This window comes from Eptesicus fuscus, chromosome 11 (assembly GCF_027574615.1).
Source record: "Eptesicus fuscus isolate TK198812 chromosome 11, DD_ASM_mEF_20220401, whole genome shotgun sequence".
NCBI classification, from domain to species: Eukaryota; Metazoa; Chordata; class Mammalia; order Chiroptera; family Vespertilionidae; genus Eptesicus; species Eptesicus fuscus.
The window spans coordinates 27,061,160-27,133,248 of record NC_072483.1 but is presented as its reverse complement, the minus strand read 5'-3'; the positions used below and the strand labels follow the sequence as shown (position 1 = coordinate 27,133,248).

Sequence of the window (72,089 nt, the reverse complement as noted above, 5' to 3'; positions counted from 1 at the left end):
AGGTTTTGGTTCATTAAAGAACTTTAAGGAGCAACACCCCTACATTAAAAAAAAAAAAAAAGGAAAAGAAAAAGAAAAAAGAGAAAGAAAAATTTCAGGGGTCAGCTACTTTCCCTAAAAACATTGTATCATATTGAGGTTAAAAAATTTTATTAGCTAATTTTAAAACAATATGTCTAAAAATCATTAAACCTGACTTTGCTTTTATTCAATGAATGGAATGACTTTCAAGATAGTTATAGTTCATTTTTTCAAACGGTATTTTGTGTTTTTGCAATAGGAACTTGAATGCTCCAGTATTTTTCCACTGCAGGTGAATTTGATATTCAAAAGAATGAGAAGGGTAATGTTTCTGATCAGAGTGAAGCAGAAAGTGAGGAGGATGTGTGAACTTCCTCACACAGACATTTAGCTGGATAATTTCAGCTTGAGTGTCTGTTACTTTATTTTATTTAAAACAAAATTGACTCATTTCTGGAAATTCATGACTTAACTATGTATTTCAATCTTTACCTGAACAATGTAATTTTCATATACCTACAATCAAATCAGTAAGCCAGAATACATGCAAAGCATGCATTTTCACCTACAATGTGCTCTTTAATCTCTAATATTTTCTGATCCTTATAAGTGTCTCCATATTAATGTCTTTGCATCTACACAAACAGACAGTTTATTGCATTGTTTGCATGTATTTAGCCAATACTTTTTCAAATGTGATTCATTTAATAAGTTTTATGAGACGAAGAAATATTTGGTGATCAAAGATATTTGTGTGCTGTTGGGATAAATTACCTAAGTCTCTAAGCAAGAGAGAATGTTATTAAAGACTGTCAATTTTGTTTGACTAGGACTCACTCTTTCAAGAAAGCACTTATTCTTTGTAGTTTTTCATGACCCATAGTTTGTGTAAACTGGCATTGTGAGGATTTTATTTAATAATGCTTTACCTCACTTTCTGATTTTCTTTGTTATAAAATAATTATAAGTGATCGATTCTTCTGAGTTTCCTGGTTTTATCATTGAAAGTCCTGCATCCTGGCAAACCCATAAGTTCCAGGCACACAGGGCTGGCTGGTCACCCTCTTATCCAGGTTGATCTCTATTACATAATTTGATACTGAAATTTTAATTAACATGTCCATAAGTTCTTTGATACCTTTTCAATCAAGAGGCAGCATATAAATCCCCTTCTTGAATAAGAGGTGACCACAGTCCTCCCCTGCATGACTTCTGAGGAAATAAGAGATAATATAGCTCCCTTCTACCTGCCTCTCTGCCTTGAGACACGTGCCTCTGGAGTCCCAAGAGACCATGCAAGAAGTCTGGCTCTCCTGAAGCTCCCATGGTGCAGAAGCCGCACAGAGGTGCCTTCAGAGCCACCTCTATTCCGTCTCAAAATCCTTGCGTTCCAGACAGGTCAGTATCCCGACCTCCAAGATGACTTCAGCCCCAGCCTCTGCTGATTGCAAAACCTTCAGCCCTGCTGAGCACAGTCAATTCAACCTCTAGTACTGTGAGAAATATGACTTCATTGTTCTTTCACACACCTATGCTTATTACGTAGCATACATAACTGGAACAATACCAGAAATGCTTCCGTTCTGTCACATTGAGAATATATTTTCCAGGTTAAACAGTGCTCATTAAGATCACTAAACAAATATTTAACAAATATTTGTTGAGGAAATATTACTTTATAAACTGCAAGTTTCAAATTCACCCAAAAAAAACTAAATAGCACGATTATAACCAATCAGTATTGAGAGCCTATTATGTTTCTGTATTTATTTCTCATTTATGTGATATACATACATGCCCAAATAACATAGATATTTGTGCATATATTACCTTAAACTTAAATGTGTTGCTTTAGGTTGTTTTGTTTACATCACTACAGAGTGAAACAAACCAAAAAAAAAGAGTTTATTTTAAATAGTTATGTAAGAATAAAGAAAGAGGTGAACAAAGGAGAAAAAGAAATATGAGGAACAAAGCAAAAAAGGAGGGAAGGAAGGAAGGAAGGAAGGAAGGAAGGAAGGAAGGAAGGAAGGAAGGAAGGAAGGAAGGGAGGGAGGAGGAAAGGGAGGAAAGAAGGAATAAAGAGAGGGAGGAAGGAAGGAAGAAAGGAAGGAAGGGAGGAAGGGAGGAAGGAAGGAAACATTGTTCTATTGAATAGAAGCCAGAAAACTAATGATTTTGCAGAAAAGGCTGTAGACATGATAGTTTGGGAACAGTATTCCCAGAACACATGAAACATAAACATTGCATCTCTATCTTACAGGTCTTTCCTGCATCACCACCTGGTCATCATTACACTGTATTACATTTAAAAATTATCTCCTAAGCCCTACCTGGTTTGGCTCAGTGGATAGAACATGGGCCGGTAGACTGGAGAGTACCAGGTTCAATTATGGTCAAGGGCATATGCCTGGGTAGCAGGCTCAATCCCCAGTAGGGGGCATGCAGGAGGCAGCCAATCAATGATTCTTTCTCATCATTGATGTTTCTATCTCTCTTTGGCTCTCCCTTCCTCTCTAAAATCAATAAAAACGTATTAAAAATAAATAAATAAATAAATAAATAAATAAATAAATAAATAAATAAAATAATCTCCTAAAAGCTCCTTGATTCTTGCCTCATCTGTTTCTAATCTATTTGGTATAGTATTCTAGGGATTAAAAATCCACTGCACTGTGTCGATATTGTTCTTCTGCTTCAATTTTTCATCATTGAACAATTCAGATTCCTTACCACAGTTTAAAGCATCCTTCAAAATATGGCTCTTAACTATCTCTCAAGTTTTTTCCCCATAATTCCTTTTTATGAATCCTTGCCCCATCCATACCAAAGTGCTTACCATTCACTAATAAAATCTTGAGCCTAGATGCCTTTATTCAGTGTTTCCTTTTGAAATAACTATTCCTCTGTCCCCTCACCCTGAACCAAAAAAATTTCCAAGGGCTACATCAAATGATATCTCCTATATGAAAATTTATAGGATAATCACATTTGGAAATTATCTTTATTAATCTAACATCACTTACTTGCTTAAGAAGTGTCTACAATTTTACAAGTACATAACTTATCTTTCTACTAGTTTATAAGTGTTTTAAGGACAGGATATTATTTAATCACAAAATTTTCCCCTTATTTTTGTCTTAGCATAGCAATCACAACAGTGCCATGAACTATAAATGCAATTTTCTAAATAAGTATATAACTCAGCAAGCTCAAGAGAAAAGGCCAGTTCTAAAAAACAAATTTGGGAGTCAAAAGCACAAATTATTAAAACATTAAAAAAAATTAGGACAAAATGATAGAAGAAAGTAGTTTAAGTTAATGTTTTGAGGGTTTGTGTTTGGAGAAAATAAAATTTAAATAAATTTAAGCAATATCTAAAATTCATATGTTTAGTCACTTGTTCATTCATTTATACTATAAGTATTTATCATATAATTAATGATTCTGTGCCAGGTACAGTTAGAAATGTGCAAATACAGTCATAAATAAGGCAATAAATGTCTCTGTATTTAAAAATTTACATTCTAGCAAAGGAAACTGAATTTAAACAAGAAAAATAAGTATATAATGTAGTTTCCAGTATTAATAAATGTTATGAGAGAAATTAATGGGATAATAAGTAGCCTATTTTAAAAACATATATTTTATTGATTTCAGACAGGGAAAGGGATAGAGAGATAGAAGCACCAATGAATCACCCTCCTGTATGACCCCTACTGGGGATCGAGCCCAAAATCCGGGCTGTGCCTCGACCAGGAATCAAACCATGACCTCCTGGTTCATAAGTCTACACTCAACAACTGAGCCACACTGGCTGGGAAAAGTGGCCTATTTTTGACAAGCAAGAAAAGCTTTTTTTTGTTAAAGAGAGGGACATCCGAGCAGGGTCTGATACAAATGATACAGCTACCTCTGCAAAAAGGTCTCAGAGAAGAGATTTCTAAGAAGAAGAAAGAAGAAAAGCAAAGGTCTTGAGGTAGGAAAGGCAAAAGGCTCAATGTGGTTAGAAAAAGTGCAGAATCAGGAGCAGTAGGAAAGAGATTGGAGAGCTGGGTAGGGAGCAGATCCTGTAGACCTCATAGGGCATAGAAAAGGCTTTGAATTTTCTTCTAAGTTTTGTGGGAAGTCTTTGGAGAGTTGTGATCATTGGAGAGCCAAAAATTCACTTACAGTTTGAAAAGATAACTCTGACATCTCTGTAAAGAATAACTTTTGAAGAATAAGAGGGGCAGCAATTAAGAGGAGAAGTCATTTCAGTAGCTCAGAGGAGGTGATGGGGGATTAAGTAATATTGGCAATGGTAAGAAATGTTCAATCAAGATTCATTTTTAAGGAGATTACAAGACATGATAAATAGACTGTTTATAGAGTGAGGTTATAGGCTTTAATTCCTTTTATCAGTTTACTACTCTAAAGTGTAATAAAATTTAACACAGTCAAAATTTTAATACTTTCTATTTTTTTAAAGCTAGCACAGAAGTAACATTAGAGGAATAAAGGGTGATCATACAAATTACTTAAGAAAACATCTTAAAGAAGGTACAATTCTATTCTTTAAAGTGATTTTTAATAATAAAAATTATGTTTATACATTGAAGTTAATATCTATAATAATAAAAGCATAATATGCTAATTAGACCAGACATCCTTATGATGAAGCCGAGGAGGTGGGGACCGAAGCAGAGGCTGATGCCATGGTGGACAGGGCCCAAGGCAGAGGCGGAGGCCAAGTCCCTTGCACGAATTTCGGGCATCGGGCCTCTAGCATTATAATAATGTTATAACAGAAATACATATATTATGTTATTTGGAAAATACATTGCTAAAAATTGTCTACATTTGTCAACCTTTGAGAAATCTTTAATAAATAACCTAAATTAATAATCATCACATAAAAAAAAAAACACAAGCAAAGAACCTACTTTTCTTTTTCAGTTGCTTCACATTATGTGAGTTTAAGAACATTCATTCATTCCTTCAGACAAAATGGATGAGGATTTTATTTTTTAACAGAAAATGAATTATAATACCACAATCTGCTAAATTTTGCCTTCTCATGATGTCTGCAAGAATTTTTCTAAAGCATATCCATAAATCCCCTGGATTGTTTCTTTTTACAAACATTTTCAAAACAAAAAGAATTGATAGTAAATTATTTCTATTAGTCATATTTTTACAAGTATAAGTCCTAGTCAATAGAGCTTATTTAAATATGTTAATAGCAATATTTTTCATAAAGACATAATTTTCTGTCATACGTAAAACTTTTTCCAATATTTTTATTTTTTTTCAGACACAGTTTGTACCCCTCTATTTTCCTTTTGCTACTTGACAATTTCTCAACTTTGTTTTATAGTTTATTTTATATTGATTAGCTTCTATTTTTATCTTTTAATATTTCCTAGAGTTTTGTTGTGCATAGCTTTATTTGACTCCTCGGTGTTCTGACTGTAAGGTTCTCCTTGCCAGTTTTAATGGTCCATAATTTCCAATGGAAAGTCTGCTGCCAGATCCTTCCATTTCTAGTGTTAATGGCTGCTCTTGAGAACCTGCCCTGCCCTCCATCATCTAATTTGAGTCAATGAGGGGGCAGACAAACAGATGGTTGGCAAAGGATGGGATGATTCACTGTTTGAAATCATGGTGAAACATTTTTGAAATTGGTGAGGGAGAGAGAAGCCTGACATTTGACAGAGCCATGTAAATTCCAGACAAAGTTCAGTTTAATTTTGACTGTTATTTTCCAGATGTAGTGATCATATGATTACAATTTTAAGATTATATCAATAATATACCTTTTCCCGAATGCACTCTAATCATTTTAGCAAAATTAGTTTGTTGTTGTGTCCATGTTAGAACTATTTTTGAAGTTACCTTGTTGTCCTAACTTATGTCTTTGTGCTTTCCACGACTAATTGAATATCTCCTCTAGTTCCACTCATGTGAAGCTTACCTTTTTTGCATAATCTTTCCCCCATGTCATGTAACTGATTTCTTCACAAATTATGGCTGCAATGAACCTCAAACTACTTTTAAGAGAATAAGTAAGCTATGTATATTTCAGTTGTATTCCATTTATATTTTAGTGCCACAAATTTATGACATGAGACTATATAACTAAAAAGTACTTATAGTGGAACTAAATCATTGTGAAAATATAAAGAGAATGATAAAACAATAAAATGTAGAATACAGGATTTAGAATATAAAATATCCTTATAAGTTGTTCACAGGCATTTTTAATTGAAATAAAATAGAATAAAAGAAATAATAAAGTCACCATAATGAGTTGATATTATAGTCCTTGCATTCTAGACAGGAGCAATATCAACCCCCTGGGGACAAAAATTGGATCGGTGCGGTACAAAAGGCTTCAGATATTACAATGCTTTGTAGCTCTCCAAAGGGACACATTACATAAGCAGATATACAGAATTCTGCGACATTAAAATGTTGTGAGATGAGGGATTAGAAAAAAAGTATTTTGAAAGGTTCCTTAGGGGAATAAAATATTTTTTAGAAGTTTGAGAAACACTGTTATAGATAAGTCAGGTCTTTCTTTGTGAAGACAAATGATAGTTTTATGGTTAACCTTCCAAGCCATTTCCTTGTATCTACAATTATAAATGCCTATCATATAGTTTGTCAACATGATGCATTGAACATCAAATAATATTCACCAAATCTAGGAACCTAATTGCATAATTTTCTTTGCCATAAGAATATTTTAGAGTTAAATTATAGAAAATGCCATCGATGAAATAATGCCAAAGTACTAAGGAGAGAATAAGCAGTGTTGAAGCATATACACATGTGCAGTGTTTCACATATAGGAAGGTTTCTGAAAGCCATTCCACCTGGGGTTTTCCTGAAGGCATTTCTTAGCACTGAAAGTAGTGAGAGTTGTACTTCCTATACTTTCTTCATTGCCAATACTAATGTGATAGCAAAATTAATGAATGTAATAGCAAAAATAAACAAAATGAGGAAAAAGAACACTAGAAATAGAACGGATCAGTTCTACAATTGTATAAACAGAAAGCATATGTGTGTGCACAGCATTACAAATAAGTGCCTTACTATATTGCTTGAATATTTTGTATGCACTACAGGTATATTAATCATAAGCCAATTTGGAGAATATAGAAGCAGTTCAAGTATAAGGAAAAGATGATGAAAATTGTTGTTTATTTTGAGTGCTATAGTGAAGTCAGGGTTAAGAAAAATAAACATTGGGATTTTAGAGAGAGATTATTGGTGACCTTTTAAAAATTCAGTTTTACTAGAGTTGTTGGGCCAAAGCAAAATTATAAGGCCCTTGTCCATAGTATACCAAATTGTGTTGATTTGTTTTAGTAAATTTCTAGAACATAAAAAAAAAACATGATGCAAGACTTAATTTTGTTTGTTATTAATATAGTACTCCAACCATGTGTAGGAAATATGTGTGTGTGTTGTATACAAAACAGATATTTTTTAAATTTAAAGAAATTTCATAGGAATGAAGGTCTAATGTGACTTGTTCTTTCAATAAATTAGTGTTATACAGGAAAACAGGAAGGATATTTGAGCAAATAATAGGTGGTAAGGAAATTAATTTTAGGATTGTCAGTGCCTGGAATATCTCCACAAAGTAACAGACAGGTTGAATATAAACTATGCTCTGTCCAATTTGCCTTACACAGCTTTGGAATTTATTGTGCACAGAAAGCAATAGAAAGCTTTGGGGAATTAGTGACATAGTTAGGGTTAAACAACTAATTAAATTTACTGCTCAGTCAGCTAAATTAGAGTTCAAGTGAATGTACATATATTTTTGAACAGCATTCCTATGATATAACATTATATTCTTTGCATTTCTAATTTCTTGTTCTCAACTGTGCTGTTTTGGGGCATATTTTCAGTTTTTAAATAAGGTTAAAAATCAGTGGGGATTATTTTGCTTAGGCAGCTTTATAAATTTAATTTTTAAAATTTGCACATTATATTTGTGAATGGTTATCCCGTTGTCTTCCCAAATTATATTAATCATAAGGTATCACAGATTAATTCAAAATAGCTGATTAATAGTTAAATAATATTGAAGAAAGTTGTAGTTGTACAAATTTAAAATCAGATGGGATGGAAAATATAAAAGGGAATTAGATGGAAATTATATAAATGAAAATGCCAGCAATAGAGATGGAGAATATCTTCAATGTGATAATTAATAGAATCAAAACAACCCAAACAGCCAATGTAAGAATCAATGAACTTGAAGATAAGCCAATACAAATTATTAAAATTTAAAAGCAAGGAGAAAAAAATAGTTTTAAAAAAAGGAAGAAAGAAAAGAAAAGGAATAAAGAACATCAGAATAGAATATTCAAGATTTGTGAGACAATATCAAGCATTTTAATATATGTACAATTAATACCCGAAGGAGAAGAAAGAGAAAACAGCCCAGCTGTTGTGGCTCAGTGGTTGAGCATAGACCTATGAACCAAGAGGTAATGGTTTGATTCCATGTCAGGGCACCTGCCTGCGTTGTGGGCTCAATCCCCATTGTGGGGCATGCAGGAGGCAGCCAATCAATGATTCTCTCTCATCATTAATGTTTCTATCTCCATCCCTCTCCCTTCCTCTCTGAAATCAATTAAAAATATGTTGAAAAAAAGAGAAAGAGGGAACAGAGGGTAAGAAATACATAAAGAAATAATGGCCTAGAATTTTACAAATTAAATGACAGACACAAAATCATACATCAAAGATGCCCAGAGAATACCTGTGAAGATAAAAATCCAAAACATAACCATACCTCAACATTACACATTCAAATTGCTGAACAGAAAAGACAAATAGAAAATATTGAAGGCAGCCCATGGAGGAGGGCAGAAAAAGCACTACTTTCAGAGGAAAAAGTCTTCTCTTTACTTTTTTAAATATATTTTTCTCTTTCTTTTTTTTTAATGATTTAAAAAAAATTATTTCAGAGAGGAAGGAAGAGGGAGAGAGCGATAGAAACATCAATTATGAGAGAGAATCATTGACCGGCTGCCTCCTACACACCTTTACCTGGAATTGAATCATTACCTTTTTTATTTTTTATTGTTTGAAGTATTACAAATAGTAGTACATATGTCTCCTTTTTTCCCCCCCATTGACCTTCCCGCGGCCTCCCCTACCCCCCAGTACATGCCTCACCTGCCCACCCCACCAGTGTCTTGTATCCATTGGTTATGTTTATATGCATGCGTACAAGTCCTTCGATTGATCTCTTACAGCCCCCGCCCCGCCCGCCACCTCCCCTGCCTTCCCACTGTAGTTTGACAGTCTGTTCAATGCTTCTTTGCCTCTGTATCTATTTTTCCCCCCATTTCTTTCCTTTAAAAAATCTTGCCTCTGCAGACTAGAAATAAACATATAGTAACAAAAAAATGTTTGAGTCCCAATTTCAATGTCCAACAGTTCCTTATGTGTACATGTCAGCAATCATTACCTTTTGGTTCATAGGTCAATGCTCAACCACTGAGCCATGCAGGCAGGGCATAACAGTCTTCTCTTTAGAATCAATGGAGACCAGGAGACAATGGATTGGTAAGTTTAAAGTATAAAGAGCCCTAGCCAGTGTGGCTCAGTTGGTTGGGCAACGTCCTTTGCACTGAAAGGTTGCTGCCCCAGTCAGGGCACATGCCTAGGTTACAGGCTGATTCCAATGGGGAGCATGAATGAGGCAGCCTATAGATGTTCCACACTCACTTCAAAGTTTCTCTCTCTCTCTCTCCCTCTCCCTTTCTCTTTTAAAATCTGTAAAATGTCTTTAAAAAAATAAAGTGCTAAAAAAAGAAGCTGTCAGCTCAGTACTCTACATCCAGAAAAATTATGTGTCAAAATTGAAGGAATAATAAAAGGCATTCACAGACAAAAATAACTAAAGAAGTTTATTGCAATAAAATTAACCTATAAGAACTTTTAAGAAAAATCACCAAACAGTAATATTATAAGGCTAAAAACATTGATCTATATAAAAAATAAAAATAGAATAAATGAAGGCAAAATTAAATTCACTTTTTATCATTTTAGTAGCTCTAAAGTTATCTTACTGTGTAAAAGAAAATATTAATCATTCATTAGTGTTCATAATATTAAAATAGAATATATAACAAAAATGGCATAAAGGATGGGTGAGGGAGCAGAAATATGTGATTGTGAAATCTATACACTATATAAAGTGGGATATTATTATGTGAAGATAGACTTTGCTTAATCAAAGACATATATTATCATTTTTTTTTGGAATACCACTATTCAATTTTTTTAAAATGAATAAGTAATAAGTAAGTAAGAGATAAAATAATTGAAAAATCTTAAATTTGTACAAAAAGGCAGAAAAGAAGGTAAAGACAGAAAGAAAAGATAGATAACTTTACAACAGTTAAAAAGATAACACATTTCAATTTAACCATATAAGTAATCTTAATAAATATGAATGGCTTAAACACACAAGTTAATGAAAGGGGATTGTTAGTTTGGAGAAAAAGCAAACCAACTTTAAGCAGAAAGACACAGTAGCCAAGTTAAATATAAAAGGATATAAACAGATATACCATGAAAGCATTAACCAAAAGACTGCTTGGGTTATCTAGATTAATTTCAGACAAAGATAACTTTAGAACAGGGAAGATTATCATTTATAGAGAGAGATAGGACAAAATGAAATTCTCTAGGACCTATCATTCTAAATATTAATGTCCCTAACAATAGAAGTTCAAAACATATAAAGCTAAAACTAATGAAACTGAAGAGAAAAATTCACAATTGTAGTTGAAAACTTAAGCAGTCCTTATAAAAATTGACATACAAGTAGTAAATGATGGTACAAAAAATCAGTATAGTGGAGATCAATAATGTCATCAAACAATCTAAAATAAAATTTATTAAAACTCCACCCAACAACAGGAAAATATACATTATTTCCAAATGCAGAAGGAACATTTCCCAAGGTAGACTATATTCTGGATGATAAAATAAACCTTAACACACTTTAAAAGAATATAAGTTATATGAAATACACTCTCAGACCATGATGAAATTAACTCAGAATTCAATAACAGAAATGCATCTGGAAAATATGTAAAATTTAGAAATTGAACAATATATCCACATATAACTCACATATCAAAGGAATCTGAGAGAAAAATTAAAATATTTTGAACTGAATAAAAATAAATCAGCTGAAGCTAAAATTTATAAGAAATTAATAGCATTAAATGTTGTTAGAAACAGAAAAGGTCAATATCAATAAACTAAGACCCAGCATTAAGAAACTATAAAATGGGAAAATTAAGCCAAAGCAAGCAGAAAGGAAATAAAAATATTAAAGTAGAATTCAATAGAATTAAAAACAAAAAAAACAATCTATCTATATAATAGAGGAATATGCAAATTAGCCAGGATGCCGTAACATCACAACCAAATAGCAGGAACCTGAGGCTGCATGTCTCCTGGCTGAGGCGAGGGACCTCAGGACGCACCCTCTGCCTGGCGGGGCTTGACGGGGGACCTCAGGATGTGCCCCCCCCCCCAACCTGGCGCCAGCCTGGGTGACCTCATGCCACACCCCCAGCCCCAGCACCAGACGAGGGACCCCAGGCTGTGCCCCCTGCCTGGCAGGGCTTGATGGGGACCTCAGGCTGCCCCCCCCCACCCTGGTGCATGGCTGGGGAATCTGAGGCTGTGCCCCCCTCCCGGAGGGCTTGATGGGGGTGGGGCCCACCAGTCTGAGTCTCACCCAATGTGGGTAGGGCCGGTCGGGTCTGGGTCTTCTTCGAAGCACATGCAGGTGGTGGGTGGGGACCTGACTCTAGGTCCTGCGGCACACCCCAGACTCTGATAGGAGGGAGATTTTCACATACATTTCACTAATTTTCTTTCATCTCTGACACTTTGATTATAAAGGGCAAATAAAAATATTAAAATATTTCCTCTAACCAGTTTGGCTCAGTGGATAGAGCATCGGCCTGCAGACTGAAGGGTCCCAGGTTCGATTCCGGTCAAGGGCATGTACCTTGGTTGCAGGCACATCCCCGGTGGAGGGTGTGCAAGAGGCAGCTGATCAACGTTTCTCTCTCATCGATGTTTCTGTCTATCTCTCTCCCTTCCTCTCTGTAAAAAATCAATGAAATATATTAAAAAAAATATTTCTTCTAATTAATTCCCTTTTAATGTGCATGAATTTCATGCACCAGGCCACTAGTAATTAATGAACTTAGAAGCTTGTTCCTTGAAAAGATCCATAAGCTTGATTAATATCTGAAAACCTTGATTAAAAAAAAAACAAAAACAAAAAACAGGGAAGCCCGGCAAGCGTGGCTCAGTGGTTGAATGTGAACCTATGAACCAGGAGGCCATGGTTAGATTCCTGGTCAGGGCATATGCCGAGGTTGTGGGCTCCATCCCCAGTGTGGGGCATGTAAGAGGCAGCCAATCAGTGATTATTTCTCATCATTGCTCCTTCTCTCTCTCTCTCCAAGGGTCTATTTGAATTAAAGAATAATTCTCCTAGATTAATAGTTTAAACACACACAAAAAAAAACAACAACAAAAAAACAGTAAGAATAAAGAAAATGTGACTAATATTAAAAATCTTGGCTTAACACTTTTAGAATATCACCAATTCCACCATCAATACCAGAATGTGTATTCTTTTTCCAAGTGCACATAAAACATTCCCCAATATAGTCTACATGATAGGCCATAAAACAAATTTCACAGGATTTGTGTTATGCAGAATGAGTATAGTGACTACATACTTTCATCTAAGAATGCAACAAGGCAAAAATGCCTTCTTCAACTATTTATATTGACAACTGTACTCATAGCCTTAGTTGTGCATTAACATAAGACAAAGAAATAAAAGGCATGCATTGGAACAGAAGAAATAACACAGCATTTACTTAGAGAAGGCATATTCTTATACATACAAAATCCTAGGAATCTATAAGAATACCACTAGAACTAATAAAGCTAGTTCTAAAAGCAAAGAATATAAGGTAATCAAACAATTTTGAAAATAACAACTTTGGAAGATATATATATATATATGACCTGATTTAACAAGTTTCTAAAAAACCAAGGTAATCAAGATAGTGAAATGTTGGTAATGAGCATCCTTTAATCTTAAACAATATCTGTAGGCTCAATTCAGTTTTGACAATGGTATCAAGTAATTCAATGGAGAAAACATAATCTAGATATCTAAGTGAAAAACGTATTTATCAACCATTCTCCTTATACATACACAAAAAAGAAAGAAAAAATTCTTCATAAATTTTGAGTAAGCAAATACTTACTGGATAGGAAAAACTCATCAATTATTAGAGAAAAAATAATAACTTGTATTTAACAAATTTAAAATATTCTGCTCTTAAAAAACATTGTTAAGAAACTGTAAAGTATAGCCACTGCTTGTGAAACAATATTCATAGTACATATAACTGACAAAATTTTATATTCAAAATATAAAAAACACACAACTGAGCCATATTTGAAGGGCAAAATATAAGAAATAACCCTTCAAAAAAGATAAAATATAAATGAACAATAAGCACATGGAAATATGCTCAATATCATTAGTCATCAAGAAATTGCAAGTTAAAACCAAATGAGAAACTACTACACACCCAAAAGAATGCCAAAGACAAACAACCAAATAAAACAAAACAAAAAAACAAAATTCTGAGAATCAATTAATAGTGATGAAGTGGAGCAACTGGAAGTCATACAATTCTGATGGAAGCAAAGATGTGCCAAAAGTTCACACATTTTAGAGAGCTATTTGCCAATCTATATATACTAGAGGCCCGGTGCATGAAATTCATACACAGAGGAGGATTGTCCGTCAGCCCAGCCTGTACCCTCACCAATATGGGACCCCTCAAGGGATGTCTGATTGCCCGTTTAGGCAGTTGGACATCCCTCTCACAATCCAGGACTGCTGGCTCCCAACTGCTTGCCTGCCTGCCTTACTGATTGCCCCTAACTGCTTCTGCCTGCCAGCCTGATCACCCCTAACCACTCTGCTGCCAGCCTGTTTGTCCCCAACTTCCCTCCTCTGCCGGCCTGGTCACCCCTAACTGCCCTCTCCTGCAGGGTTGATCACCTCCAACTGCCCTCCCTTGCAGGCCTGGCCCTTCTCAGCTGCCCTCGCAGGCCGGGTGCCTCCCAACTGCCCTCTCCTGCTGGCCATCTTGTGGTGGCCATCTTGTGTCCACATGGGGGCAGCTATATTGTGTGTTGGAATGATGATCAATCTGCACATTACTCTTTTATTAGATAGGATAGAGGCCTGGTTCAGGGGTGGGGGCCAGCTGGTTTGCCCTGAAGGGTGTCCCGGATCAGGTGGGGGTTCCCTTGGGGCGTGGGGCGGCCTGAGCGAGGGTCCTGTGGTGGTTTGCAGGCCAGCCACGCCCCCTGGCAATGCAAGCGGAGGCCCTGGTATCTGGAATTTATTTTCCTTCTACAATTGAAACTTTGTAGCCTGGAGCGGAGCCAAGCATGGGGCTCCCTCCAAAGCCGGCAGCCATTTGTGTTGGGGTTATAATTGAAACTTTGTTGCCTTAAGCGGGTGGGCCCGGCCAGGGTGTGTGGAAAGCTTTGCTTCCCCTGTTGCCAGCGGCAACCCTGGCCTGCTCTCTCAAGCTCCATTCTGCCGCCATTTGTTTGAATTTGTTTACCTTCTATAATTGAAACTTTGTAGCTTGAGTGGAGGCTTAGGCCTGGCAAGGGCAGGCAGAAAGCTTGGCTTCCTCTGTTACCTGGGAAACCTTGCTCTCTGTGGCTGTAGCCATCTTGGTTTGGGTTAATTTGCATGCTCGCTCTGATTGGATGGTGGGCGTGGCTTGTGGGCGTGGCTTGTGAGTGTGTGTCAGAGGTATGGTCAATTTGCATATTTGTCTATTATTAGGTAGGATAATAGGGAAATATGCTAATTAACTGGGATGCTGTAATAGGTCGACCTGACAGGAGGAGGTTGCACATGCAGTGTCGGGAGAGGGGGGACAGCAGGGGCCTCCGCGTACCTACCCTGGGGGGAGGGCCTGATCAGCAGTGGCCGTGGCTGCTTCAAAGGCCAGAAAGGAAGGCAGGGCTGGACTGGCGACTCGAGGTTGGGTGGCATCGTGATTTCTAATCTCACGCTGGACTCCTAGTTTCTTATAAAATTAAACCTATCCTTCTCCTATAACTTAACAATTCCACTCCTGGGTATTTACTTAACATAAATGAAAACATATGTCATTTTCTATCTTTAAAAAAGTAAAAAAAATAAATAAAACCTTATAAATGAAATACAAACTTGTATATGAATACACAAAGGAGCTTTATTCACAACAGTAAAAAACTGCTTAAACTCAAATGTCTATCATGAGGTGAGTGATAAAAAATTATGGTAAACTCCTACAATGGAATGCATGTAATTTATTGCAACTCAGGGAAAAGAAAGAGGGAAGTACTGACACACAACACATGGATGAATCTCAGGTTCACTATACTGACTGAAATTAGTCAGACACTAAAGAATGCGTATGGTATGATACCACTGATGCAAAATTCTAGTTGAAGCCAAGCAATTTGGAGACAGAGAGCAGCTTGGTGATTTAGGGGATTAGACTGAGAGGAGGGGTTCACTAGTTTGGGAAGCAAAGGAACTCTATGGGTTGATAAAGATAGTCTATATTAATTGTTGTGATAGTTACATTTGTGCAAATCTATTCAGTATGCTTAAAATGAGTGCTTTTTTTTAATATATATATTTTTATTTTTTACAGAGAGGAAGAGAGAGGGATAGAGAGTTAGAAACATCGATGAGAGAGAAACATCGATCAGCTGCCTCTTGCACACCTCCTACTGGGGATGTGCCCGCAACCAAGGTACAAGCCCTTGACCGGAATTGAACCCGGGACCTTTGAGTCCGCAGGCTGATGCTCTATCCACTGAGCCAAACCGGTTTCGGCAAAATGAGTGCATTTTTATATGTATACTAGAGGCCCAGTGCACGAAATTAATGCAGTCCGGGAGCCCCTCTTGCAGTCCGGGAGCCCCTCAATCAATCACCCCAAAGATGTAGGCCCCACCCACCCGCCCGCGATTGATGGCCCCCCCCCCCGGTTGATCGCCCCACCGGCCGGTGGCCTGGGCCTCCCTCTGCGGGGCAATCATGGGGCGATGGTGAGGCCCCCCCCCTGAACAATTGCATCGCACCCACCTTGGGAGGTCTGGTGCCAGTATGTGTCATAGCATAGTCATCCGGATGGTCATTCTGTGCTTCTGCTGTTCGGCCATTTGGTCGATTTGCATATTATACTTTTATTATTATAGATTATTATAGACTAGTGGCCTGGTGCATGAAATTCGTACATGGGGGGTCCCTCAACCTGGCCTGCACCCTCTCCAATCTGGGATCCATCTCGCAATCCAGCACCACTGACTCCTAAGCGCTCACCTGCCTGCCTGCCTGATGCTCCTAACTGTTCCCCTGCTGGCCTGATGGCCCTAACTGCTCTCCCCTCCTTGTCTGATCCCCTAACTGCCTATATGCTCTCCTCTCCTGGTCTTAACCCCCCTAACTGCCTATGTGCTCGCCCTTCCTCTCTGCGCCTTCAGACCCCAGTGCTGGAGTGTTGAGAGTTTTCCACTGAGGCCTCACCCCTGTCCTGATGCCCCCCTCCAGGCTGGGCCGTGCTGCGGGCCTGCACACGCTTCTGCCAGGGGAGGCCCATCCTGACACCCCTCTCCGGTCCGTGCAACGTCGCGGGCATGTGCTTCTGCAGGGAGGCTGCTGCGGCCCATCCTGACGCCCCTGTCCAGGCCGGGTGGCTCCGAGGGCCTGCGCGCGCTTCTGCTGGGGGCCGCCCCCAGCAGCAGTCTCATGTCCTGGTGGTGCAAGCCCCGGCCCCCCAGCTCCTGTGCATGCACACCTTTGACTGGTTGTGATTCGGACACTGTAAAGAACACATTAGCATATTCCCTCTTTATTATATAGGATTAGAGCTCAATATGGTTGACTTTAAGATTAAACAAACATACTGAAGTGATGAAAGGCTTTACAAATTGGTAAGACTTAGTATTTCCTGAGCAATTTAACAATTGCCCTGATACTTGGTTTTCAAGGTTCTTACCAATTTCATTAGTATGAAATGCAATGATGTACAGTGCACATAAGAAGGGGAACAAGCAATGCTGGTTCACTATTCTCATCCACTCTCCCACGAACTTACCAATATGGAAATAGTCTAGTCATAGAAATTGTGGTTCCTGTACTTTTGTTATGATTTTCTAATACATTTTACAAGTCATTTATCACAATTCTGTCCCTAGGGCATTAGACCACAGTTATCATTATTAAAAAGAGAGTTTTTGTTTGTTTTGTTGTTTTTTTTAATTCAGGAAACATGGATGTAACCTGTAGATTCAATAAGCTAAACACTATTTTATAGATTTAGCAAGCATTTGTGTTTTTCTTTTAATATATTTTTATTGATTTCAGAGAGGAAGGGAGAGGGAGAGAAAGATAGAAGCATCAATGATGTGAGAGAATCATTGACCAGCTGTCTCCTGCATGCCCCATACTGGGGATCGAGCCTGAAACCCGGGCACGTGCCCTGACCAGGAATCAAACCATGACCTTCTGGTTTATAGGTTGACGCTCAACCACTGGGCCATGCCAGCTGGGCTAGCAAGCATTTGTTGAATTGATTTAAATTTTCATAGTCATATTCTAAGAAATCTGAGTCTATTCATTTACTGATTTTAATATGTTTTCATTAAATGTTTTGTATACATTTCATTAAATGTCTTGCAGTGACATAAAAATAAAAAAATACATAATTACACTCTCATTAAACTAACATTTTCCAAAAACTAGTGGAGATATAATTAGAAAATTTAATAGGAGAATTCACAATAGGATAATTTGAATATTGTCTGAGTGGCAGTTTATCATCTTAGTTACTTCTGACTTTTCTATTCTTTTGACTTAGCAAAACCTCATCAGTTTACTGAAGGGAAAAGTCAGGTCAATTTTTTTGTTACTTATTTGTTTCATGAAGGACAAGCAACATACAGAGTGGAGTTTGCTCCCACTATAAGTCTAATATATATATATATTAGAGGCCGGGTGCACAAAGTCATGCATTGGGGGTGGGGAGCTCCCTCAGCCAAGCCTGCACCCTCTCACAGTTTGGGAGCCCTCGGGGGATGTCCGACTGAGAGCTTAGGCCCGCTCCTCCCGGACAGTCGGACATCCTTAGCTCTGCTGTGGAGGTGGAAGAGGCTCCCGCTACCACTGCTGTGGTTGCCAGCTGTGAGCCTGGCTTCTGGCTGAGTGGTGCTCCCCCTGTGGAAGTTCACTGACCACCAGGGCGCAGCTCCTGCTTTGAGCATCTGCCCCCTAGTGGTCAGTGCACGTCATAGAGTCCAGGTCTTTCTACCGTTTGGTCAATTTGCATATTAGCTTTTTATGTTATAGGCTATATTCTCAAACATACATGTAAAACAGTAAAAATAAAATCTTGTAGATCATTGCATATATTACCAATTACCTAATTTCTTACAGATCCAAGTAAATCTTGCTTAGTTCTATTCAGATCAGATACTATTTCTGTAAGTAAAAATCTCAGAACTAGTAGCCTCAGTGTGAAAGCTCTTCTCTCTAATTCATTCCTGTTAGTCAAGTATAGTCAAGCATAGCTTTCCCAAATTCCCTGGAGAAAATCTGTACACAAAAAATCAGACTTTTGGTTATATCAGGTGCTAATAATCCCAATTACTTTTCAGTAAGAAATTCATAAAGCACAATAATAAAAAGATCCCACATTGTAAAAAATATTCCTTTTATCAATATTTAGATTTTTAGTTTTAAATTCCTACATTTTAACATTTAAAATTTTTATTTGTTTTACCACATTTTAGAAAAGAATCAAAGTTTCAGTATGTGAATGTTAAAACCTGTGAATTCTCAGATGAGTCCAAGTTTACCAGCAGGACTCACCCAGGAAGGCCAGCTGAACATCTAGTGTACTTTCCCTCGCTGTGGTCAGTGAATCAGCAAGTGTTACAGGAGTTCAGGGTGAAATGCCAGGTGCTATCTCAACAATCCTTCTTTCACAATATCTAGGGTGGGGACATTCAGTTAGAGTCTGATAAGGTTACTGGAACTTAGTTCCTAGGGTGGTCAAGTTAACATGCTCTACCCTCATGCTCTCTGAATGTAGAAGGTAGTAACAGGGACCTGGTTCCCTTTTTTGGGCAAAAGGTTACTCAACCGCAAACTGCTTATTAAACTCTGTCTGGAAAATATTATTCACTGAAATTATGTCTCAATAGCATAAAGTTTAATTTTGTAATTAACCAAACCATCTGCCATTGCAAGCCTCTCTTAAGGCCATCCACATGGAAGAATTTTTACTTGTAGAACCTTGCATAGAGAGTGGTGATTTTTGTTAATGAGTGACTGTGAGAAGGAAATGGTATGACTTTTAAATTACGACTACAAATAGATCACCAACTTTCTTCAGCCTTTGATAACTGACCCAACTCAAAACAAATGAATTTCCTAAAGAAAATCCCCTGTATATTTTAGTACTAGTAAACCAATTTTTTACCTTTCCATAAAATGTATAGTTCTGTTTTATTTAAAAAAAAAAAAAGATTCATCTGAACATGGATGTTGTTGCTGCAAAGAATTACCTACCTGTGTTTTTACTATGTATGAGTAATAGCAACATTTCCTTAAAAACTTAGGGATAATTACTAAAGAAACAACAATTAGTATTTATTAGTTATGCAATTTATTCTTCTTTTTAGATTTTGAGGTTTTCTTTATTGCTGCATTGACCATCCATAGGTATTTAAGACACATGCAAATCCAGGACATCAATGAATCAGATACCTAGAAGGGATAAAACACTATCACTTTGGCATGCCTTGAATTACGTTTGCATTGGGTTTGAATTTTTGATGACTATTAAGTCCAATATTTGGGTCTGGTTCCATCCAAACTGCTTTGAACCAAAAGGCCAGACTAGACCTTAAAGGTAATTTTCAACTTTTGTGGCTTTATTTTTGGATGTACATGAAAAAGGATCAGAAAAAAATAGAATTAAAAGAATAAATTATACAGTTATATCTTTATAATTCTAATATTAGAATTATATCTACTCAAAAAGATGAAGCCACATGGGAAGTTGAGTTGTATAACTCAACTTATACAACTCTTGACACACCTTATAAGTGTTGATACTACATAGTCCATAGGAAGGAAGGAAAGAAGGGATGAAGAGAGATGAGGGAAGAAAGAAGGAAAGAAGGAAGGAAAGAAAGGAAGGAAGGAAGGAAGGAAGGAAGGAAGGAAGGAAGGAAGGAAGGAAGGAAGGAAGGAAGGAAGGAATCATTGTTCTATTGAATAGATGTCAGAAAGGTAATGGTAATCTACATATATTAACTACTAGGCTTTTTCAAGGAGACCTTGGTCCAACTGGTATTAATGTTTTTATTAATATCTAAATAGATGCTTTTACTGTTAAGCAGGAGAGTTTGTCCTAGATTACCTATAGCATCTTCAACTTAATATTGTAATACCACCTGTATAGATCCTTTACTCCAGCGATGCAAATGGACAGAAAATGCAGTTATAAGCCCTGAAAAAGTTGGTTTGTATGGGTTAGCTATTTTCCGATGAGATCAGTCTAGCTCTGCCACCTGCATTCCAAATGATTGGTCCCGGGAGAGTGGTGATGTCATTATGCCATCACCATCACATCTCTGTGTTGTTGTATTGAGTCAGCCAAATGTGGCCCTATGTTGGTCTGGTTTCTATTCTTCTGGCTTAAATCCACACAGTCTAGAAATGGTATTCTTTTTTAAATGGCAATGCCTTACTTATAATTTTCTTAATTATCAGTTACTCTCTGAGAATGCTACCTGGATGTTGACTAAAAATTATGTGATTTGATCTCAAATAGAACATTATGTTTTATCATTTTAAAGTAATTATCATAGGTAATATTCCAATTATAACTTCTTCAGTATGCAACTTATATATGAACTTTATTTGTATAGTCAATGTGTTGCCAAAACATAATTGCCAATAAAGGCAAAGGGAGAAAAGGAAGACGGTAATTATTTCTAAATTTTAAATTATTTTAACCAATAAAAGAAAAAGAAAACCCAATTTTTAATTCCACTTTCTGGAGTAAGTATTCCACAAACCTTACTGAAGATAATTACAGGAAAGAGACCATCAAGATTAATACAATTATTGAATGTGTTATAATTTTTAATTATACACCCATATTTATATTTATTAGAATATAGCTGTTGAAGGAAAATACTAAATGCATTTTAATGCCATGTTTATAACTTTTTAAAAATTTTGGTAAAAATGTATTTGCTTTTTTGAAGTACATTTATAATAAATAAATTAGCGAATAGAGATCTTATGAACTTGAGCTAGGCTGCCAAACTCTTTACCTTTGAAGACTTCTAGAGGATTATCTTAAAAAACAAATGACAAAACAACATAAGATAATCCAATACAGTACTAGAATTAAAACACAGCATACATTAAAATTAAAAGAAGTTATTCAGTATACTAAAAGTACATATTTAAAACTTCTATAACAAAAAATAAAGCAGCAACATAATAGTGATGAAGAAATTTCTTTCTATCATTGGTTATCTGAATAGACTATTTTGAAAAGAAAAAAATCTTCTCCAAATCCCTTGCTTCTATCACTGTTAATCCTTAGTAAAAACTAAAATGAACAAGGTAGTAATTCATTACTACTTTAGGTCTTTAAGAAGATCCTCAAATAGAGAATCTTCTTAAAAGAAAGCAAAAGATATTGCCACACTTTGTAAATGCTTCTTATTTTGTTAGTACATTGTCAAATTATCCAGATTAAACAAATTCCTCTTAAATTTTTAGCTATATTTTAAAAATCTTATAAAGTCACAAGTATGAGAAGGAGTAAAGAAACATTATCCATTTGCACTGGAATTAATAAAACATTGAAAGAAAACAAAGATAAAGAATTACAAAGTGAAAATTAAATTACTTTTTTAAAATATTTTTTTTTATTATTGAGCCATAAATGCCATAATTATCAGCAGCCCTTATGTTTATAAAATTGTTACAGATTGGGCTGGTTATATGCTACTGAGTCATCCAGTCTGGAAATTTACCAGTAACAAATCACTACAGTTGAACCTCTTGCTCTACTTCCACATATATTTTTAAGTAGTTACAATCAGAACAAAAATAAATATTATAGAGTTTGGGGTATGTTCAAGATTTAAATAACATTATTAACCCAGGTCCAAATAGTTTATTATTTTCCTTAATGCTATTCAATTCATCTGATTTCTAGAATTACTATATTCTATCAAAAGTGAATAGAATGCAACTCAAATTATGTTTACCAAAGAGACCATTTCCAGATTATTCAAAGCAATTATGAATGATTCTTTTCAAAAACCTTACCACTGGATTTATTATTAAATACATTGAGAAGAAGAGATATTTTCATATTGAGCCTCTATGACATTGGCTTTGGTACAAGTTAGCAGCTAGCGAAAGTGATTGTCATAAGATTTTAAAATCCTATTTTTGCCATTAGTTAATTTTAGAAGAAACTCTTCAGAAATTTTCTAAGGCTCAACCATTATTGCTAAACTTTTAAAAATGTATATTTAATAAGATGCAAAACATGAGTTATGGACTTAGTTTCAGAAAATAAAACACGATGGAAATGAACTTAAGTTAATATTTATTCAGGGAGAAATAACTACACAAATATTATTGCATATTCAGGGATAATAAACACCTTTTTTAGAATTAAGAAAATTTGTCATAATTAAAATAATTGTGAGAATTAAAATGGTTTATTTCTTTTTTTGTAGATAATTCCTTGACAATCATATTCAACTGCTTTAAACATGTTTTTACAATCTGACTTCAGAGCTTTTAAAAGGTATCCTTTTTGTTCTAAATACTTTTTGTTTCTGAAGGCTTCTTTACTGGAAGAGAGTCTAAATGAAAATTAAAGGAAGACACGGGCTATGTTATACAGACTACAGTGAGAGTCCTTCACAAAGAGTCCATTCTGACGATTTCAAACAACCTACTTATATCACATCTATTATTGAACATTACTTCTTTTCTCTTTTCTAAATTTACTCTTTTCTTTCGATGTTTTGGTGTCACATAGACCAAGCCATTGAAGTTACATATTAGTAAGAAAAGACAATGTATTATCAAAAATACATGGAGTGGGCCTCATTCTCTCCATTAATCTATGTTGTTTCTGTTTTTTTATATCCTGAAGCATGGCTGTAAAATGTCAAACTGTTTATTTTATGAACCTGGGTCAATTTGCATTGGTGATGTTTCTTTACAAACTCCATCTCAATACAGTGTTGTATCTTTCCCCCAGAGAGATTGCTACATTGATGCATTATGTATCAGACATTGACTTTATGTTTCATCTGTCAGTATGAAAAGCAATGAGTGTTACTGTGGTCACACATACTGTACACACACTATAGTCAACTAAAATCAGTCTCAGTTTTCTTGTCAATAAAATGGGTGATGCTTAATTATATGGGGACCTGTTAGTAGGAAAATAAATTGTTGACGCAGCTCTATGTAATGTTCCCATATAGTAGGGAGAAACAGATACAGAACAAGCAAATATATATGTTTATTATATTTATCTCATTTCTCTTATAGCAGTGACTCATAAGCAAAGTAGTTGAGAACAGAGGTCTAATTTGACTGCATAAATCAAGGTGGGTTTGCACTCAGGTGGTAAATGCTGATTCTAACTACTCCACCGGGTTTGCAAATATGGCTAGGAAACTTACTTCTTTTCTCTTACTAGTTCTGTTCTGTTCTCTCCATCCTCCCCCCATACCATCTTTTCCAAATTAACACCTCCCACCCCAACCCCAAACATTCTGGCTCCTCTTGATAGCTTAAAAACCCTGTATCAAACACCTGTGTGTGCAATTTATTCCAACAGAAAACATGATTTCTCTGTAGAAGCAAATAAAGCATATGGCAATTGATTCTCTAAGCACACTGTCAAATATTTTAAGCAACTTCTTGATTTTCATAATTCCGGCTTCTGAAGTGCTTCCTTTTTTTACCTCAATTTCAAAATTACTAGGTATCATATGATTATTGTAAAGCTGTGCATTTTGCAAATCAACCTCAATTATTATTAGCCTTTGCTTTTTCAGCAGGAGAAATAAATTCCCCACAGTGGCCATTCATTTGCCTCTCAGCATGGGCATGTCCCTAAAGAAACTTGAATCTAAATCTACTTCCTCTTTTCTGGTTGGAAAACAAATGTTTGATGTGGGGGGAGCCTGTACCTGAGTTTTATGCACACGTATAGGTAATAGCATGTTCCCAGCACCACCTTATCCATTAAAGCAACTTTTAAATTCCCAGAAATGGGACTTGTTTCACAGGAAAGCAAAGCACTAGAGATTAGTAGGTAAGCAATTTGGAGGATTTAGGAAATGCAAGTACTCCCAGTAACTTGCTGCACTCTGCCCTAATTCCTTCCCTCCAGCTAGAAAGACTTGGGGGAATGTTGCCAACGCATTAGCATTTCCAGAATTGAACATACTTTCTTGGAAATAGACTCTTCCCAAGATAGCACTATTGGAATGCTAACAAAAAAATATTGAGCCCAACTTTACTGGCTCTCTCCAGGGTCATGGGGATTAAGGTAGTTTCATAGATCTGCTTTGGAATCACCTATGACAAAAATCTGAAAGGTTAAACATCTGTAGTTTATATTTTTTTTTCCTCTCCTGGACTTTCTCCTGCCAAGGAATCTTTGTACAGGGACTGGTGAAAACATGTTGACAGTTCTTGCACCCTTCACATCACAATATTCTGAAGTCCTCCTCTTTCTCAGCATATTTCAGGGATGACATTAGTCTCATCATAAGACTAAGCTGGTCATGTCTCTTAAGAATAAAGAAAGAGCCCTAGCTGGTTTGGCTCAGTGGATAGAGCCTCGGCCTGCGAACTGAAAGGTCCCAGGTTCGATTCTGTTCAAGGGCACATGCCTGGGTTGTGGGCTTGGTTCCCAGTAAGGGGGGAGGGGGCGTGCAGGGGGCAGTAAATCAGTGATTCTCTCTCATCATTGATGTTTCTATCTCTCTCTTCCTCTCTGAAATCAATCAAATTTTTTTTTTAGAAAGGGAAGAGATTTACTCCCTTCCTTTAAGAAAAAAAAAAAAAGAATAAAGGCAAAGAACAAAGAAAATAATATAGGAACATATATTTAATTGAAAGTGTAGTGGCCAGTTATGTAAGCAATAGAACAACAACAACAAAAAGAAAACACTTTCTTACCCCATAGAAGGTAATATTAAATCTTTAAATGAGATCGCTAATGAGATAGCTTATAAGATCTTTTGTTTTATTTCCATCAACAATTTCCATTTACTCTATTCCCCCATAAAGACATTATGACTCTCATTCAGACAAAACTTAAATAAGCCATTATATAGATGTGATTGATCTATGACTAAAGGTCTCCAGAGGTCCTGGCCGTGTGACTCAGTTGGTTGGAGAGTCATCCAGTGCACCAAAAGGTGGCGGTTTTGATTCCTCATCAGGGCACATACTTAGATTTCGGGTTCAATCCCAGATCTGGGCATGTACAGGAGGCAACTGATCCACTGATCAATGTTTATCTCTCTCTTTCTCTCTCTCTCTGAGAGCCTGTGGCTTTGCTTTATTCAAGAAACTAGTAAGTGAAGGCAGTATAGAAAAGTACAGTGAACACGAGGCAAATAAATAGAAGACAGAAATGAACACTTTTCAATTGGCTCTGAAAGGTCCATGAATTGAAGACATTCATTATTTTTTTAACTTCTATTTTTTGTCAGTTCATAGATACAACTAAAATGACTCAACTTTTGACCAAAACTTGTTTTAGAGCCTACCTTCCTTCTAGGTAGTACTCATTTCCAAAATATTATCTTGGTTACCCTAGTCAATGGAGTAACTGGAAATGACTCATCAACAGCCACTCAAGCATTTTCTTCTGGGAATTATCTATATTTAGGCAAGAGATAACTATGGCAAAATACTTTATGGGCTAATGCTATTCTTTTTATATCAAACAGAGGTTTATACATGAACACATAGATTTATGTCTGCTCAGATTATGGGTTTGCTGAAATCGAGGACAATTTTGTAACTCCGTATTTTGAATGTTTGTTGTTTTTTTTTTAATTTTCCCACTGAATATTAAAGAAAATTTGCAACCAGATGGAGAAAGACAAATCAAGATTTTGACTCAGGATGGTCAAGAATTTAAAATGAACCAAGACAACAACAACAACAAAAATTAAAAATCTCACAAAAATGGTTTGCCATAGAAGATAATGTTATAATCCTACAGGTCATAGTTACAATTTTCTTAGGAAAAGTTTATTCTTATTGATTGTAAAACTGCTGACCCAACTTAATGTGTCATTTTAATACATGATAATATCTTTAAATAACTTTTTTTCTGTTCCACATTTTTGGTTATAATTAATACAGTGGCTTTAGAATTCAATGAAAAAATGGGAAGTTCAAAAGATAGAATATATCCTTTCTTGCATATTGTCTGTGACCACTGTGGTCAGTTGTAGTTATTACTTTTTAAAAAAATAGCTTAGTAATTGTGTGGTGTGTATCTTTTGGCAAATAGTACATATGATCACATTCATTGAAAAGTAATTTAAAGCTTCAACTTAACACGTATAGAAATTTACCAGATATAGAGTTAATAAAAATGGTTATAGTTATCTCAAGGAACTTAGTGAGAACTTCAACAAAGAGATAGCAAGCATAGAAAAGGACATAGGAACCTTATAAAAGAACCAATCACAAATGAAGACTACAACATCTGAAATGAAAAATAACCTAGAAGGAATAAACAGTAGGTTGGATGAAGTAGAGGACTGAATCAGCTATTTGAAATACAAGGTAACAGAAAAAAAAAAATCAGATTAGCAAAAAGAAAACAGAATTTAAAGAAAATGAAGATAGTTTCAGAGACTTTGGGGACAACATGAAGCATAACAACATCCACATCTTAGGGGTTCAAGAATGAGAAGTGGGAGAGCCAGGGGGTGAGAACCTATTTGAAGAAGTAATGACTCAACACTTCTCACACCTGGCTAAAGAAATAGATACATGAGTCCAAGAAGCACAGAGAATCCCCCAAAAAATAGAAACCCAAAGAGGTCCACAGCAAAACACATCATAATTAAAATGACAAAGATGAAGTACAAAGAGAGAATCTTAAAAGCAGCAAGAAAAAAAGTTACCTACAAGTGAGCTCCCGTAAGACTATCAGCTGTTTCTCAACAGAAACATTCCAGGCCATAACGGTTTGGCATTACATATTCAAAATAATAAAAAGCAAGGACCTACAACCAAGACAACTTAACTCAGCAAGACATTTAAAACTGAAGAAAACATAAAGAGCTTCCCAGACAAAAATAAAATAAAATAAAGGAGCCCTTTACCACCAAACCGGTTTTATAAGAAATGTTCTTTATGAAGAGGCAATAAACGTATAATCACTATCAATAATCACTTTAAATGTAAATGGCTTAAATGCTCCAATCAAAAGACAGGGTAACAGAATGGAAAGAAAAAGAGACCAATATATATGGTGTTTACAAGAGACCCACCTCAGAATGAAATATACACACAGATTACAAGTAAAGGGATATAAAAATGTATTTCATGCAAGTGGAAATATAAAAAATAAAAGCTGGGGTAGCTATACTTAGACAAAATAGACCTTAAAACAAAGTCCATAACAGGAGACAAAAAATACATTATATAATGCTAAAGTGATTAATCCAACAACAACAACAAAATAATTATTTTAAATATTTGTGACCTAACATAGGAGCTCCTAAATACATAAAATAAATCTTGATGGACCTAAAAGGAGAAAGCAACAGTAATTTAGCCATAATAGGAGATTCTACACTCCAATTGACATTAATGGAAATATCATCCAGACAGAGAATCAACAAGGAAACAATAGCCTTAAATGTCACACTAGATCAGATAAATTTAATTGATATCTTCAGAGCATTTTACCAAAAACAGCAGAATAGGCATTTCTTACAAGTATACATGGAACCTTCTCTAGTATAGACCACACATAAACAACAACAACAACAACAAATCCCAATAAATTTAAGAAGATTCATATTATAGCCACCATCGTCTCTGACCAAAATGGTATAAAACTAGAAATCAATCACAAGAAAAAAACTAAAAATCACACAAATACATGGAGGCTAAATAACATGATACTAAACAATGAATGGGTTAACAATGTGATCAAGGAAGAAATCAAAAGACACCTTGAAACAAATGAAAATAAACACACACCAATCCAAAATCAGTCTTAAGAGGGAAATTCATAGCATTGCAGGCCTACTTCAAGAAACAAACAAAAAAATAATTCAAATAAACAATCTAATTTTACTGTGAAAGGAACTGGAAAAAGAAAAACAAAAGAAACCCAAAGTGAGTAGAAGAAAAGGAAACAGTAAAGATCAGAGCAGAAGTAAGTGAAATAGAGTCTAAAAATATATATACAAAAGATCAGTGAAACCAAGATTTGGTTCTTTGAAAAGATAAACAAGGTTGACAAACCTTTAACCAGACTCATCAAGAAGAAAAAAGGGGAGGATCCAAATAAATAAAATCAGAAATGAAAGGGGAGAAGTAACAACTGACTCCACAGAAACACAAATGATGCTAAGAAAATAATTACAAACAACTCTATGCCAACAAATTAGACAATTTGGATAAAATGAATAAATTTCTAGAAACATACAATCTTCCAAATCTGAATCAGGAAGAATCAGAAAATCTGAATAAACAGATTACAAATAATGAAATTGAAGCAGTAATTTAAAAAACTCCCAACAAACAAAAGTCCTGGACTGGATGGCTTCATAGGTAAATTTTTAACAAATAGTCAAAGAAGAACTAACACCTATCCTCCTCATACTATTTCAAAAACTTCAAGAGGCGGTAAGACTCCCAGGCACATATTATGAGGCCAGCATTATGTAATACCAAACCACATAAAGACACTACAAAAAAAAAAAAAAATAGAGGTCAATATCTCTTATGAACATAGATTCTAAAATACTCAACAAAATATTAGCAAAGTGGATCTAGTAACATATTAAAAAAATCATACACCATGATCAAGTGGAATTAATTCTATGGATGCAAGGCTGGTAAAATATTCACAAATCAATAAATGTGATACACCACATAAACAAAATGCAGGATATAAACCACATAATTATATCAATAGATTGAGGAAAAAACAGTAGATAAAATAAAGCACTCACTTATGATAAAAACTTTCAGCAAAGTGGAAATATACCTCAACATAATAAAGGCCATATATGACAAACCCACAACCAACATCATATTCACTGGACAAAAACTCTTAAGTGTTTCTCTTACGATTGAGAGAACAAGACAGGGATGTCTACTTTCACCACTCTTATCCAACACTAGAGTCCCAGTGCACTAATTCATGCACAGGTGGGGTCTGGCTGACCCACCTCAATCAGGGCCCATCGGGCCAGGCCAGTCATGGGGAGGGGACACTGGAGGTTGGCTGGCCAGCCCTGCCTCCAATCGGAGGGGCAGTCAGGGGCGAGGCCAGCTGGGGGGAGGGGCTGTGGCAGTTGGCTAGCCAGCTCCACCCGCTGGCCAAACTCCTGGTCAAACTCCTGGTTGAGGGGACAATTTGCATATTAGCCTTTTATTATATAGGATAGTACTGGAAATCCTAGCCACAGCAGTTAGACAAGGAGAAGACAAAAAGCATCCAAATTGGGAAGAAAGAAGCAAAATAGGCCCTGACTGATTTGGCTCTCTTGGTTGGAGTATCCTCCCATGTACTGAAGGGTCATGGTTAATTTCCCAATCTGGGAACATATCTAGGTTGCAGATTCAATCCCCAATTGGAGCATGTACAGGAGGCAGCCAACTGATGTTTCTCTGACACATTGATGTCTCTCTCGCCCTCTCTCCTTTTCTCTCTCTGAAATCGACAACAGAAAAATAAGTAAAACCCACAAGATTCTACCAAAAAAACGATTAGAACAGATAAATGAATTCAATAAAATAGCAGAGTACTAAATAAATATTCAGAAATCAGTTGCATCTATATACACAAATAATCCTATATAATAAAAGGCTAATATACAAATCAACTGAACAGTAGAAAGACTGGTTGCTATGATGCGCATTTACCACCAGGGGCAGACGCTCAACGCAGGAGCTGCCCCAACCCATAGGCCTCTACCTGCGACAGCAGTGGGGGGAGGGGCCAGTGAATGGGCTGCACCAGGCCAGCCAAGGCAGGTACGAGTGGGGGCCCCGATCACCCCGCCAGTTGCCCCACAGATTAGCCCTGATCGCCAGCCACACCTAGGGACCCTACCAGTGCATGAATTCTGTGCACCGGGACTCTAATAAGAGATAATTTGCATAAAAAGATTTTTGTCCTATAATTTTAACTTTCAAAATAAAATTAGACTTTAGGATATAGGATAGTTTATGGTGACTAAGTGACAATCATTCATTGGTTGTTTAAGGTAGACTCAGCTCTTCATAATCAAAGAAGTTGAAATAGATAATAAGCATTTGAAATGCAGCAAATAAAGCCTAAAGTTAACCAATATCAGCCCTAAAGTTGTACCTTACATATGTAACCTTACAATATAATTATTGCAAGGCAACCTATCATAAAATCAATAAGTTAATATTACATATTTTTAGAAACAAATTTTTAAAAATTAAAAGAAAAACAGAAATGAGCTAGAAAGTAAATTCTCAAATATAGCATGCTGAATGAAGGTGGGTAGGCACACTTTGATAACAGTACTGTTCTCATCAGAACAAACATCAAGCATGTGAGAAGATATGCTACCGAAAAGACAGGGAAATTTTGCTGAGACAGGAGGTAAAACAACTATGATATTGCTCAACTGTTTCTCAAGTCCTACTTCCACTTCTCTTTCTCCAAGTTATTTAAAGGTTTCAAAGTCAAGGACTAACAATCTACCGCTATTTTCCAATTTAGCTAACAGCTCATTAGAATAGACACCTGGTAGCCCTTTCAATTAAGTGTGCCAAGCTCCTAAATATGCATTGAATTGATATTTAAAAGACCTGTTACTACCCAGTAATTACATGAAGCAGTGAGGTGGCACATGCCAGGTTCCCTGAACACAACTGTATACTGTCAGGGGGAACTGGCAAGGCTTAACCAAGTTCCTCCCAATGACACATTCTGCACTCATCTTCTAATCAAAACAATCTTCTCTAATAATAAAAGTAGTTGTTCTCATTAGAGCTAATATGGAAATTAAAAAACTAAAAAAGAGAAAAAGTTACATTTATTTTTGTATATTAATATTTGTTCATTTTGAATACTATATTATTAAAGGTACTCTCCTTTTAAAATTACATGATTTCTACATCTAGAAACCTCCAACTTCCAATAATCAGCATTTTTTCCTTATGAATAACAATTTCTAGGATAAAAAAAATAGCATATACTTCTCTAAGTGTACCTATTTTCCCTTTCCTATATTATAATGCTGTGCATTGATGTCTTATACATATATATATGTATATATATATATATATATATATATACAGATATGTATACACACAATAATCAATGGTTTAATAATAAAAAACTTACATAGATGATTCTTTTTTATCATAAATTCATGAAAAAGGTGATTATTTTTTATAAATGGTATTAAATGTATTAGGTTGAATATTCTATTATCTGGAAAGTGGAACAAAAAATTGAATAAGTTCCACATTTTAAAATTATCTCTATATATAAAAGGCTAATATGCAAAGTGTTTCCTCAGGAGTGCAACCGAGGGACCAGGAGTTTGATCGCTAGCTATGACATGTGCTGACCACCAGGAGGTGGCACAGAATGAAGGAAGTCCCTGGCCAGCAACCAGAAGGCCCCGATCGGCCCTGATTGCCGGCCAGGCCTAGGGACCCTACCCATGCACGAATCTCGTGCACCGGGCCTCTACTTTCAAAATAAAGTATTCAGAGATTCTGGAAGAGGCAAGGTCTTTATTTGTCAAAGTAGAGGTAACTGCTGAACTGATCTCACAAACTGTAATCATTTGTCACTACACATTTTTTAAATCAGAAATGTAAGTAATTGTGGATAATTTTATTGGAATAAATACCTTGTTGTTGCTCAATTTTGTCTATTTCTTTACATTTTAATGAATTGATGGGTACTCTAGTAGAAAAATATAATTACAACTGAAATTGTAAGTCTCTTAGATTCAGCTAATTGTGTATCTGTGCCTTCTAAAGAATCCTCAGTGCTGGTTTAGAAAAGAACATTTGCATGACAGAAGAAAGAGATTTTAGACATGTTTGAGAGGTAAAGATGAATAGTTCTTAAACTATCATGTCTAGACTGGACAGTGTGAGGAAAATCATTCTTTGACATTTCTTCTTAAAAATGTGTTATTGTTTTTATTAAGAGTATTTTAGAATGGTTTGTACTATGTATGTATCCAGTAAAAGTAAGATACGCCAACTGATAATGATATAAGGAATCTTTATACTTGTATTTCTTTGCTATTGTGACATTTTAGTTTGAAATTAAACTTCTCACATTTGGATGGGAACTGAGCATGTTCTTTAAATCCTGGTAAGGAAAATATGCAGAATGGCTTTGGATTAGAGGACATAAGGTATTTCTCTCAGTAGCAAGCCAGTTTTCACGAGGGGGCGGTGTGCTCTCAGCACCCATCTGCATGCCTGTGAACAGACCTTCCACCAGGTGTCCGCCCCAAGCACACACAGATGTAGAACAGGAAGGTGTCCCCAGTGGAGAAGAGGAATGGCCCTATGATAAATTATACAAACATGATGTTCTAGCTGGAAATTTTACCAAATTAATTAGAGAGGAAAAGCAAATAACAAAATGACTCATTATACACAAAGTATCTCTCAACTATAGGTAGTCTTTTACATAAAAATAGATTAATTGAGATTATAACTATTAAGTGCCACAGTCATGATATATAGCAATAAGGGGAACATCATACAGTATAAGGTATAATTTCTGCCTTCATGGAGTATATAATCTAGTTAGGAATAAATATGCCTAATATGAAAAGAGAAGTAACGATTCACTTTGGTAAGCAATTAAGATTCAAAATGTGGTGCAATATAATTGTATATACTAGTAAACATTTCCCATTAGTTGGTAGGAATCACTAAATGTTCTTGTGAAGGAAAGTGAAGCAATAGATGCTTCATAGCAGAATAGACAATTGGGTGATGGTGGGTAGTAGAGTATAGTGGTTAAGAACACAGGTCCTGAGTTTGGACGTTGTATAAAAGTCCTGACTCTACCACTTAGAAGAACAGGGAACATTATGAAAAGAGGAAAATAAGCAAGGGGAACCAGGCAGGTCTGAGAGTGGTAAGAGATGAACCTAGAGAAGTAGGCAAGGTCTGAGTCATGGCCTTAGGTTTGAATGTCATCTAAAAACTTTTTTCCTGTAGACAGCGGGGAGCCCCTAATGGGAGAAGTTGTACTGTGGAGAATACAACTTAAAACAAGAGCAACTGATATCCTTAGACCTGGCCATGAGGAGCTCTACCCTTTAGATGATCTCACATCTTTGAAACAAGAAAAGATTAAGTTTATTAAATTACAGATGAGTGTCTCTGGCTTTCAGCAGTAAGACCCATAACCTTGAAGGTCCACTTTGTGGCTCACACCATCTGTATTCCAGATCTCCTGCCTTGTGCCCTTGAAATAAAAGACAATTGAATCAAAATGCCATGAAGACGTGAAGGACTTGCTCCTGCTGACACAGGAGAGGGATAGGGCTTCAGAGAGTGGAGCACACAAGGAGTAGAAGCACTTGGTAAATTGAAAGACAAATTAATTAACTTGTCAAATTCTTCCTTCCAGAGAGCATGCATGCAATACATTTTTGCACATAGTTATCATTTCCCAGGAATGTTAAGTGTCTATTTTCATGCTTTTTTCATGTTCTAATTTAAAGTTCTGGAGATATTCATGAATTAATCTAGTATTTGTAAAAGTTGCTCTTGATGGCTGAGAACTATTTTTCAATGTTAAGCAATTCATGGTTAACTTTTTTTTTTTTCTATGTAGGTCCAGATGTAACATTGTGCTGCATGGCACCACTTCCTTGCATCTGTGTTAGGTGAGAACTGTGATAATTTTATTACTATAGAAGTGTTTAATAAGATTTAATATAACTTTTAAAATTAAAAGTTTTCATTTATTTAAATAATTTAAATTGTATTTAGTAATTAGCATTTATATTTGGCTTTAATTTTAATAGATAATTTTGATCATTAAAAAGTAAAAAACAGCCCTGGCCAGTTTGGCTCAGTGGATAGAGCGTCAGCCTGCGGACTGAAGGGTCCCAGGTTCTATTCCGGTCAAGGGCATGTACCTTGGTTGTGGGCACACCCCCAGTAGGGGGTGTGCAGAAGGCAGCTGATCAATCTTTCTCTCTCATCGATGTTTCTAGCTCTCTATCCCTCTCCCTTTCTCTCTGTAAAAAATCAATAAAAATATAAAAAGTAAAAAACAGAAAATCTAACTTTTCATTCTTTTATTTTTAAAATTTTATAAAATTATATACACATTTAGTATAAAGTTAATGTGGTATTTTCATTTTTTATCATTTACATTATCAGTGCCATTAGAATTAAAGTTATATGGAAATCCTGACTATCATAACTTAGTGATTTAATTAACATTAAATATAAAAAATAACTTATATTGAATAAATAATAATTCATTTTATTAATTCATGTGTCTTTGTTTTATTAACCACACAAACTTCACTAGTCTATTACACAATTAACTAAAAATTCAAAAATAATTAAATTTTATCTTTGATATTTTACTTATTTTGTCATTAAAAATAGAACTTTTAAAAACATAATAGGATAGAATAGAAAGGTTAGTTGATATATATCTACCTAATAAAAGAGTAGCATGCTAATTGACTGTACCTTCATGACGCCCACCAGCCAATCAGTAGTGAGTATGCAAATTAACCCAACAAAGCTGGCGGGTTAATTTGCATACACAGGCGCAGAGCAGCTGGGGGTGGGGCGGGACACTTGCATTGTCGCCATGGTGACACAGGCATTCTGCACCACCCCAGCTGCTCTGGGCCTCTGGGCAGCATGGGAAGGCAGAAAGGCGGATCTGGGCCGGAGCGAAGACGGTACCGGCAGCCAGGGGAAGGAAGGCCCATTCTTGCACGAATCTTCGTGCATTGGGCCTCTAGTATATACACACACACACACACACACACACACACACACACACACACATATATATGAAAAACAGTGAGTTTTTCTTCTAAATATATTGTTTATTCAGATAATTTAGGCTAAGTGGATTATTTTCCTGGAAACATCAATTTTTAGAAAACCATATTTCAAATTTTCACTTTGGTTGTGTAAAAGCAGTTCTGTTAGAATTTCTTAGTCTTTTGAGAATAAAATTCACTCATGTCTAAATGTTAAATCACAGAAAATAAAGGGGGAATAATATGTGAAATAAATTAAATTACGTGGGAACTTAAAAACAAGTTTCCAAATGGTTAAAGTACTTGAATTTTAAAATAAGAATTTGGATGGAAGCAGTGGTTTGACATGAATTACAAAATTTATAATTCAAAATGAACTTAAAATTTCTAACAAATAAATTATAAATGAATCTGAGTCAACAAAATGTAAGCAAAGGAAGTGTCACCCTTCTGTAATGTTGATTCATAAAAATATCTTATATAATAAAAGGGTAATATGCAAATTGACCCTAATGGCTGAATGACTGGGGACAAACAGTCGTTATGATGCACACTGACCACCAGGGGGCAGACGCTCAATGCAGGAGCTTCCCCCTGGTAGTCAGTGTGCTTCCACAGGGGGAGCACTGCTCAGCCAGAAGCTGGCTCATGGCTGGTCAGCGCAGCGGTGGTGGCGGGAGCCTATTCTGCCTCTGCGGCAGTGCTAAGGATGTCCGACTAAGCTGTTAGTCAGCCCCTAGTGCTCCTGGGCTGCCAGAGGGATGTCTGACTGCCAGCTTAGGCCTTATCCCCTGGGGACCGAGCCTAAGCCGTCAGTCAGACATCCACCAAGGGGTCCCAGATTGCTAGAGGGCACAGGCCGGGCTGAGGGACTGGCTCCTCCCCCCTGAGTGCACAAATTTTTGTGCACCGGGCCTCTAGTATACTAATAAAATTCAAGATGAAATTAACCAAAATCTAATAGAATGTCAGAAACACAAAGTGAAAGTGAGAATAGAATCAACTATCCAAACACTTCCACTTCCCCAAATACTGCTGTCTAAAAAGCAAGAAAGCTTAATCTAAACTGTCCTAGCTTAGACCCTGAATAATTACTATATTCTCCAAGTTATATTCTAAATCTACATTTCAATGAATTATGTTTTAAATCTGCTTTGATAACCTTAAAATAAGAGTAATAGCACTTTTCTTATATGCATAACACGGTGCTGTGCATTATAGATGTGTCATAGGTTTTAGGGCCACACTTGGAGAAACAGGCAAAAAGTGGGTAAGTCACCAGTTAGGGAAGTAGTAAGTGGTGGAGCTGTAAATGCAACCATGTCTGGCTGACTCAGAGGAACAGTGATACACTTCACGACCCTAGATATGTGTGAAGAGCTGATCCTACAAATTCTTACTGATTCTTAGGAAGAAACAGTATGTCACACGCCCATCAGCAACATTTAGAACTTCCAATGAAGGTAACAAATTGAGTTGAATAGGACTAAAGCAAATATGGAAAATATTAGAGTCCAGCATAGGACATTAAGTAATATTTCATGGTTAGCACAGTTAAAGGCAGCTGAGATATCTAATAAGATGAGTACAGTCAAAGACCCTATTTCAGAGTTAATGGGCAGATCATTACAATCTTTGACCAAAGCAGTCCACACACTGACCTAATCAAAATCCAGAATGAAAATTATCATAAAGTACATGATGAACCAATTAGCCTGGAGCTGGGTTGCTTCTATCTGCTCAAGTATCTCAGCTGGGAATGGTAAATTAAAAACTAAAAGGAAATGAGGAGGAAAAAAGCACTAGAAGGCAGGAGCATTCGTTTAAATTCTGGGCCCTAATGCAAAAGATTCAGAAAGAGTTCCCTTTTGCTTTGTCTGCAGCAAAACAAACCTACGCATAGATCTCTGCCAAAGAGCGTGTAACCCTACATGGGCCTCCACCGACCTCAGGGGAGCACGGGTATTACTTGTACCCCACTTAGACAGGTTATAAAGAAGTGCGTTTCCTCATTATGTTAATGTTAAATGCTGCTTATGGAGAACATGGGGAAACACTTCGGAGATGGCGCTTCAGAGCCTCAGGTTGATGAAGATTATGTATAGGAGCAAGAAGCTCATTTGAACCAATGAAAACAGAAATTAAACTAGAACCTTATGCAAAAATGATAGCTTTACCGCCTCTCCCGGTTTTCCCGAGCATTTGTTATTTTGTGACTTTTCTATTTTAGATTGGGAGGAAAAATGTAAAAGTAGATTTTGGATGAAAAACAAAAGAATACAACAAATTTTACAAGGTTGACATGACACCTTCTAATGAAGGCCTTTTTAGTTTCGAAGCATCAAATGTGAGATCTGTCTCCGGGTGAGACAGTTATGTAGATGAAAGAAAACAAAGGTACGTTATCGGCTGGGAAATGACTTACAACAGTTTTTTTATTTGTTTATTTGTCTTTTAAAAATATATTTTTATTGATCTCAGAAAGGAAGAGAGAGGGAGGAAGAGATAGAAACATCAATGATGAGAAAGAATCATTGTTGGCTACACATCCCACATTGGAGATGGAGGCTGCAACCTGGGCATGTGCCCTGACTGGGAATCGAACCATGACCTCCCAGTTCATAGGTTGACGCTCAACCACTGAGCCATGCTGGCTGGGCTATTTTGTCTTTTTTTATTGAATGAGTGGGTTAGACACAATATTCTAATTTTTTTCTAATATTAAAATATTCTCATTTTTAAATTTCATATGGATATTAGTAGGAAAATAATAATAATAATAAAAAAGAGGGATTGTCTCAAACATGCTTTGATCTCCTCTCAGATACAACCAAAGAATGCCTGTGCATGCATTTTCTAGTTTTCTGATAAACAGTTCTTGAATTTCCTTCCCTTCCTTTCATTTCCCATTATATCCTTCATAGTAGTCACTTAAGAAAACTAGGGACTGACTTGAAACATGTTTCCATTGCTCTAAACTTTTTGGATTGCCTTCATGTAAATTTAGACAGCAGAGAAACATTATTATTTAGGTTCATATAAGTCATGTTCAAAACATAACTCAATTTAATCACCAGATTTTATCTCAAATTACATTAAGCTCTTTTGGAAAAATTAAAAAAAAAAAGTTTTAATGTTGAAATTGTGCTCTCTAAAATATTTAACAGAAAGCGCCATAACCTCAAAGAAAATCTAAAAAGGAAGAGAGAGAGAGAGAGGTTCAAAATGATAGATAACAATTTGGCCTTCCTAAACATTGCTGGCCAGGATAGCATTGTCCTGCTCCATGAGTAGTTTATCTTGTTGAGGACGTACATCTATGTGTCTCTGAATCTGGGACCGTTAATCAATATTGCCAGTCATGCCTCATAGCTGGCCCTTTAATTTACCTCCAGATGGTAAATTCGAGTCAAAGTTAGTATAATAAAATGGCATGGGCATTAGAGTCAGACACACTTAAGCTGAAAACACAGCTTCACCCTTGCTAATTATGGGATTTCAGGCCAGTTACTGAGCCTCGGTTCGTCAACTTATAATTATGGGAATATTATCTAATTACGAGGCTATTTTAAGAATTTTTTAAAAAGTGAAAATTCTTAGCACAATGCCTGGAAAAGAGTAGCTGCCTGAGTGTGGCAGGGAGCTGAATACCATTTCCCTGCCTGCTTATGTCAGAGCATTGGCCTTAATGCAGCTCAGCGAGAAGACTGTACACTAGATCAATTGTGGCAATTTTCAGCAAACAGAATTAAAACTTTTCAATAGTAAAATAGAAAGACTGATCAGGAAGAAGCTAGGTGAAAAATGGACATTTTTGTACCTGAGTAGATGGGAAAATTGTGACTAGGAAGAGGCCAGAGTTCCTCCAAGTTGGCAGGTGGCTTCAAACCCTGACTCCTACAAGAAGATGTGAAAGATATTAGTTTAATATTTGATTTAAAGTACAGACCCTTTTTCATTAGAGTGGTAGCTCATTTGGGAACCATTGGTAGGAATTACAGTACATCGGATGACTGTAGACTTCATGTGGGAGAGGTGGGCGAAGGCATTCGGGTGCTTAAACTTCTCCCAAAACCCAGAGAGCATCACCTTTGCAGAGATCGCACCAAAATTGAAGCCAGGGAGGAATTTTAATCCTGGAATTTCAAGGTATATGATAATACAGCTTCCTTTTGGACATCCCTGTGGACTTGGTTACTCTCAAACAATTCATGTGCTCACACACATAGTCTTAAAGATGAAGCCATTCTGGGAGCAACATAATTGGCAAATAATATTGATTTATTTCATTTAACCAAATACACTGAGAACATCAAGAATGCTGGTTGGGGGTGGGAGAGGGGTGGGAGAGGTCAGTGGTGGAAAAAGGAGGACATCTGTAATACTTTCAACAATAAAAATAAATTTTCAAAGAAGAATGCTGGTTGGACTGCGAGTACTGACTACATGTATGGCTCTGTAACTGACATGCAGCTGTCCCCTCTCTTACAGAGCTTTGCATAAAGTTTTTCTGTCTTTCTTTTATTTTTTGTCAGAGAAAATTATGAAAGTGTCACTTTCCCTTTGCAGTTAATTCAGGAGAGATCCTCTATTGGAGCAGGGCACATTTTCATGCAAATACAGCAGCACAGTTTCCAGCCCCCTAATAGCTTCTTACAAATGATGTGCCATTACAACGAGGTTTATTTAAACAAATTTAATACATCTTTAATCAAGCTGGAGAGCATTTTCAAAGGTCACGCTCCAAATCAGGATCACTGTACTGAGCTTATCAAAGTATTAGCTTAAGGGGGAGGGAGAATTATTTCTTGGACAAGTAATTTTAGGCAAATCTTTATTTACATTTTTATTCAGTTATTAAATTTTATTCCTTTCCCTCCTCCTTCTGGTCTCCATTTATGAACCTATAAGAAAGTCTGCAAATGGAGCTATAAGCATATCACTGCAGTCAGTCCTTCCAGAGGCAAAGCTTTGAAGAAAGAGGGACTAAAAGGCAAGGACAAGAGACCAGCATTTTCAATGTCAGAGATAATCTTTTAGTGCTTCTAAAGCACCCATCCCTAAGGTCTCCCATTAGGCTCTGTATATATTGCTGAAATTCTAATGCACTTCTTCTTCAGTGGATAAATGAAATAGACTTTGTGAGTTGCCCTACCATAGACCCTCATTCTTTCTCCCTCTGTCTCTCTCTCCCTGGCTCTGGCTCTCTCTTTCTGCTAATATATGTATAGCATTTATGCAAACAAATATTTATTGTTTTCCTTTAATTTTTCTCACAAGCACTAATATGATTATCCATGGTTCTCACTGACTCTTGAATCTTCTACATGAATATTTATGGGACACAAAAGATCGGTTTGATGCACCTAAGAAAAATAACTTTATCTTTCATACTAAATTTTTGGACAAATGTCGGTAACAGCAATTGCCAGATGCAGTCATGATGACAGAGGAAATGTCAGTGTTTGCAGAGTGTGAGCTTCCATTCCGTAAAATTCAACCCTTTATCCCAGTATAAAAGTGACTAATGAGGCCCCAAGATTAAAGGGCAACTGAACTCTGCAAGAACACAGAAATAGCTGATGGGAAGAGAAGAGTTACTCCTGAGGATTTTAATGCTCATTAGAATTAGGAGCTTTCAAACTTCTCAACAACATAAAAATGAAACAGAGCATCTGAAAAGACAAGGCTGAAATAATGAAAAGATCATGCAGCAATGCAATTGAATCGATTTTGGGGTCTTATCTCACTACAAGCAATTGGCTTTAGGGTGAAGAAAACTGGGGACCAGAACAAACAAAAGAATCATAGGGATGATGGTTTGAGCAGGCCAATAAGAAACAAAGCACCACCCCCTCCAAATAAACGACTTGCCTGTAGCACTCACACAGAATGTGGCACCTAGTAGGTCAGGGCAAAGGGAACAGTAGGTAGGAGGAAAATAAGAGAAAGAAAATACAATTATTTATGGCTTGGGATACCAGGGAATTCATAAGTAATCAATAACAGCAGAACAAGGCTCAGTAAACAGTGATGTGGGATTTGGGTTGGTTCACAAAGAATTATTGAATGTCTTATTATTAAAGTCTTTGGTGGCAAAACATTCAAGCAAACAAACAACAAAACCCTTTTGCACACAGTGAAAAAGCAAGTATACATTTGGAGATATAATCTCTACCTGCAGATTGATTTTTCCTCGTCTTTCTAAATATGATTCCCCCCCTACTCTGAAGACACAGAATGTCATTTTTAAGGGATGTGTGGCAAATGTTAAAAATTAATATGAGTTTTTAATGACCCCTGGCCCATTAAAATATGTGCCCTTTCAAAAAGGTGGTAGGTTGCAGGAGTATCAGAAGTTATCTCAGATTGAATAAGTGGAAGCTATTCTTTTCTGCAGTTTTTAGGCAAATTTATGTCTGTCTTGATGTGTCTTGATCAGCAACTCTGGAGTAGCCTGGCGTAATCCCTTTGTCTTACAATATCCCTGGCTCCCCTCAAAGGGTGAGTGGTCAGATGCTGCTCCCCCTGACACTCATGGTTTGAGTCTCCCCTACTTCTATAACACTTGTTGTCTCTCCAGTTCATACCCTCAATACTCCTCTTCCTGAACAGAAGTCTAGAATTCCAGGAATATTGGCCAAAGACTTTGTGTCTGTGGAGCCAGAAACTGTGTTTCTGTACTCGGGTGTGGGTGTGATGTGGCAACAATTAAGAGTGGATTTCACCTCTCACTTCTCACACTATTTGTCTGTGGAGCCTTAGAAACGTGTACATCCTGGCTCAGAGACTCTGATGCGTTGTGTCTGGCCTGAGATGTGGCATCTATATTTTGAAAAACTTTCCCAGGGATTTCTATAGAAAGAATACTGGATGCTGAAATACCCATGTCACCTCCAGATTAATTCCTTTTCTAACTATTATCCAGTCACTGATCCTCTCTAAGCCTCAGTTTGAAAGACGGAGGTCCATTCATTTATCCCTTCATTCTTCCAGTAAGTATTTATCATGTGTCCACTATGTGCTTTGCATGAATGAATAATTCCACCAGAAAAGTCAATCTAGTGGAGTAGACTGCTTTAAATTTGATAGGTATGTATAAGGACCTGGGTGAGTTGGAGCCACCGTTTATCTCTAGGGAAGTCAAGGTTGGTAAGACTACTCAGATCAAAGGATATTAGTTGTGTTTGAGATGATAAATAGACTTTAACCAGGGGAAGAGGAAGGATATTCTAAAAAGAAGTGGCAGTAGTATATTTAAGCCATGGAAACACGAAACTCATGGTGCCTCAAGGCTGATAAATTCTGTCATCTTGAAAATAAAGTTTATTGGTTAAGGAATGGGTAGTAGTTGGAAGTGTGACTAGAAAGGTAGGCGAAGACTAAATTTTGTAAGTTTCAGAGAACCAGGCTGTGGAATTTGTTTTTGTTTTGTTTTTTCTTGTGGAAAATGGGTTACCAATTTTCTCTTTGTTTTTAAATGGGACTGGTACACACACACACACACATACACACACACACACACACACATACCACAGATTTATAATTCCAAAGGTGAACTTAGTATCAGCAGGCTGGAGGAAGTGACGATGACAGGAAAACTGGTGAAGAAAGGGACACAAAAAGGAAAAGATTTGATATTCCTTTCTCAGGTACAATCAACAGGTGACTAAGTCTAGGTGATTAGAAAACATCAATGGTCATTTCTATTTAACTCGGTTGAAGATAGAATGAAATTTAATATATAAAAATGCTTTGTAAATTATAAAAAAAATAATATAGTGAGGAAAGTCATAGTAGAAATCTATAAAGAAATAAATATTGGTATTATTATTCACTTCAAGTTAATAGCTTGAAATATTATGTCATTGCAATGTAGACAGTTTCCATATATTATTTAATAAAATTAAAAGAATAACTTGATTCTGTGAAATAATTTGAAAAATCTGGAATTCTAAACACCCAGGCTTTCTCTACCTCTAATTTTCCATGTAAGTCTATACTGACTTAAAAAAAAAATTGTTTCCTTAACAAATCCATAATGCTCAACTCTTGAGCTAGGGAGTGATGTGATGTTGGGCAAACAATCACTGTGGGAAACAGGAGGAAACTTCTCTATAGTAAGCCTCTCTACTTACTATGTTTTGATATGGAGACGGATGGAAATAGAACTAAAAACCCTCATGACATATTTACTTTGTTGTTGTTTACACAGATTATTCTTTAGGGTGGTTTTAGGTTCAGAGAGCATGGAGCAGAAGGCACAGAGATTTCTCATACACCCCCTGCCCCACAAATACACAGCCTTCCCTGATATCAATATGCTGCACCCTAGTGATACATTTGTTACGATCCAGGACCCTACATTGGCACATCATTAGCACCCATATTCATACTTTACACTAGGGCTCACTCTCAGTGTTGTACATTCTATTGGTTTTGACAAATGTATAATATTGTGTATAGTATCAGAAAAATAGTTTTACTGCCTTAAAAATTGTTTGTGCTTTGTCTCACCATTCCTTTCAAACCCCAATCCCTAACAACCGATCTTTTCACTGTCTCCACGGTTTAGCCTTTACAAGTATGTAATATAGTTGGAATACTACAGTATGTACCCTTGTCAGATTGGGTTCCTGCATTTAAGTATGCTTTTAAGTTTCTTCCATGTCTCTCATGGATTAATAGCTCATTTGCTTTTAGACTTGAATAATAACTCTTTGTCTGGAAGTACCATAGTTTATTAATGCACTTACATATCGAAGAGTAAATATTTTGTTTGTTCCAAGTTTTGGCAATTATAAATAAATGAGAGGCCCGATGCATGAAAATTCGTGCAAGAGTAGGCCTTCCTTCCCCAAGCTTCCAGCACCGGCTTGCCTCTGGAACCCAGGACCAGGGCTGCTTCCCTCTGGCCCCGGCTTTGTCAGGGAGGACATCTGGAATGATGTCTGGAAGATGTCCGGTATAATTAGCATATTACCCTTTTATTATTATAGATACTCCATGTGGAGATATTTGTGTGGTCATAAGTTTTCACCCCATTTCAGTAAATACAAAGGATCATGATTGCTGAATCATATGGTAATATGTTGTTTTATTAAAACAAAACAAAACAAAACAAAACAAAAACAAACAAAAAACTGATCATCCTAGCTGGTTTGGTTTAGTGTTTGGAGTGTCAGCCCCAGGATTGAAGGGTCTTAGGTTCGATTCTGGTCAAGGGCAAGTACCTTGCTTGGTTTCAGGCTTGATCTCAGGCCCTGGTTGAGGCCTGTAGAAGGCAACCAATTGACATGTCTCTCCCACATTGATGTTTCTCTTTCTCTCCCTCCACTCTCTCTAAAAATCAATGGAAAAAATATATCCTCAGGTGAGGATTAACCACACTAAAAAACAACAACCCACAGGCTGTTAAATTATCTCCCAAAGTGGCCTTATCATTGTGTGTTCCCACTACCAATGAATGTGATTTCCATATTCCTGTCAACATTTGGTATTATCAGTGTTGTTTTTTTGTGTGTGTTTTTTTGGAGGTCCAGTCTAACAGTTGTGTAGTGGTAGTTCACTGTTGTTTTATTTTACTACTAATGGCCTGGAGCATGAAATTCATGCACTCGGAGGTCCCTCAGCCCAGCCTGCACTTTCTCACAGTCCAGGAGCCCTCAGGGAATGTTCGACTGACAAGTTAGGCCTGCTAATGCAGGGAACGGGCCTAAGCCAGCAATCGGACATCCTTGCGCTGCTGCAGAGGCAGGAGAGGTTCCCGCCACCGCTGCTGTGCTCGCCAGCAGTGAGCCCAGCTTCTGGCTGAGTGGTACTCCCCATGTGGGAGCACACTGACCACCAGGGGGCAGCCTGCATTGAGCATCTGCCACCTGGTGGTCAATGCATGTCATAGAGACCAATCGTTCCACCATTCAGTCAATTTGCATATTAGCCTTTTATTATATAGGATTCCCTAATGACATATGATGTGGAGCATCTTTTTAAAAAATATATTTTTATTTATTTCAAAGAGAAAGGGAGAGAGGGAGAGATAGAGATATCAATGATGAGAGAGAATCATTGATCAGCTGCCTTCTGCAGGTCCCACACTGGGGATGAAGCCACAACGCAGGCATATGCCCTGACCTGGAATCAAACAGTGACCTTCTGGTTCATAGGTTGAAGCTCACCCACTGAGCAATGCAGGCACAGGTGGGCAAGGAGCATCTTTTAATATGCTTACTAGCCATCTGTATATCTTCTTTGATGAGGTGTCTGTTCAGGTCTTTGGCCCATTTTGAAAAAACTTGTTTGTTTTCTTATTGTTTAGTGTTAATAAATCTTTGTATATTTTGGATAACAGTCCTTTAACAGATATGTATTTTGCAAATATTTTTCCCCAGTGTGTGTATGGCTTGTTTTTCCATTTCTTTGCCAGTGTCTTTTACAGAGCAGAAGTTCTTTTGTTTTTTGGGGCAAGTTTTTTGGTGGTTTTTTTGTTGTTATTGTTGTTTTAATGAAGCCCAGCTTATCAGTTATTTATTTCATGGATAGTGTGTTTCATGTTGTATCTCAAAAGTCATTGTCGTACCCAGGGTCACCCACATTTTCTCCTATGTTATCTTCCAGAAGGTTTGAGATTAGGTCTAATATCCTAAATATAAGTCAATTTTTTGTGAAGTGTGTAAGATGTGTCAAAATTCATTTTTTTAGCACATGAATGTTTAGTTGTTGAATTTACTTTTGTTCAAAAAATTAATCAGGGGTGGGTATTATGTTGTTTAGAAGCACATTAAAATTAACCACATTTTTAAAAAAATGTCTTTATTGATTAAGGTATCACATATTTGTCCTCATGCCCCCATTCCCATCCCACACTCCTCCCCACACATGCCCCCACCCCCCTGTTGTCCCCAACCGCTGGTTAGGCGCATACGCTTGCACACAAGTCCTTTGGTTGATCTCTCCCCTTTACCCCCACCCTCCCCTACCCTCCCTCTGAGGCCCGACAGTCTGATCCGTGCCTCCTGGTATCTGGGTCTGTTCTTGTTCATCAGTCTAGTAACCACATTTTTTATGTATGGTACAATTGTTGTTCCCGGGCTGGAAACCAAAAGATGAGAAAGAATCAGTAACAACATTCTGGAAATAGTGTATAAAGCCATATCTATATAGATTTGTCTATACCGTGCTTTTAGGAAATTATTGACTTGCTAATGAGATTTTGTTTTACTACCTAGGAGAATCATAGTTTGTCCTTGGGAGATATGTATGTTCTATTAAAAAATAAAAACAAACAAACAAATAAAAAACTACCCATGAGAGTCTAGAACTTGGGAAATACAAATAGGGGCCATAATCTGGACTAATTAAGTCAGCCACTCAGCAATATCCTGCTGAGATTACTTTGCACTGCATATCACCCGTGTACAAGAAGGGGCAAGATTCTTTGGTACACTATACTTAAGAGCAGTAGGTTTTACTTACCTAAAGAAAGGAGAAAAGGGCCCTCCCTGAGGAGAAATGGAAAGAGGTAACAAATCCAGAAGGAAAACATGGTCAGAAAGAGATTTCTGCTAAGGACTACTCAGTCAGATTTCTGGCTTATCATTGAAGCAGGTTTAATAAAATAGTTAATTTCAAAGTAGCAGGTAGAGTCTAAGAGAAAAGAACCCCGCCCCCAACAAAAACAAACAAAAAACAAATGATACATTAGCCCAAGACTGCTAGCAAGAAAAATAAAGTATTACCACCTACAGTCTGAAGGAGAAAGTGGTGGAGATAGTTAGGAGTTCCCTGAGATTGTTACTGAGTAGAGCAAGACACTTTACACAACATCGGTGTCCTTTGGGAGAGTGATGACCTATAGTGGAAGTTAGTGACATATATATTCTCATCTCATTTTCCTTCCATTTTCTAAACGTATCCCATTATCTCCCTTTGGCTAAAACCGAATCCAAAAGCACAAGGAAAAGGGTCCCATACAGTCAGTCCTCATAACCTAGCTCCCTAGAACACAAAGCCAAACAGGATATAGAAAGACAGAAAATGGACCTGGGAGAGCAAAAAATATGCAACACAGTAACCTCCAATGTTTGAATGTGTGTGTATGAAAAAGGCAGACAGACTGGGAAAAGAGAGAGAGATGTGTTTTCTTTAGTCTTTGAGTCTTTAACAGGACATTTTGAACATGATTTCCCCTATTTTCTCCTATTTGTTGAATTAAATAGTTTTCCAGTCTTGGACTATTGGCCAAAATGAAAGGAGGATTCACTATGAAATAGTAAGCTTTCCTATAGCATGATTCTGTAGAGGCAAGCATAACAGGGACCACAAGGAACCAAGAATACTATGAATCCTGGAATTCCAGAGGGTCATCAGACATGAAGCCAACAGGAACTTAGACTGAAATACGGACCAACAGCCAAGATTTTAAGGCAGAACAGAATATGTAGACTGGACTTAGAAGTGCAGGTGAGAGCACTCTCTTTAGAATTTTTTTTTTTCAAAATATACACAAAAGAGGAAAACTAAGATGCAATTTATAAATAATTTATTATTAAATATTATTTTTAAAATACCTCTAATCACCTATTAGTTAAAAAACCTTCTTTAAACAGATTCATAGATACAGAGAAAAATACTGAGGATTGCCAGAGTAGAGGGGGATTAAGGAAATAGGTGAAAAAGGTGAAGGGATTAAGAAGTACAAATCAGTAATTACAAAAGAGTCACAGGGATGCAAAGTACAGCATAGGGAATAGAGTCAGTAATCCCATCTAATAAAAGAGCTATATGCAAATTGACCATCACTCCAACACACAAGATGGCCACCCCCATGTGGTCAAAGAGGGCTGCCCCCATGTGGACACAAGATGGCTGCCACAAGATGGCCGGCAGGGGGGAGAGTAGTTTGGGGGGGGAGGGAACCGGGTCTGCAGGGGAGGGCAGTTGGGGGCAACCAGGCTGGCAGGAGAGGGCAGTTAGGGCAAAACAGGTGGCAAGGGATGGCAGTTAGGGGCTACCAGGCCAGCAGGGGAGGGCAGTTAGAGGTGACCAGGCCTACAGGGGAGGACAGTTAGGGGTGACCAGGCTGGCAGGGGAGGGCAGTTAGGGGTGACCAGGCCAGCAGGGGAGGGCAGTTAGGGGCAATTGGGCTGGCAGGGGAGCAGTTAGGTGTCGATCAGGCTGGCAGGGGAGTGATTAGGGGGTGATCAGGCTGGCAGGCAGAAGCGGTTAGGGGCAATCATGCAGGCAGGTAGGTGAGTGGTTGGGACCCAGCAGTCCCAGATTGGAGAGGGTGCAGGCTGGGCTGAGGGACACACACACACACACACACACACACACACCATTCATGAATTTCATGAACCAGGCCTCTAGTACTGTAATAACTATGTATGGTGCCAGGTGGGTACTAGAATTATTGGGGGGATCACTTCATAAATTTATATAATTGTCTAACTCCTATGTGGCACACCTGAAACTACTATAATATTAAATGTCAAATGTAATTTAAAGTAAAAGACAATAGTAAAAAAAAAAAAAAAGTGTTCTCCCCCTTTCCCCCACCCCCATCACACACACATTTATTTCCAGATTATCTTGTATGGGTTCTTGAGAAAGAGGTTCCAAGTTTATTTTGAACTTTTGATTATTTAGAGCCATCCACCAAGAACATTTTGCAGCTTTCAACCTTTCTACAGAAATATTCACTTGAATGAGAGGGAATATTCTGCAAATCGACTCTCAGGCTAATTTCCCACTATCATTCACAGTGGATTTGTGCCAACTCCTTCAGTCATTAGCTATGTGATACAAATTGACTTTAATAATGCATTCCAAATACAAAGAGAAATGCCTATTGTGTGGTATATGTTTTGAAATATCAGTTTCATTGTTAAACCAGATAAGTGAAAATTTATCCCATTTCTAATTTCTGTTATTTAGTAATTAGATCCCTTTGACATTTTGATTCCAGTTAGATAGTAATTAATAAAAAGTCTAACACTTTTTTCTTGTAAGGAAAGTATAGTGAATTCCTCTTGAAAAAATATATCATGTGCAGAAAATCATGAGCTTGTCAGGAAGAGGTAATTTATTTCATATATAATGAAAAATAATATAAAAATGAGTGGGAGCATCTTTTAGGAAGTAATTTCACTTCCTGTGAATATTAAATGGATGCACATTTATTTCTAAGATAGAGTTTTGTTTTCACCTTTTTGCGTGCTGGCACTAAATCTGTTGTCATCCCAATAGTCTGAATAATTGCATTCAAATTCAAATTTATTATTAATAATGGTCAATATTAGCTGTATAATCTCTCTATATCATATGTACATATAGCATACTTCCTAGTTCTTATGCTATAATCATAACTATGCTTATATTAGGGATTTGAGCAGAAACCCTAAGGAAACGTCTCATGTAAACACACAACACAAAATTTATACTTATAGTTGCAAATCCATTGTGTTGGTAATTAGATATCCCAGATTCATATTCTAGGTCCTTTAAGTCATGAAATTTTGTCTCAGATCTGATGACATCTTCACAACACAGTATCTTGATGCTTATTAATTTAATCTCACTAAGCTTTTACGAGTAAGCATTACACTTTAATATAATCATTAGTGTAATCCAAACAAAAATTTGCTAACTATGCTTAAATTGTGTTTTTGATAATTGTTCACCATATACCATCAAAACTTAAAATTTTTATTTTAATTCAGTTCTATTAAAATATAAAGAAATCTGTACATATTAGTCATTTATGTTTTTGTTTTGCAATAAAAATGTCTTCAATTAGCAAAATATAATGTTTTATGATTACAAACTATTTTACTTGATATTTATATGCAAAATATAATACAAACTTTACTGGGAGAATTCTACTAGGCTAAAACACTTTAATGTGGAACACTTAAATAAACAATATTTGTTATTCAATATTATTTATGCTTTATACAGCACTATAAATTACTTTTTTACTTTTTAGCTTGTAATATATAAAATACTAGAAGCCCAGCATGCGAAATCGCGCAGCCCTGCCCTCCCGACCGGTCTTTGGTCGTTACAGCGTTAGGGCCACAGGCCTTTTATAATATAGACTAGAGGCCTGGTGCACAAAATTCGTGCATGGGGGTGTGTCCCTCAGCCCAGCCTGCACCCTCTCCAATCTGGGACCCCTCGAGAAATGTCCGACTGCCCGTTTAGGCAGTTGGACATCCCTCTCACAATCCAGGACTGCTGGCTCCCAACTGCTTGCCTGCTTGCCTTTCTGATTGCCCCTAACCACTTCTGCCTGCCAGCCTGATCACCCCCTAATCACTCCCCTGCCAGCCTGATTGACACCTAACTGCTCCCCTGCCAGCCTGATTGCCCCTAACTGTCCTCCCCTGCAGGCCTGGTTCCCCCAACTGCTCTCCTCTGCAGGCCTGGGTTCCCCCCAACTGCCCTTCCCTGCAGGCCCAATCATCCCCAACTTCCCTCCTCTGCTGGCCTGGTCACCCCTAACTGCCCTCCCCTGATGGCCTGATCGCCCACCACTGCCCTCCCTTACAGGCCCGGTCCCTCCCAACTGCCCTCTCCTACTGGCCATCTTGTGTCCACATGGGGACAGTCATCTTTGACCACATGGGGGCAGCCATCTTATGTGTTGGAGTGATGGTCAATTTGCATATTACTCTTTTATTAGATAGAATTGTGCATATACATGCACATACACATCAAAATGATAATTCTTGACTTCAGCCATTGGTTATAGTCAATTTTTATTTTATTAAAATATTTCACTCTCTTTCCATATTAAATATACTCTTCTTTGAATGGGTACTAAAAAAATGCTTGTGTCCTGGCTGGTGTGGCTCAGTTGGTAGGAGTATCATCCTGTATACCAAAACGTGATGGATTCAATTCCAGTTCAGGGCACAAACCTACATTGTGCATTCGATCCTGGTCAGGTCAGGGTGCATACAGAGGCAACCCATGGATGTTTCTCTCTCACTTTAATCTCTCTCTCCCTCCCCATTCATCTCTCTTAAAAAGAGAAATATTTTTCATATCTTTCACACAGAGATATAAAAAATAAAAAATAATTTAGTGAGAACACTTCCACAACCCAATTTGAAGCAGTCAAGACCAATCCAAGATCTTAAAGTAAGTTGATTTACTTAGTTCATATCATTTTCATGAGAGCTCAGAAATAGTATGTGCAAAGGAACCCTACTACCATAAATTGGAACATTGTGGAGGTTGTGACAGTTTATGGCTCAGAGCCTCTGAACAAAATGATTCACTTTTCAAAATAAAGGAGAAATGGGTCCTTTGACTTACTTTTCCCTTGAGGTAAGTATTTTATCCTCTTGCTAAAAGACTCTGTGTAAAGAAAGATCACAACTTCCTTCAGTGTTCTCTCTCTCTCTCTCTCTCTCTCTCTCTCTCTCTCTCTCTTAAAATGCCTCCAAAGCAAAAAGAGAAAAGTTACTGTTGTGTTTTTTTCTTTACAGCATATTCAATTTCAAAAATTTTGGAACAGAACCCACGATGGAAAATGTTCAAACTTTATCCTCTTGATAGATACTAGATAGAAACTTCAGAATGAGATCAATATGTCCTCACATTTAAATAGAACATCCCATTAAATAGAGCCAGGCTGACAAGATTGGATTGCATATATAATCTTCTTTAAAAGAATTAATGCTTCCAAATGAATACGATAGATTAAAGTAGAAAATAATATTCTCATTGCCAATCTATCATTTTAAAGTAATACCTAGGCAGTCCATCAGCATCAAGACGATAGAGACATCTGCTACACTTTTCTGAGACAGCCTAATTTACATATTTGTAAATATTAAATATAAGTTTAGAAATTGATATTTCCTTTTTCTCATAAATGGTCATAAATCATTGATGGGATTTGAATATGCTTGAGATGAATTAATTCCTCCTCTTGTTCTCTTAGAAGCATAGCTACTTTTGTCCATATTTGTAACATTCTGTGCTATGACAGAGTAATTCATGAAAAACAAGGATGTACATATTTTTCTTTTATTTTGCCCTTCTCTCTAGTTACTACGTATGTTGACTAAAATATTTTGTCCAGTTTTTAATGTAAGTGCATCAGTCAGGCACTGATTCATTTTCAGGTATCAGGTAGATGGCTATTTGTTCTGAAATGTTACTTATTTTCTCAACTTCAAGTTTATATGAGATGTGGGCATTACAATAGAATATATTAATAAATGCAGTTAATTTTCTAAATGCTAAACTAGGGCTGACCAAAACAAACAATAAAAATAAATATTTTCTGGCTTTTGCTCATTGAGAATACTTGTTAACCAATATTTACTTTATCTGAGAAATTCTTTTGACACTGTATTCCCTGATTGTTATTTGCTTATTCCTTATTGATTCTCTAGCTTACAATTGAATATATATCAATGCCATTTTAAAATGCATTTGTTAAGTAAATGGCAAATAAGATATAATAAAATATGAAGGTCAATTTGTAAAAGAGTATATTTCAAATGTTCATTTGTAGATGGCTATTTGTCACCAGGAACATATTTTTTCTATAGAATATAGCTGTTAGGTTCCCAGGCTAACCCACAGATAAATCATACTATTTAATCAATGCTAATCATACTAGCCTTGGTTCTTGACAGCAGGACCCCTGCTACTTGGGGAACAGGAGAATGAGGAGGATAATGAAGATAATTACTCTCCCATCCTCCCTTTCTTGAGTCCAAAACTGTTTAAATACCTTCTTAAAATATTTAATTTTTAAAAATCACACTTTTATACCTCCCATTCTGCATATATCTCCAATTGGATATATACTTCCCCACTGATACTTAAGCACTTGGATATACTTTCCATTGCTAACAATTTTAAACTCTTACTATGTGAAAGAATAATTATAAATGCTTTAAAGGTATTATTTTATTGTAATCACAACTCTGTGGTGTGGGTACTAAATTGACACCATTTTATAGATGAGGAAATAGAAGAGTGGGATTTAGTAATTTTTTTACACAATAAAAAATGACAGTGTTGGGTTCCAGCACATTCATTCCATCCCAAATCTCATCTCAGTATGGCCCAGCACCCAGGTCTACTCTTCACAGTACTGGCCTCCTTTGCCCTTGCTCAGACCCTACCACCAAATTCCCCATCTGTTCACGAAGCTGATCTAAGTTAGGTCTTAGGAAGGAAGCCATAATTTTTTTCTAATTATTACTGCCTCTTATAAATTTCCTCAGAGAAATTTTAAAAGATAATGTTTCTGAATTAAATAAATATTTTATGGGGATAAATTCCATTGAAAAGAAAAGGGAAGGAAAAATAACACCCTGTTTGGGTGGGAGGGGTGCTCTGGTTTTGAGCCCACTTTGGGTACCTTGCTCCTTCTCATAGAGGTATCCCTTACTCACCTCATTTCTGTTAAAAAATATTCTTCCCTTTATAAAAATACCATCTAGACTGCAGTCATTCTATGAAATTTAAATGATAAAAGTATACAAAGGTTTAAAAAAGAAGCAACTTAAATCCTATCCAACAGAGAAATCAGGTATTACAATTTTTGTATGCATCTTTTCAACACCCCATCTCCTATATTTTAAAAATCAATGTTATATATTAAGTTTAAAAAAGAGAGAAATCTGTATTAGTGTCTTAGGCTCTACAGCAGTGGTTCTCAGCCTGTGGGTCGTGACCCACAGATTAAGAACCTCTAGCAGGGTCAACTAAGACCATCGGAAAACACAGATATTTACATTACGATTCATTAACAGTAGCAAAATTACAGTGATGAAGTAGCACCGAAAATAATTTTATGGTTGGGGGTCACCACAACATGAGGAACTGTATTAAAGGGTCCGCAGCATTAGAAAGGTTGAGAACCACTGGCCTGGATCTATATGAGCACTGGCAGTATGGAATCCACTGTTCAGATTCAGCTTCAGGATAATAATGCAGGCATTTTCTGCTTTAGCTTAGTAGAAAATTACTGCTTTAAAAATATAATTAAAACTATCAAATAAGCCTGTGTTCAGATCTGCACATTATACCAGTATTAGAAATTTGATCACCAAACATAGGAAACAGAAATTAAGAAACCAAATGTAATAGAAAAAAAGTACAAATGGAAAAATCCAGATTGTGAGTCTATAAAATGTGTTTCCAAGAAAGTCCATAGCAAAGATCAAGAAGACTCCAAATGCTTTCTTTCCGTCTCTATTCATTACTTCTGTGATATTAAAAAGTGGACAGTCACTTTTACAAGATCTTTGCCTTGATTTGAACTGACATCTTATAGCCAAGTACATTAAAATTTAGAAGACATTCCCAAGAGGACTACTTCACAAGGGGTAATATATATGTATATTTCTGTGTCTACATCTCTGTATAAAGAAAAGTGGGTAGGTCAGCAAATATAGGGAAATATATTCAAAACAATTAAATGCTTGCTTCTCTCACTAACCCCTTTTCTTTTATTGCCAAAGTATTTGCTTAAGAAAGCTGATTCAAAAAGTGGTAAATGAGCCTTGTTCCTTTGGTAGCTAGACTAGTTTAGCTTCTCTTGGTTATTACTAGTAAATAATTCTCCTCGGCAGTAGGAAAAAAAAATCCAGCCCAGTTTTACGCATTCTAAATCAATCTCAGGTTTAAGAGAAGGTGCATGCAGGCTTAAAAGTTATTACAACTCCACTGTTTTCGCTGATAAATTACATGAATAACATTTGAGACAATGCATTGTTAAATATTTATGTCTACTACTATAGAACCAAGAAAAGCACAAGAACCCCTAGAAGAATAAATATATTTACCTAAATAAATTACTAAGACAAATATACTCCTATGTGCTCTGTACCAATAAACAGTAGGTATTCACTAAATTGTAGAATATAAATGGTTCATTTCCTCTAAATGTACACTGAAAGATCTATAACATGTTACACATTTCCTGTGCTTTGCATATATATTTCAATATTCATCATGAAAAGCCTTGCTTATGTGTCAATATACATTACTTTGCATATATTAAGAAGGGCTTTTTAAAAAAATTTAACATTACGGATGCTTTTTATATGGGAGAAAGCTTAGGTCTTATTTCATGATTAACCCTTTCACGGCTCATCCTTTTTTCTCTACATGACATTTGCACAAAATGAATTGCTTGCTTAGACACAGCTAACTAAATAAAAGCAGGCCAGAGCTGATAGTATGAAAAATGGATTTTCATTACTGTTTCATTGATTCTTGTAAATAAGGGCCTGAGGCCTGCTCTGAAAAGGCTGCAAACAGTAATAATTTAATCTGAGGTGACATAGACCAAAATGTATGTGGACAAAAATCATCCTTGAATATTAAACAACAGCCTCAAGACAGAGAAAAGTGTTGCAGGCGAATTTAAATGTATGCAGATCGGTGGGTAACATATTTAAAAACAGAAATTAAAGATTCCTGTCATAAATCACATTTGCTGCCATGGATATGCCTTGTTATGCTGGCGTTTAAGAAAACCTGAAAGGTTAAGGCAGTTGGTGCATTAAATCGTACAAGGATAATTAATACTTTTCTTGTGGCTATTTATAAGAAATGGAAAATATAGTCAGATCAGCTGTGGCACTGTAGTAATTTGAGGGGGTAGCAAAGAAAGCATGAGTCAATAGTTTTAACTGGACAAATGTCAAATGCTTAATGATGCAGTATCCCAATTTGGAAGCTGTTTGAAAGTTGTATATTTTTAATGAGATTAAAAATAGTTTGCTCTCATAGGACAAGTATCATCTGTTTGCCTCTCATCTTCTTCATATTTCCCCAGGGGAAACAAACAACAACAATGCCCCCATGGAATCTGTTGCTATACCTCCGTCACCTATCCTGTAGATGGTATATGAAAACAAATACATTTTCTGGCACCAAGCATTTCACCAGGTCTCAGAAAATAGTAAGGGCATACATTTTTGGAAGGACTAAGTTACTTGTCTTATCAGGAATTGGATTAGTAATGTCAGAGAACCCCCCCACCCCCCCCACCCCTCACACACACACTGCTTCCCGAGAAGAAAATCCTTTGTGAGTCAATGAACTTAGACTTATGGTCATTCCATTATTTACTCCCCGTCCCCCACCACCACCACCAGAGCTTGTAGGTTTGTATATGCTGAACTGAAATCAGTGCTGCTTATTAGAATCCTGTATTAGGAAAAGGTCCCCTCATAGACAGAAGGCATATAGCACCCAAGCCTCAGCGTGTGAAAGGCCATTTATCTTTCAGGGAACTGCTACCTGCGTAGTATTGCTTTGAGCTAAGTGTAAAGAATGGCCCGCCTTTAAAAAGGAAACTATTTTTGTTACGGATAAAATAGTCTCACTACTATCAGTGTGTTATTTGTGCAAAATATAATCTAGTTTCCAGGGTGTTTTGTTTTTTCACATTGGTTTTAAAATAACAGTGAGGTTTAAATATATCAAAAGTATAGCCCTATCCTATTTCAGTACAAAATGTGTATGAGATAAATAAGGACATTTAACATTATATTGATATAGATTATATGGAGATACTTTTCTGGCTACAAAATCCATTAATATTATTAGGATTGATTCCAGTCTAGGTACCTTTAACTGAAAGAGTACAATTTAAAATTTGATACAATGGGCTTTTAAATATCTTTTACATAAACAAGTAACATAATGTTAGTTTTGGGGTTTTGGTAAGTTGTGCCATCACTAAGTGTTCCCTGTTGGCATGGGGAACCAAACAATCCATTGGGACTCTTATGGTTTTTTAAATAGGGTGAGTTTACCCATCATTGATAGCTAACACTGAAGCGAGGTGAGAAAACCGTTTTCACATTAACACTCCTGCTCAGTATTGAGGTCTTTGGGTAGAGCATCATCATATATAATAAAGAGGTAATATGCAAATGGTCGTTACGCCGTGACGGTAACGACCGATCAGCAGGAGGGCGGGGCAGCGAGCTACAGTGAGGTGGAGAGCTATGAGCAGCGGTGGGCGGGGCGGCCAGCTGAGGCATGCGGCAGCGAGCTATTCATGCATGGATTCGTGCGCAGGGCCCCTAGTCTTTCAATACAATTCCACCACTCAGAACTCACCCATACCTTTATTCTTATTGGTATTAAAACCTGGTAAAAAAAAAATGCTCTATGATTATTCTGAGTGAATGAGACCTCCCTTGCTAACATCTGCAGGTTTGTAATTGCTTAAGTGCTCACCCCTCCCCTGTGACTCAGTATCCAGAGACATTGCCTCATAGGTAGCGGGTGGGCATCAATACAGCTGGCCTGACAAATAGTCTGTGAGTAATGCCCCCATTGGCCAATAGTCCTTCCAATTTGAGCAAAAATGGTGTGGCTTCTGAGGAATGAGACTGGTTTAATATCACAACAATCTTCCTGACTCAGCATGTGATCTCAGAGGATGTGACTTGGCAAGGCTGAAGAACAGAGTGAAACTGATAAGGTTGTAGAAAGAATGGAACTCCTGTCTTCACACACCGGCCTCAGAAACCATGGATAAAATACAATCTCTACTTAAAGTAAATTTGTCCAGGACAAATGAATTAATGCTAGAGATTCAGTTATGATTTAAACAAAAATGTTTATCTTTGCTATATTTCTGTAGACTGGACTTTAACTCATTATAATATTTGTTCATTATTAATGGTGTGATCACCAATCAGTGATCAACTTAAAAATTATTGGGCAACAAAGACAAAAAGAGAAAGAACTCATGGACACTGACAACAGTGTGGCGATTATTGGGGGGAAGAGGGGAGAGGTGGGAGAAGATAAAGGGGGGATAAATGATGGCAGTTAAAATTAAATAAAATTTTAAAAATTATTTGGCTGATTACTTGAAACTTAAATGTAAGGCTCTTTTCAGTTTTCAAAGTTCTCTTTTTGCTATTGGTATTAAACATACATTAACACATTTCTGTGGAAGCAGATATAACCCAGCTGTTAAAGATAAGATAGGGAAAACAGACTAAACATGAATTGCAAGTGAGACTTTTTCTTGAAGAGAAAGCCTCTCTGTAAATCATGTTGCAAGGTGTTGATCTAGGGAATAACATTGTATGCTGTGCTATCACTTACTGTTGCACAATAGCTAAAGCATTTGCAAGATGTGAAATATTTCTTATGTAATCGTAGATTATTGTCTAGACTACTATTAAAGGTGGATTAGCAAGAACAGGGACACAACTTCAAAGTCAAGGAGCAAGTACTAGAGAAATAGATTTGCTTACAGGCAAACAAAATAATCTCTAAGACATGAAACCTATAGGTATAAGAATAATTTTACCATTAACATGTAGCCAAATAGTTTCAATGTGAACGAAGAATTTAAAAAAAGGGGACTCACCCGCTAAACAGAGTTAGAAAGATAGAATAAAATAGGACTAATCATAGGCACTGATCTCTTAAGAGCTGTAATGTCTCCTGTGGGTCTGTTACTGCCTTCGTAATAAATATATCTACTGTGCATGAGCATTAACCTCTGCAAAAATATCATGAGGAAGTGTAGCACATGGACGTGTAAACATTAGTGGCAGCTGCACTGATATATAAGTGTACAATGAAATGACTCCAAAGTAGCTATAATGTCCTATCATGGCAGGCTTGGTGAATGCCAATACATTTACATGATCAAAGAGACAAATGAATTGGCTTTAAATGTATCATTAGTTGTGAGCTTCATGATTCATCATAATTGACACTGCCTTCCAATGTCATGTAGAATAAAGTACATTAAAGCTATGGAGAGAGCTGCGCTTCAAGGTTTCCACAGCAATCCAAGCATTAGTGGGAATAAATAGTACCATTTTAGAGAATTACAAAGATATATTATTTTTTTTTTTTATATCTTCACTTAAAGCAAACTTAAGGGGGAAATGTAGCATTTTACCAGCACAAAAACTCATGGTATCTATTTTGAGCAATCATTGGTTATAAGGCTCACTTAATAAACAGAAAACAACATGCAGAAGAAGAAAGTGATTGAAATGTTCAGTTTAACCTAAGTTCTGAAATAAAATATCTCTGCTATACCACTAATAAATAACCAAGTGATCTTGAATATCACCTATGCATACAAGTAATTCCGCTTCTAAAAACACAGGATTTTTATATCATGTATAAAGGCCATCTGATTTATTTGTAATGAAGAATAATTAGAATCCCTATTATATCCAACAGAGGAATGAATCCACATTTAAAGTATCATCAGTTCTGCCCTAGCTGGCTTGGCTCAGTGGATAGAGTGTCGGCCTGTGGACTGAAGGGTTCCAGGTTCGATTCCTGTCAAGGGCACATGCCTGGGTTTCAGTTCGATCCCCAGTAGGGGTCATGCAGGAGGCAGCTGATCAATGATTCTCTCTCATCATTGATGTTTCTCTCTCTCTCTCCCTCTCTCTTCCTCTCTGAAATCAATACAAATATATTTTAAAAATAAATAAATAAAGTATTATCAGTTCTAATATTTTGAATTTTCAAAGAATATTTAATGACTTAAAGATATACTTTGAAATAGAAAAATGAATAACAACAAGATATACAATTGTATTGATAATTTTGTAGAATAATTTGTATCCATATTAAAAGTATTGGAAGGAAATACACACAAAATATTAAAAATTGCCTTCAAGTATTTGGAATTTTTTCTATTAACTTTTCAACATCTTCTAAATTTTTAATAAGTATTATTTGTATAATAAGAAAAATAATTTATCATAAATATTTGCTAAATAAGAAAAAAATTGAAGAACTTATCCCATAAAGTAGCAATGAAAAGCCCTTTCAAGGTGACTAGGATCTATTTTCTATCAATCTTCAGATCAATTACATTGATTTTCTCTCTTTTAAAGCAGGGTTTTATTAAGTAGTTCTCTTAGAGCTTCCAATTTCTATGTAGTGATCATGAAAACTAAGGAGAGATTTTCCAATATGAGATTATCACTAAAATACCTTTTAGAATGCAGGAATCTTCTCCTTTATTAAATCACCCTAATAAATATTCATTCAAATCCACTTTACTCCGAGTGGCTCCGTCAGCTAAATAAACATATAAACATTACATAAGTCACATTTCTTGAACTTAAATTTGCATATCACTTCATTTTATTGTCAAGAATGCAGATATATAATAATCCTAACAGCAAGAAATGCTAAGAAATAAGCTCAGAGGGAAAAAAAAATAGATATTTTTGGTGAATGGTTTGCAGTCTCTACCACAAGGGCTGAGGCTGGGCTTGAACCCAGATAGTATGACACCAGAGACTAATTCTTAAGACTATTAAACCTTCTATAACAGGAATGTGCCATGCCTATTTATTCCATATCCTAATTATAGGTATTCATTATGTCTTATATTGATACATGTTTTCTGCCCAAAATATATAGCTTGTATGTATTTTTTAGTGTTTGAGATCAATTTGACAGTCTTTTGTTCTTTATATGTTTACATAGCAAGTGCATGCCATACTTTGTGCTGAATATCTAATGAAAAGGATTGGTAATGTCATTGCCAAAACTTTATCTGCACCCTGGGTAACTATATGTTTGAAACTATATGAATAATTATATATTTAACTATAGAATTTTTTATTTCTCCAAGTATATTTGTTTGAATTCAAGAAAAAAAAGTTGGCCAAATTTAATAACATTTATTTAACCCCTACAAATGATGGTTTAAGGGCCATATCCATGGGAAAACTTTATTAGTTACATAAAAGTTAACCAATATTAGTTGGATGAAATCTGAGGGATGCTTTCCTTGGGGCACCACAAATGGCAAAGATTGTCAGAAAGAAAGAAGGAGGGGAAAACACATGGGACAGATGTCTGGCATATAAAGTGGAATACCAAAGGCATTATATGAAGACGGGAATTCATTTAATTTTGTCAGTTATGAGCGACTTAAAACTTGAAAAAAATGTCAGTCTACAATATTTCTCTGACAAGCTTGCTCTTTGGGATAAACAGATGATTTAAGAAATTAATTTTTCCTGCCATATTTTTTAATCAGAAAGGTAGAAGTATGGCTTTCTAATCTGTACTACTTAATATACTAGTTAAATGAATGCCTCCAAAACATTGTTTAAAACAACTATTTTTATTTTAGTCATAATTTTATAGATACGAGTCAGGAATTTCGGAGGTACTTACTGAGCTCTTCTTGCTTGGGTCACTCGAGTAATTGTAGTCAGATGTCTGATTAGGAGGGCAGTCATTGGAAGGCTCTACTGGGTTGACTCACTCACGTGGCTTGACCCTGGACTTGGAATGCCCAGAGGGATTCTTTTTAAGACAACTGCCTTCCCTGGCACAAAAGACTTCTTTTAGGGAACCTAACTATTTTGTCAAAGATCTTAATGTTTTAGGTATTTATTTGCTTTTAGGGGGTACTCAGATAGTACCCCCTAAAAGCAAATAAAGTAGTTTTTGCTACTATAATCCAGATTCTCCTTACTATATACTCTTTTACATGGATGCCCTTTCTTGGTGTCCAATAAATTAGTTCCATGGTTCTCTACCAGATCACTTTTAATATCCTGAAGGACTGACCTTACCTCAGGCCATATATATTAGAATCTAGGAATAAGAAACAGGCATCAGTGTTATATATATAAAAAAAAAAAGTCCCCACAGAATTCCAATGGTAGTCCATGTTGAAAATCACTGCCATAATCCATAAAATACATGCAAATTAGAAACAGTTGTACACCTGACCAGTTCCATCTATTTCTCAGGGGGAAAAAATTAAAGCACAGAGAAGAGAAATGGGTCACCCAAGAATATGGAGTCTACAACTACAACAGCCTTATATCAGAAGAAATAGGAAAAGAAGAGTACCCGTGTCCTCTTCAGAATGGTGATGGTGTGAAAAAGTGGCAGAGAGAGGAGATGATATGTGAAGATGCTTCCAAAGTTTGAATGGCATCATCACTGTGAAACCTTGACCTTGGCCTTGGACCCCATACCCTTGTGAGATTGCTGGATGACAAGGAGAAAGATTTGCTTTTGGAAATCAGTATGATTCAGCCCCATGAAAAGAGGAACTGCCCATTCTTCTGAGCGTGAATATTAGTAAAGATGTTAAACTCCCTGGTCTCTCTTATCTCTCCTCTGCTTTTACTTATAAATTTCCTTTTTGCTCTTATTTTCTTTTATAGCATTTTTAATATGAAGGTTTGGGAAACATTGTAAAATATTAAAGAAGCAAATTACCAGTAAATCCATTTCACTACACAATGCCTGCCACTTATATTCAACCTTTTACTTAATAATTGTTGGATGAAAGAATATTGAAATTATCTTGCGTAACAAGAGATATTCACTATAGTTTTTCTCCCCTCACTCTTGGCTCAAATAATTCCAATATTTAATGACAAACTCATTTTTTGATTCATGATAATTGTTAAATAATTATGCACAATATTTAATTCATTTACTGTAAGTTAGTCATTGCCTTTTGGTTTACTTATCTTCCTGGCTGCTAGTACAACATTTTTTATCATTAAATTTTAAACATTTTTATTAAAATATATTTAGTTATGTCTTCAATTTTCTTGTTCTTGATACTTGTTGAAATGTATCAATCTGTAACTTTTGATTTTTTGCCATCCCAATAATGTTTTTCTTGAAAAAAATAATTTATGTAATTATTGCTCCTGATTTTTGTTCTTACTTGGGCTATTGTCTTATATTTTCTCTATCTGTATTAATTTTTCTAACTTTTCCCTTTTATTTTTTTTTACACTATTTCATCTGAATCTTGGTTGAATTCCTTAGATTTGGCATCTAAAAATCAGTTTTCTAATGCATCTTATTTGTTGTTTTTGAAATGCATCTATTTTTAATTAAGCAATCATATTTTTTTCTCATGCAATACTTTCTGATTTCAAATTGTTCCTGTTTTGCATTTCCTTCCTCCATGTAAATAGATAACATACTAGTATTCTATCAAATCTTAATGAGATCTCATAAATCAGAAAGTTTCTAACAGTATGTTGTTGTTGTTTTATTCTGTTGTGTTTTTTATAGTTTTGTTTTGTTTTTACAGTATATCTTTGTTGAATCAATTCCCCTAGCATTCAGGAATGTCTCTTTGTTTTGACATAATGTATCTTTTTATAGAACTGGTAGTATTTTTTTCTCCTGTACTCAGAAACTTTCTGTTTGTTCTGGCTGCTAGAGAAGGAAGAAACCCTGCCATATTGGGTTTCTAAAATGTTCATTGAGACCACATCCTGTTTCTTTCCCTCACACAGACTGTGAACGAATTTCTCTCAGCATTTTCTCCACTAAGATCCTGGCCGCATTGCTCCTTCGGGGAAACTTTGACGGTGGGAGAGGGTCAAAATTCTGACCCCAATTCCCTCTTGTGTAACAATGGTGAAGAAGAAGGGGTAGATGAGTATTGCTAAATAACATTTGTTGACTGCTTACCATGGACTAGCCACTAGGCTGAGCATTTGCCCTGTAATTTAAATTACAACCCCTTTCCATTTTACATATGAGAACACCAAGAGATAGGGAGTTTTAATACTTTCTCCTAAGACCATCCAACTATTAAATAAAGAGTATGGACTGAACCAATGTTCTTACTCAGTTCACCATTTTCCCCTCTTTATTATTTAATTAACATATTTTGAGCCCTAGATGGTTTGGCTCTGTAGATAGAACTTTGGCCTGGGGACTGAAGGGTCCAAGGTGTGATTCCTGTCAAAGGGCATATACCCGGGTTGCTGGCTTGATCCCCAGTAGGGGGTGTGCAGGAGGCAGCCAATCATTGATTCTCTCTCACCATTGATGTTTCTATCTCTTCCTCTTCCTTCCGCTCTCTAAAAACAATAAAAATATTTTACAAAAAAAAAATATTTTGAAGTTGAGGGCCTGAGGCTATCATCCTTCCTCTTTTTATCACCAATAAAAGATCTCCACACACACACTTTATATCCTGCTACCCATGGATCTCAGAAGAATAAAGGTAAAGGGCCAAGTTCACAAAAATCAACTTTCCCAGGGTGCACAAAAGAATAGCCTATTACCAGCTTATCTGATTTCTCAGTCAGAGATCTTTGCCCTTTTTTAACAATGTAGGAAACTTGAATTCCAGACATTCTAAAAGGCATGACTTCCAAAAATACAGTTCTCTTAAAAAATCTTGATGAAAAAATATTTAAGGCATCTAACTTAAAGACTGACTAGGTAAAATCTTTATTTCAATGGTCTCAAAAACTTAGCTATGAAGCATTATTCCACCAACTTAACTGTCATTAAGTGACATTAGTACTGTTTTCAAAGGATTTTGAGTACTTGCCTATTGAAGGCCAGGTAACTAATATGGCCTCAATCCACCTCAGGACAATTGGATTATTGTAAAATTTAGAAAGCAGCCAATCACAAAGCATTTGTTACTCAGCACATTAATATATGGTGGCTTCATCAAGGTTTCTGGAATAATTAATAAAAACTGTTAGCCAAGTGGGACATAACAAACTAGAAAAGAAGCTGGAAATTGCAATAAGAAGGAAGGTCGTAGGCAAGTTTGAGAGGCTCACTGAGAAAATATTTGACTCAGAGTACTTGTTTTATATGACCATCAACACCTACCTGAGTGCTTTGACCATAGGAAATGCTTAGTTAACACTTTTCCAAGGGGTGACAAAGTAGCACTATAATCAGTGTCTGGAGAAAGATAATTAAAACAGAATGTTGCATTGATTTTTCAATTACCATCTACTTGCATCTGGGAAGATGCAAGTAGAATGTCACCAAAATTGTATGCTGGCATTTAAACTCCCCATGACACATAGAGTTTTTGCCTAAATAGAACTTAAGCACCCTTGTCACATATATTAAAATGATGCCCTTCAAAAAAATCAGATTTGAGGGAGCAGAGGCAGTGGGAGCCCGGAAGCCTGTGAGCTGGCCAGGAGCAAGTCAGCTCCAAACAGTTTAATAATGAGGTTCTGAGGGCCCACAGGGTTACCCCAGCGGCATGGCGCACCCTGCCGAAGCTCTGCAAGGAGCTCATCCAGGAGGCTCGGCAATATCCAGAGGCCCCTGCCAGCATGAGGACCCTCAAGCACACCCCGGAGTCCAGTCCCAGCCAGTGCAGAGACAACCTGGCCTGGGCATCCTACGGTCGGACAGGAAAGGAGGTGGCTGATAGATGGTACAGTGTAATTAAGAATCGCAACTTCCAGCAGCCTGGCCTCAACTCTGAGACTGGACACTTCAGTCCATGGTATGGAAGAGTACAAAGAGAATGGGAGTAGAGGGAGCATCTGCAAGTGATGGGTCCTCCTTCGTGGTGGCTGGACGAATTCCCAGCAGGGAATGTCCTCAACCAGGGCTTCTTTGAGGAAAATGTCCTGCCTCCAGAGAAGTAGCTTGCCAAATGTCAAGGGCAGCTAGAAGACCTAGAACATGGATATGAGAAGTGTATAGAACAACAAAAACCCGGGTGTGTGTGTCTCTTTGTGGGTGTATATGCTCTCTGTGATGTTTTATACACACACTTGGGTATACAGTTTGGCATGAACTAATTCTTACCAAAGGAATGAGCCAATGAAGCCTTTACTCTGATGGCTAGACCACAATTATTTGGACTTGGGGGAAAATCAATTTTTAAACTTCTTTTGTTATTTTTAAAGCAAACTTTCTCTCTTTTTTTGTACTTTTCTTACTTGTAATATTCATCCATGGACTTTTTGTATTCCAGATGCTTGTGATGTTGAGAAGTGAAATTCGTTTCCTGTGATCTTCCTGCACTGTAATCTACTAGTGGTAGATATTTAAGAATATTAAAGCCACATTTAAATGTGACAAAGGGTTAGATTTGAAAGTGTTTGGGAAATAAAAGTGGTAAAAAAGTATAATTGCAGAACCTTCAGAATGAAAACATAAAGAAGTATGGCCTCTCCATTTTTGTTACCCCAACATATCACGGAACACAGTTCCTGGCCTACCCTAGGTCCCACATAAAAAACCCTCAATAAATGTTTGTGGGAATGAACTAGGGCTTTTTTAGTAAACAAGTTAATACCTTTATCATATTATAGTTTATGTGCACTATAGTTGAAAGCCTACTTCAAATAAAGATATAAGGAGACCATACAAAAATGAAAACATTATATATTTCTGAGCTTTAAATGATGTATTTTTACTAAAATATATATATATACATATATATATATATATATATATATTTCTGAAAGTATACAGAAGAATCAATTTGATAATTATATTGAAGACTAGAGACCCAGTGCATGAGGACGGGAGGTGACCTGGCAATCAGGGGAAGGCGATGCCCCCATCACACCTCTGCTGCTGCCGCCATTGACAGCAGCGCAAGCCTAGGCCAGCCCTGGTTATCTGAGCCTTGGGCGGCCCTGGGCGGCTGGGCAGCTGCCATTCGAGGCTTGCCTGTGTCTCGGGCGTCAGCTGGGCAGCTGCCATCCGAGGCTTGCCTGCGCCTCAGGCCGGCCCTGGGCAGGTGGGGGGCTGAGGGTGGGTCCGGCTGCCCCATGCACCTGCTGCCCCCCGGCTAGGACTCTGGCAGGGCTGAGGAGACTGGGCGCCACCATCTTGTGGCTATGGGCACCGCCATCTTTGTGTCGGCATGATGGTCAATTTGCATATTCCCTCTTTATTAGATAGGATGTCCAAGAAATGTTTCATATTCTATATATTTATATATGCTTCATAGATTGAATGATGAAGAAAAATTAGTGAATAATCATTAATTCATTGAACATATATTTCTTATTATAAAATAATGTCATATGTATATTAATTCCAAAATTAAGACATTCCTCTAACACACAGAGAACAAACATGTATTGTAACTGCCATTTACCAGTGTTGCTGATGCTTTAGTTTAGGGGTGTTCAATAAATGCATGTTTTGGGGGTTATTTTTAATAACCTTAATGTTCACTATGAGAGAAAGGATTTTCGAGTGTGATGGCATGGTTTCAGTTCTCTGGCTGCCATCTAGCAGTGTGATCTTAGAGAAGTCATTCAAGTTCTCTAAATCTGAATTTCCTCTTCTCTGGTCTGGGGACAATAATTATGCCTACCTTACACTTTCATTGTGAGTATCAAATTAAATCATGAATAGAGAAAGAAACCAGAAAGAGTTAACCAAGTGTAGATAAAGGTATAGCCTTACAAGTTCCTTTCAGAATTGTTCGAATTTTAGCAAGTTCTCATCTTCATTGGATATGACACAGCACATGAGTACAACTGAATGCTACTGTGGGATTGATTGTCCATCTCTGCCTCCTCCTATAATCAAATGTTCATCTGCATTGGCAATATTCAATTACTGAATGCCTTTTATATGCCAACCAAAGTGGGGATGAAAATAAGGAGCATTTTCCTCTTAGTACATGTAGCCTAGTAAGAGAGGGACATGTAAAAAAGTCAATGTACATAAATGCTAAAATATTTTCATGCACAATGTGTTAGACATTTTAGGTGTGGTAGGATGGCATTTCACTTATCTTATGACTAGAGAAGCTCCCTGAAAATGACAGCTGTGTTGAATAACTAATAGAGTTATAGCCAAGACTGGTAGGAAGGGTTTTCTGGGAAGCAGGTATAATAAGAACACAGACATAGAAATTTGGCCAAGTATAGAGTGGAAATGAAGCTACAAATAGTTATTTATTATGTGAAAACAAAGGAGAGACAGAAACTAGTCAAAAATAAGGCTGGAAAGCAAGAGGGGCACTAAGTCACGAGGGCCCTGTTGAGCTTACATTGTGACCTGTGCAAGTGAAAGCATGATCTACTGGGATTAGAGTATTGGCTTGATCCCCAAGTTAACTGCTGTGAAATACATAAAAATCAACAAAAATTGGCCAGAGCAAATAAAAGATGGTACTATCATGACTAAAACTGTGGTCTCTGTGTTGATCATGTGAATTCAAATCCTAACCCCAACACTTGCTGGTTAGGAAATTTGGAGGCAATTTAACCCCTAGGAGCATTTGTTTCAGTATTTGAAAACAACATATAACAGTTAATATTATCTATCTCTGATTCAGTTCCACGAAGAGTAAATAAGCTAATATATTAAAGCATCACAATACTCAGTAAATGCTAGTATTATTGATGCTGTCTTTAAGCCAAAGGGAGGGAGTTCACTCAGTTAGAAGATGAACACAGCAGTTCAGTTAAGAGATAAAGCTCTAAATTAGTAAAAAATAAAAATAAAAATTACAAAAGGAAGGAAATGTTTGGTACTTGGTGTCTGGTAAATAGCAGGAATTCCATGTATGTTGAATAATATGTAATCCTACCTAATAATAGAGAAATATGCAAATTGACCGTACCTTCGCTATGCTCACGATTGGCCAGGAGGCGCGGAGGGGCGGGACTCGGGGTGGTCGGGGTGGCCAATTGGGCCTGTGGGGCAGCGAGCCCACGTCCCGCCGCGAACCATCAAAAGCGGGGGAGCCAGGTGCCTGTCCGCTCTGGCACCAGGCCTTTCAGAAGCCTCCGCCAGGCTGGAGGCTTCTGAAAGGCCTGGTTCACCAGAGGACAGGCACCCGGCTCCCCCACGATCGAAAGCGGGGAGCTGTGTGTCCGCTCCGGCACCAGAGGACCCCCTGCCATCAAAAGCAGGGAGCAGGCTGCTAGCAGTGTCCACGGAGCGTGCTAGGCTTTGCGGGGCAGTGGATATGGCCTGGATGGCAGGTTAGGCCTAGGGGACCCTACACGTGCATGATTTAATCATGCACTGGGCCTCTAGTAGATATAATACTAGGTATGAGCCAATCATATAACATAGTTATAAACATATAATTAGTGTTTCTTTGTAATTTAAAAATAGCTGCACAATTGTCCCATAACGAAAGAAAACAAAAAATAATGATCAGCTCTAATTTCTGTTTTCTCCCAGGAATTGACTGGTTATGTAAGGCATCAGAAAGCTTTCGCTTCACTGTGTTTACTGTGATTAATTTAAGATTTAAAAAGTAAAGAAGAAGGAGGTTAAAAACCATTAAACTTTATATGGTACATTTAAGTTATGCACTCAATTAACAGGATTAGAGAAACCCTATGATTATTTGGTCAAATCTCTTCTTACCTCTGAATGACAAAGTAACTCATCACAGGAAGCTGCCTCAGGAACTGTTGGCAGCACTGCTGGTGGGAGGGAGAAGTTCCCCACGCACACCAGTAGGGTATTTCCCTCAGTAAATTTACTGTATTTTTAGATGTAGGGCAGATGATTTCCACTTTTTATAACTACGTTTATATAAATAATCCCGATAGTATGGGTTCTCTTTGCTCTCACGCTTCCCATAAATCAACTTTTTAACAAATCGGCTATGTATATTCCTCATATAGTGAAGCACTATAATTTATTCTTAAAATAATGTAAGGATTTGCCATATTAAAGCATGAGTCGGAGATAAAGAGATAGTCTGTCCTTTGAGTTGACTACATAATTGTATTGGGGCAATGTCCCTTATAGTGAATTCTTAGAAGGCAAAAGTTATGTTTAATAACCTTCATATTTATCTCGATTGGATGTCGGCAATATTAGATACTCAGTCAAGATCTGACAAAGGAATGATTGTGAATTAATGGAGAGAGTGATATTTAGAAGTAGAGGTACAAAAGATTGAAAAGAGTTTCAAGTAAAGAGATTATAAAAGTTTTACTAAAGAAATGGCACATTAGCTGAGCTTTTTGAAGAGGAATTCAGCAGGGGAACTGTATGGAGAGAGAACATACCAGACTAGCACACAAAACCATCCAAGCAGCAGGATTAAACATGTCATAATGTTCAGGTATTGGTAGCACAAAGGGGAGATGGAAGAAAGATGTGGAAAAGGGACTTGATAATGTAGACAGAGATCAAGTTGTGCTTGGTCTTTTAAAAAAGACTAAAGGGACTGGACATTTTTCTGTTGTCAAAGAAAGCTGTGTTTTGGAGAGGGGCAGAACCTCATCTCATTTAAGATGACTTCCCTCAGAATAACTTACTGATCCTGTATAGAAACCAGGAGCGAAGAACAGTTTTGGAATGAAAAGTTCTCTATTAGACAACACACAAACACATACACACACTCACACACACACACACCTGCAATATGAAAGTGGTTCGAAGTAAATAAACTGAACAGCATAGAATAGAATTTATAAATATGAAAACCTAAACCAACATTGGTTAGATGACATATTTTCACTCTATAACATAAAGGCAATGCTCAACTTTTCAACTTTTTGTTTCCGTTTTTACCACAGCACAAAGGCTGTGGATGATATAATTCTAGGAAAGATTCTCCTATGGGTGAGTTATGGACATTTTTATAATAATGCCATAATTGTCATTTCCCTTCCACAAAGTGGAAGCAAGTAAATTAGAGGAGATTAGTATAGAGATAGCCTTGTATTGTTTCTAGATTTTTGTCTTTAATATAAACAAATGGTCATATAAATATTAGCAGGAAAAAAATTCTCTGTATTTCATAGCTGAATGGAAAGCACCATTCATTGTCCCTTACCTGGGAACCATTGCCTTACAGTACTAAAATGAAAAAAAAAACAAAAAACATATTTTAGGGGAAACCCAACTTCTCTTTTTATTTGGTTACTGAAAGAAATCCTATGTCCTGAAAGCACTAACCTACATTTTAAGAGCAATCACAATAACATTTTCAGGGTCCTTATACAAACTCATGGATTCTTCAATCAAGTACAGTCATGTTGAACTAATGTTTTTTGGTCTAAGTTGGTAGATATAAAAATTATCAAAATTAAAATACCTAGAATAAGCATTATATTATCAGTAATTTTGCCTCGTGTATTTTTCTGGTTTTCTGAAAATAAGTAGAGTGATTTTTTTTTTTTCAACGGGGGGAGGAGACAAAAAAAAAAAAAGTGTATTGGAGCCAAAAGCCTTATTTGCTGTGAAAATTGCAAATGTTTGCCTGGAGCAAATATGTGAAAATTTGCAATTTGTTGTAGGTGTGGAAGTTTGCTATTTTTCACAGTGGAAGAACTGTTCTGTGTAGTTTGCTTTTTCCCCCTAGATGTGTGATTCTTGGAGAAACTCTGAGATCAGTGCATTTTGATGCCAAAGATGGTAAGGTGAACAATTCTTCTCAACAATAACTCAAAATCCTGCTATATAACTCAACAAAATGCTTTTTTTCCAAAGTTAAATAGTAGCACTTGTTAGAAGAAAGAACAGTCTTAATTGTGTATTGAACTTTCATCTAGTACAAAAATTCTTTACTGCCATACTATAATACTTTTATGTGAGAGTATGTTGATATCTAAAATTAAAGAGAGGGAGAGCAGGTGGATAAAAAAAAAATCATTCAAACTTTGATGGCATGAATAAAGAACTTAAAATTCTGATGTCAATCTTACATATTTGAAATTAAATTCTGACATCATATTGACTTGAATTTATTTACTAGCACAATATTTAACAATTCCAAAATTATGTAATAGTAAAAACTTCTAGTTATGTATAACACACATTTCACTTAAAATTGAAGGTATATATATTCTTGGAAAAAGAAAATG

The 72,089-nt window shown here is 36.6% G+C and overlaps 1 pseudogene; it reads left to right on the top strand.

Moving 5' to 3' along the window:
* The first annotated feature begins 33,307 nt into the window (after nt 1–33,307).
* On the top strand, nt 33,308–65,924 carry LOC103287822 (Golgi-associated plant pathogenesis-related protein 1-like; annotated as a pseudogene).
* Nucleotides 65,925–72,089: the final 6,165 nt, after the last annotated feature.